Genomic DNA, 68,988 nt, shown 5'->3' with positions numbered 1-68,988 from the left:
TTGTTTAATTAAAACTACAATGTATTGAAAACCCAAGTAATTATGATGATACAGACAATGCTGTGATTGTATGATTAGTAATTCACTACCTACAGAAATGACATTTTCCTGTCTTTAAAGCTATACCTTTTTCTCTTTAAATCTTGCCTGTGACTGTCTTGAGGGCACACAAATCATGGGAGAGAATTGCAGCGTGGTGCATCAGCTGCCAACCTGGCTCTATGTGCAATTCTTTACCTGCAGGCTGAGGTGCTGCGTCCTCACCTTTTGCATCCTGATCCTCACCGAGAAGCAACCACGGACGTCTCTCCTCAGCCTCTCTCTGCCCCAACAGCTGCTCTCTGCACTGAGAGCCGAGCAAAAGCAGCAGCGGTGCAAACTGTGACTCCAGCCACGAAAAGCTGCTGGGACAGAGCTGACAGGCAGAACAGCTACAGCTTCTGTAGAGGGAGTCGCGGAACAGACTGTTAGACCAGTGCTATATATATATTATGCTTATATGTTCTGATGTTAATCAATGTTATATATACATTTTAAGTATTCATGTATTCATAGCTATAAAGGCCTTTTCTCTGCTTGAGCTAAATTGTATAACTGTGACCTATTGTCCCAGAAGGCTTTTTATTCATGTTAAATGAGTGCTGATATTACAGTGCTCCTTGGTAGTAGGTGCAGAAGCATTCTGAAGGAGACGGGAGAAGATGGATAGTCCTATCGAGGCTCAGCAAAGAAACCAAGAACATGAGAACCAAGCAGCTCTGCAGCACTGCTGGTTTCACATCTGAAAAATCAGCTCTGGGGTTGGCTCACTCCCAGGAGAAGGATGGGTGTCACCCCACCTTGTCCCCTCCCCAGCGAGATGCTAACTGTACCCACAGAGCAGGGGCACAAGCACACAACAGCACAGCCCTCTCACACTCGCATGTCCCCAATTCTGGTGGCTCCAGCTTCTCATGGTGGTCACTGACGGCAATGCTTCACAAGTGCTCCATGTCTGATGTCCTCTTCCACCCTGCCCTGCTCCTTGTGGACGTGTGCCTGCTTGTGTTGTCCCCTGCAAACCAAGCAATTTGTCACTGGCTCCCCGGTAACCACAGGAGCCTCCAGCCCTGTCACAGAGCCCAGATGCACCCTGGCAGCTCCCAATTAGTATTCACGGGGAAGTACAACCTCCTTGGAAAAAGCTCTGCATCAGCATCCTGCAAAGAGCTCCTGTGCCCTCGTGCCTCCCTGCCCTGGCAGGAGATCACTGCAAATCACGTTAGTGAGATTGGCAGGTCCCCTGCTCACATCTTCACCTTTATCTGAGGCCTGAGGACCCCTCTGGCTGCTCGATTTGAGTGTCATGGTCATACAGACACAAGCAGGGAGATGCTCCCAGCACATCTGCCTATTCCTAGTGCACACCAAGGACAGTCCCTAGTTCCTCAGAGATGTGTTACCTCCTCACTGTCTTGGGAAAAAGTCAGGAGAAATCTGGCCCGAGTGCTGGTGCCACGACACACGGTGGTGGCCATGGATGCTGGTGTCCCCTTGTCCCCTCAGTGGCTCTGACACTACAGTCATTCCAACACAGTCAGGGTGGAAGCAGCAGTGAGCTGGATGCTGGCTGTTATGCTGGTGCCAGATGGTGGATGAGATTAAAAGAATTTGATTTTCAAATAATCCATAAACCTGGCTGAGCTAATGTCATTTCATATGCATTATCTTGTAATCCCAGGGAAGAGAACGTTTCAGAGCAAAGAGCCTTATTCTCCGTCCCTGCAAAGACTCTAACAAGCTATAGATAATCCCCTTTTTGTTGGAAGGTGCTTACAGGGGACCTACAACACCCAGAGCGTGACATGGGGACTGTGGTTTTGCAACTATGCCTGGAGGACAACCAGGCCCCCAGCACTGCAGGAACTGTCTTGCCCTTAGTTTCATAGCAGGGAACAGCACATAACAGGTCCCACGGACACCTTGAACTCAGACTCCTGGTTGATAAAGGAGGGATTTTGCCACTCCTGCCCTCTAACAGTACATGGGAGCCCATGCTGCATCACTGGGGTAGCAGAGGGAGAGACAGCCCCTCTTCTTGTTAAACCAACTTTTGGGGATAAACCCCCAAAGCCCAACCCAAGTAAATCAAGGGCTGGCTGTGCCACCCCAGGGAGAGGATCAGGCCCTCTCTGGTGACTGAACTTCACAGCTGGGGCCTGGTGACCACACTCCCTCTCACAAGGTGAGGGACAGCACGCAGCCAAAACCTAGACACTGCTGGAAACACCTTCACTGCCCTCTCCCAATGCAACTGCTGCACAGCCAGGCCATAAAAAAGTCATACTCAGGGATTTATCTTCATCCTCATGGACTTCGCATCTTCTCCTTACCTGTGTCAAACACCTCCAACCTCTTTTTTACCTCTACCTCTACCCCGTAGGGATGCACTCCTCCTGCATCTCCATCCTTCCTCACCCCTGCACAGCACCCCAGGCTGCCCTCAGCACCCACCTGCCACCCACCCTCTTTCCCCTGGTGCTGCTTGCCTGCTCTCTGCCTCTTTTCTCTGTCCTGCAGCCTCCTTTGAGGCTTTGGTTACTTGTCAAGCCTCCATGGAGCAAAGACGACCCTGTGCCAGTCGCTGGGACCCTTCCAGGCACCAAGCTGGGGCATAATTTTTAAAAACTGGTGATACTTAGCCCATGCTCCATGTTCCCACGCTGGAGCATGTGAGAGTTGAAGCAGGAGGTGATTTTAAGGGGAAAGGAAAGGAAAGCTCCACGGATAGGATTTCCCGGTCACTGCCTGCCATCTAGTGCCTGGCACTGAGCTGTGTCACAGGCAGCAAGTGACATCTGCCTCCTTCCTTGGGGGAATTCAGCTCTTAAATTAGGGCCAGCAACACTTACTCATCGGGCTCCCAGCACTGGGGTGTTTCCCGTCATCCTCTTCACTCTTGGCCATGGCCAGGGAGAGGGTTTTGGAGTCAAACAGCTGAAATCCAGGTAGGACCTGCCAGGGAAAACAGCCCAGGAGCGAGGGGAGGTGATGTTGTGTGCCCATCTGGGTTGCAAATGTGATGCTCATCTACAACAAGCTGACTAAATCCAACACATCTCGCTTCACCGCATGCTGTTACCTTCAAGGTCGTGTCATCATCGTCAGCGGCTCCGATCAAAGTGGTGCACACAGGCATTGTGTGAAGAATGCCACAGTCAGGCTAAAAATAGGGAGGCAAATGCAAGCGTGAGGGAAAGGGGCAAACTGAGGTTTGTCAACTGTGCAGGAGACTGAAAACCTACAGAAAAACAGGAAACAAAGGAAAACAATCAAGAGACATCGACTTTGTGACTCAGATATTCCAGCACTTGGAGACACTGCTAGAGTTTCCCACCCAGTTCAATCCATGGGCAACCATTTCAGCAGGAACACAATCTCTACAAGCCACTGGAAACCTTCGGGTCAGCACCAACAGCAGGTGATTTGGAAGGTTTTACATGGTGACTGGGGGGGCTGATGCTGTCCCTTCCCTTCAGTAGGGGTATATTTGTGCTTACTTTCGGGCTGATCATCTGGCAGCTTCTTGTCTTTCTGAAATGGCTCTGATACCTACCTACATACAAAGGCATGAGAGGGCACTCAAGAAAGCTCCAGCTCACCACAACTCTCTTTCCAGGCAGAGAAAATTAAGGGATATGAAATCTGGAAGGGTTTGTGATAGGGCAACATCTGACCTGCTCGCTGCCTCCAACCCTGTAGGGGCTGATCATTTGGAAAAGGCGGGCAGGGCAGGGCAGCAGCTCACAAACACGCAGGACCAGATTTACTGATTAGCACAGGGCTCCGATTTCCTCCAGTGCTTCCAGAAAAAGCAATAGGTGATATTAACAAAATGGTTACTCAGAATTCAAAAGTAAATGGGATTTGTGACCCATCATATTAACCAGGGAATGGGGAAAGCTCTACAGAGAGAGAACACTGTCGGCAGGTCACCAAACTAATTATTAAGAGCTCACAGATCACGAAGCTAGATATATACACCCATCAAGATAAATTTCTATTTGCCTGCAGAAGCAGGACACTGGCTGAGCCACTCTCCCAACTCAGTGTACATTTTCTATGTGCCCATTAAACTTGGATTATATCTAGTTACTTTCCCCAATAACTCACTTCCCCCACAGGTTTAATGCCTGTGGAATAACATTTGGGAGGGTAAAGCCTGAAAGAAGAAATGTAATAGGCACAATTACTTTGATAGATGGGAGAGAGCAAAAAGCAGGCAGGCAGCAGGTGGTGGGAGCAGGCCAGCAGCTCACACACTCACCCCTGACACTGCTCAGTGTCCTCCCAGCACCAGCACTGGCCCCTGCCCTGATGTCCCCATGTCCCCAGGTTCCCTCTGCCCAGATGCTTGAGAGGCAGAGCAGCCCTTAGACACAAGATAATCTGCCTCCAACATCAGTTCTCACCTTAATCTCCAGCAGAGATCAGTTTAAGCTGCAAATTGTTAGCTATAAAAATCTTTACCTAAACTTTTTCCTCGGTTAATTGTGAGATGGGATGTTCATGGTAGCACCCTGCCCTGCTTCTGGAGTAAGCGAGTCCTAAAGACTTGTAGACGCTGCATAAAGGCTTTGTTGCATTGCTTGGGTTTCGAAGAAGGTTCAGTTTAACGTTGCTCAATAATCCTTTATATTTCGATTGAGAAATGCCCCTGGGTCTCCGAGCATTGTCTGTGAAGTCCTGCCAAAGAATTTTATACACCCCAAAATCTGTTAGGGAAAAGCAGCCTTGACAGCAAAGCTGCAACTAGAACTACCTGAAGGGGCTTCCTGCTGTCAGCATTTTGTACTTACCTCACAAATTCCTGGCTTTGCTTTTTTGAGGGCTTGATGTTAAGGACAGGGTATTATCAACAAAGCTTCTGGAGCAATTTTACTCTGAGTTCAAGTTTCCCAGTAGCCTCCCCTTCTCTTGTATTTGTTCTTACCTTTGCAGAGATTCACCCAAGTGCTGCCTTCTGCCTGCCCCACTCTGCATCCTTCCAGTGTGCTGGTTGTGCCAAAACACAGGCATGATTTCACAAGAAAAGGGAAAAAATGTGTCCTCAAAGCAGAAGGATGAGACCTAATCTACTCATATCACTGGTGATCTCAAACAGTTTTCCACACCATTTTCTTCTGGGTCTCTGGGCTGCCACAAGCAGATCTTCCCACACTGCTTGTCCCACGGGCTGCTGGGCACAGCAGGAACGGGCAGCACTCACAGACACCCCAGGCACTGCCAGAGAAACTCCCTCCAAAGATACAGATCCCTTCCAACACAAGCATGGGGGCTTGAACAGAACAAAAGCAATGTGACTGATGCTGCTGGAGATGCCTTATCCTCCAGGACAGGGTGTGAGGCCACAAGCTGCCCCAGCTGGGACTAACCAGCTCCCACCCTTCCTGAGCCAGCCCACCCCATGCCTGGGCTGGGAGAGGTGCCACAGGATGCTCCCTCCACCCAAGCAGCTCTCCCTGCTCTAACAAACTCAAATCTGTATTTGGTAGCAACAGCGTTGCTCCTCTACAGGTTCACAGAGAGCAGTGTAGCCCATGGCTTCAAACACCTCTCCTGACTCTGCAGGTATTTACCTTCCAAATGTTGAAGCCTTTGGTTGCTCAGAGCCAGCCAGGAGGAGCAGCAAACAGCAGCTTCCTACTATGTGAAAAAGCGTGCAGTTCTGAACAGTCTGCAGTGTATCACAAAACATATGAGCAGGGCTCTGCTGAGAAAGCACCAATCACCAACACTCCCACAGACAAGGAAGGATATTGGGGAGGAAGGTATTTTGTGGGGGAAGTAGAGGAAAGCTCTATCGGTGAAGGTGAAAAGTGGTTTTATTAGGACTTGTTACCTCTCCTTCACTAGAGGGGAGTGCTAGCATCAATTTGTCACAATGAAAACAATCTCTCTCTTCTAACATGGTGGTTTAAGCAATGGCTTAGATGCTGGTGTTTTAGACTGCAACTGATCCTTCCATTTGTCTTTGCTCCTGGAGGCTTTCATTATAGCAACAGTCGCTGGACTGCATCGTGCCATGAACAGGTCATCCCAATTTGCCTCCTTCCTCCTTGGAGTGGGCGAAGGATCTGGCTTTTGGGTATCACCCTCGTGAATGGAAGCGTCCTGTGCTGAAAACGGCTTTGAGAAGCAGTCTCCGCAGCCTGACTGCTCTCCAGCCCCAAGGTAACACTCAGACGCTGGCCCTGGCAGCCACAGCACTGATCTTGTGTCAGACTTTAGATGAACCCCACATTGCCGCTCTCAAAGCCAGAAGTCATAGGTTCTTTCCAAAACACCCCTCTCCAGTGCATGTTTCCCAGCAGAGCTCTTCGACTGACCTGACCGTGCCTTGCACTGAGGAGCCACAGCAAACTCGGTGCCTTCTCAAGTATTTGCTGCAGCTCCAGGTTCTAGTAGAGAGATCTTGTGTGAGGAAACCTTTGCCAAGGTGAGAAAAACCCTCCAGGGCCTTGGGTGCAAACAACCTCCAGACTCCCTCAACACCCAGGCAAACAATCACGCGGCTCTCCATCACACTTGCAGGGGGAGGTTTTTATTCCATGCTCAACACCAATGAAATGCTCCCCCTGTTTTGTGCTGGACCCCAGGAGGCACAGCACAGCTGCAGCAGCTCTCCCAGCCATGACTCCACAGGTTTCATCTGTTCCAGGAGAAAAGCGCTCCCAGAAAAGGTTTTCAGGCTTTGTGCTATCCTTTCAATAGTTACCAGCCAAATATATCCCACCAACCTGCCTGATCAGACTTACGCAGCTCTGCGAGGAGCACAGGTACAGGTTTGCACTGAATGGAAAGAGCCTGAAGCCACCAAGTTCTCAAAAGGCAATAAAAGCCTTTGTGATCTACCACAGGACCTCTGGGAGCAGAGAGATGAGAAGATACAAACCATCCCCTCTGCTGCACGATATCCTTCTGCCTTCCCTCTCACTGAGGCTGGAGAGGCAGGGAACAGGCCACACAGAAGAACTGAGCAAAAGCTCTCAAGTTGCAGGATCTGGGATTGTTTAAAGCAACTGGTTGAGGGTTTTTAAATGAAATAAACTGCAGAGGAGAAAGGAAAAAAAAAAGATAGCTTTTCCCATGCAGGCTGTGAGCAGGAATTTGCAGTTTAGGTGAAGAGAAAACAACAATTTCAGCTGCTAGAAAAAAAACAAGCTTCTCACATATCTGCTGCTTAATAAGAACAAAGGCCTGAGCCTAAGGAAAATAATTTAAAAAAAATAAAAAGGAGGCTGTTGATTCTGACCTTTCCATCACAGCAGGGAGCTACACCTCTCAGCACAGACAATGCCCAAAGACTCGTACCTTGAACAAGGGAGAATAAGAACTGCCTGGGTTTGAAGATCAGCAAGATTTCAGTACAGCCTTTTTTTCCTCTTTTGTGCTGCTGGTTTTGAGAATAAATAAGCAACAATTAAACAGCATTTTATATGCTTTGGAAATTTTTTTCCAGCAACACACAACATGTCTTCGGTATGGAAAATGCAGCAAAGATCTTGGCACAGGGTATGCCCTAAACCTGTGCTGAGCTGAGCCTAAGCAGTTGGTGGGGCAAAGCCCGAGAGGAAGGAGTCGCCTCTCCCCTCTGAAGGACCTTTGAGTGCTGGAGAAGGCACCAGTCTCCCCTTCAGCAGCGCTGACCTCAGACAGCAGCCAAAAAACATGCATTTTTCAGGCATGTATTCAGTTCCACATTGATTTCCTCTTCGCCAGCACTCTCTGTTGCAGACACAGCCTCCCTAGCAGGCCTGTGAGGGTGCTGCAAGAAACCAAGTTTTGTTTTGTTGGTAATTTATGACAAGCCCACAGCTCCCAAACTGCCCAGTGTTAGAAAATAGAAGGCTGCTGTGCTACCCCTTCACCCCAATGGCTTGTGGAGTGATTAAGGATTGCTTTAATTTGAGGCCTGCAGCTCAACAACTCCCAAAGGATTGATAAAATAGATATAGCAATCTCCAGTTCCACCTCTGGAGGCTGAAATCTCTCTCAATGATTAACGACAGCTATTTCCTCCCTCTCTCCCTGCCACTGAAGAGGGTGATTCTCTGCAAGGTCCAGCCAGCGCTGGCCCTACACTCTGACTATCAAACAGCAACATTTACAACCAGAAAAAAAAACCTCCAAGAAACAGGACTGGTCCCAGAGTGGTGAAAGCAGCCCAGAATAGATCTTCTAATAAAGAAATTCAGGTAATAGGATCAGGCTACCTGCAGCAGAACCAGCTGCACTGGGACCCTAATGCAATGGGAATGGGAGCCCAGGACTCCCCAAAGCCACCTCCAAGGCTGCTCCCAGGAGGCAGCAGCTTCTCTGTCATGAAAAACGAGCCTCGCAGCCCAGAGAGCTGCTGCTCAAGTACTCCCCTCCTTCAGTGGCTGCTGCTATAGCCTGAGGCTCAAGGGGAGGGCAGCGCGGGTGGGAAAGCAGAACTCATAAAAAGAGCGAGCTGCTGCCTGTTCCTCATGCGTCTGTGTCCTACACGTATCACAGACTCTAGGCCAGAGACAGCTCTAATACAGATTAAACGTAAATAAACTGTGAATATCCCAGCTTCCAGCTCCCCAGAAACCCACCTTTCCCAGCCTTGTATCCAGAAGGTTCTGTTCCCACCTACACATACAGACAACCCTCCAGTGCTGCTTTCATCAAAGAGCAGGTGCCAGAGACAAGGATTAGCCATTGCTTAGAAGAAACCAGTTGAGCTCTAGACTATGGCAGGAGTCTGGTGAGGAGAGCAAGGCTCCAAGCGCCCACAGCCCCAGGGAACTGAACACTTGGGAGAGGAAAAGATCACAACATGCATTTCCAGAACAGGTGGAGGAGGATTCAACAAGAGCAAAGAACTCCCTGAGGAGAGCTTCACTTCCTAGTATAAGTTTTAATATTTATTTAGTACAAGCCTGGTGAAGAGAACTGCAAAGGCAAATTACCCTCCAGAGCCCAAGTGAACATCTCATACACACAGACCGCGCGAAGCAGCAGCTCTGCTCCTCCCTGGAGTCACGTCCCACATCTTCCCCAGCTGCTGGAGCACAGCCTATTGTCTATAAGTCCAGAAGGAATCCATTGACTTTTTTCAGGTATTCCGGCTTCAAGTAATCTCCCAGCTCATCCTTTGTGACCCACAGATAGTCTTTTTTCAGCTCTGCCTGGGACAAATCGCTGCTTTGGAGGAAGGCTTTGAAGAAGAATACTTTGGCTCCCAAGTTATCCTCAGTCCTGATGGCCCTGGGGAATTTATACTTGTAAATCCCAGATGGTGCATTCCCCAGGATTTTGGCTTGAACGTGATCTCCTGCAAGACCCCAGCAATGCAAGAGAAAGAAAACAGAAAACAAGATGTAAGAACACAGAGCAACAGCAACCGCTCTCCTGTAGTAACAGAAAGGACAGCATAAGTCACTTCTTCTATCTGGTTCAGACCACCTGTTCCTTCTTAGCAGAAGTAATGCAAATTATAACCATTTTCTCATGACATAAAACCAACTTGTCCTTAAGTCCAGCAAGTGGAGTGAGAGAGTTTTACTAACTCACACAGAAAAGCAACAATGTGTGGGTTTGCCATCAGCCATCTGCCACAAAAGCTGCTGCAGGGTGACAAGCAGGAAGGAGAAGCAGCACACCTGGAGCGAGCTGAGACCATTCAGAGGGGTGTCTGGCGATGCTCCAACATCAGATCCCGAGGGCCAGACCTGGCACCACAGCTGCTGGCAGCCAGAGACCCCAACTCACCCCTTGCCAGCCTAGTTGGCCCCCCAAGTGCTGCAGTTGCTCTGTGAAAGTGCATAGTCACAGAGCCAATTACCCAGTGTCACAGCTCTTGACGGAGAGCCCACATTTCACTTCTGCTCCATTTCTCTTCCATGAAATGCCTTTTCCCAGCAGATGACAAATATGCCTCAGGTAGGGCATGTGAAAAAGACCACTGGGACAAAAAGGAGGGAGGCCCAGGCAAACAGCAAACTACACACCCAAAAACGTAGCCATGGCTCTCTCAGCTGTGCTTCGCAGTGTCTCTCCAGGCTGCCATTCTGCTTGAGGCAGAAGCCACAACTCCTGATTAACAATTTTCTGTTTGACCAGGAGCATCAGGTTACTGTCCAGTCTTCTGTTCAACGATGTTCGATTGTTGTTTTTATCAGCATCTGCCAAAAACCAGCACATGATGGAAACAAAGCCTCCTGGCAGCACTGGTCTGATCCCCATGATTCATCACCCCTCTCCCATCTCACATCCTTCCAGCAGTAACACACAAACATGGATACACAGAACAAAATAAAAATCTAGATGGAAATGCTCTCAGTTGCTCTGGAAGCCAATGCAAGATTCAACTGGAAACCACTGTTTCATTTCCAGGAGGAATTTATAGCAAGCTGCCTGGATCTCCAGCTTGACAAAAATCAACAAGAGCACCAGGTGGAGCTTGGGAACCAAGCAACCAAACATTCCTCTTGTCTGGAAACAACATCTATTTTTCTCATTTTGCTCTGGTAAGGTTGAACATGCACATCATTGCAGCACAGAAACACTCGTTCCCTGGGCAGACAGCTAATTCCTTGTGTGCTAGAAGTGCTGCCACAGAGTAAAGACCCTCTTTAAAATAAACAACAAAAAAAACCACTTAGCAAATGCCTTCACTGAACTGCACTCAGCTGTGTAAAAAAGACTGAGCAAATGCCTCCCCCTACTGAACTGCCTTCAGCTGTGTCTGCAGACAACCGGGGATGTTCCCGCCAACCACAAACTTCACCTCCTACCTGTTATCCGTGGAGCAGCTTTGAATCGCAGTAACTTCTGTTCCCACTTATCCTCCAGGTCCTGAGCCATGATGACTGTTTCGCTAGTTGTTTCATCATCATACAGGCTTTCTTTCCTCTTCCTGAGCTGCTCCTCCTCCTCCAGCTTGCGGATTTCGTGGTCTGAATATTGGCTTTTCTCTAGCTCGATCTAAAAGGGCAACACAGAGAACTGGTCAGGCACCAGCAATACAGGCTGGACTTAGCAAGCAGAATTAAATTATTTCTACCTCAGTGAATGGAAGATGATGAGAATTTACCCCAAACTTGGCAGGGCTTCCCTGCCTGCACCATGAGCCTCTATCAGGGACACCTGCAGTGCTGAGGAAGACTAAGGGAACACTACTAAGACCTTCAGTACCTGGTGCAGGCCAATACCAAAAAGTTGGCAAAAAGACTGCTTAACAGTGCTTTGAAAGTAATAAAAGCCGGCACTTCTATTGCAGCACGCTGGACGCTCCAAGGATTTTTCCTCTAATGGAATATGTGCATGCCTCACACTTCTTAGTATTTATTACACATAACAATTGCATATTCACTTGTTTCTACCGCTTATTTCATGCATTAAATGTAGACAGTTCCCACAATCACACCATTTGTCAGAAAGTCCTTTTTTTGGTATTCAAGGGTCTTCATCTGGGGTGTCTAGTGGACCCCGTTGGTTTTGCAGCCTGGTGCCCCCTTGGATTTCAAGTGTCCTCTCTTTCACCTGATTTCTTGAGCTTGCACGTTGTCATTTTGTGCTACTACATGGCAAATATCACATAGATCTTTCTTCAGCTAGTGGAACATCCTGCTTGCAAACCAAGCTTCGCATCATCTCTGGTGTCTATATAGCTGTTGTTTCTCCATGAGGAGAAGCATTAGGCCTAGTCATGTTTCTAAGACTTCTGCTCCTCTTATCAAGGCAGCAAGCCATCCACACAGCAGCCGGCACTGCTCCATGGCGGGGAGCGACACCACCCCAGGCCACCAGCTCCCCCAGGGCCGCTCTCCCCACAGCCCTGAGGCGGCTGTTTTCCCGCCAGCAACCCCACAGAGCCCCCTTCTACCTGCCCCATGAGGGCCGCCATCTCTTCCTCCTCCTTCTCCAGGGGCTGTGTGATGCGGGGCAGCCGCAACAGGCACATGGCCCCGAACAGCCGCCAGGGCCGAGGCGCAGCAGCCGTACAAACCCACCGGCCCCGTCCCGCCACCCGCTGCACGGCCGCCGCCATGCCGCCCGGCCGCCGCCCACAATGCACCGCGGCGCCGCGAGTCCTCCTCGCTCCCGTCGTGCATTGCGGCGGCCGCAGCGGCAGCCGCCATGAGCGCGGTCGCCTGGCAACGGCTCGGAGCGGCCTGGGGGTGAGCGGCGGGGACGGGCCCCGGCGGGTTGGGGGGGACGGGGGGTTCGGGCCGGACCCCGCTCGCTCGGGCTGACCGCTTCCAGCCCCGCCGTGGCGGCCGGCGCGGGAGCTCCCGCCGGGCCCGATCCGCCCCCCACCCCGGGTAGGCCCCGGTGTCCTGACGCCGTTTCTCCCCCGCAGGGCCCGAATCGCCGGCCTGTGCCGGGGCCTCCGCACCAGCCCCCGGAGCCTGCAGGACGTGGCGGGGGCGGCGAAGGAGGCGGAGAATCGGAGCGCGACCGACCTGAGGTGAGGCGGGCGGGGGGCTCCACCATGTGCCTCTTGCTGGGAGGTTTTATCGCCTTCGGTGGTTTTTCAGCCAAGGGAGCGAAAACAAGTGACTTGACTCAATCACAAACGCAGCTTGTGCCTTTCAGAGGCTCAACCCCTTCTTTCTTTCCCAATATGGAGTAAAACACTGCAAAATTTAAAGAGCAACTGCCTGATCGCTGTTTTTTTGCTCCACAGCCCTTTAATCCTGCAGAGGAACTCCATGAGATGGGATGGAAAGGTCTATGAAGAGATCCCAATAGCTCACATCAAAGCTACGTACAACAAGTAAGCAAATGAGCTGCTCCGTTCCTGCTCTCATGCAAAATGAAAGCTCATACCTGGGCTCTGGCCAGTCTGTGTTTTGATCAAAAGGATCAAAGGAAAAGAGCCAGGGGAGTGGTGTTCATGACTGGGAAGATAATAATACTGAGTTCAAACTTCAGTGCTGTTCAGGAAGCATAACTGTCCTTATAGTGTTGTTAATAGCAATAAGACTGTTATTACACATTTTGACTAGGGTCTGATATTAACAATTAGAGGCTGGAGGCTTTAATGGCAGGTTAACCCAGCTCTAGCACTACTGCTGTACAGCTTTTAAAATAATTATCATATTCTCCATAAGAGAGTGTTGTGTTTCATTAGTGATCCCTAGTGTGATATTTTACTGTTTCTTAAAGGTCTTTCAAGTTCTAGAAGTGTTTTATGCAGGTTTTTTTTTAATAGCTGTAAGAGCTGTTAGGCTCACAGTGAGAGGTGGGTCTGAAAGGGCAGAGGAATACCTGGATAAAGTACACCTTACCCAGAAAGGTTTTGCCACCTCACCCAGATTCTCTAGGGTGACCCAGAGGGTCACTGCTGCAAGGTCTCTGCAGCTGGTTTGTGTAAGGGGGATACCTCAAAAGAGAGTGCAGAGTTAAAGTGTTTTGGAGAAGAAAAATGGGAGTTCCATGGTAAGCCATGCCAGTAAACTGAGCAAAAAGAAACAAGAATAAAGCTCTGTTCTAACTTGCTTCTTTTCTTTTGCCCCTCTCTTTCTGTAGCACCCACATCCAAGTGGTCAGCTTTGACAACCGGCCCTTAGCCCGTACGTCCTGTGGCACAGAAGGCTTCCAGAATGCCAAGAAGGGAACTGCCATTGCAGCACAGACCGCAGCCATGGCGGCAGCAGCGGTGAGCCCACGCTGGTTATTCGCACCTTCCCCCTGCCTGGGTACACAGCTCACAGGCAGCACTGTAGAGCTCTGCACCTCAGCGCTCAAGCAATAATCTGCTGTTTGCTGACAGTTTCCCTACCTTCCTCTGACACAGCACGCATCTTCACACAAGCAAATTGTGTTCCAAACAGCAGGTGGAAATGCCCAGAGGGTGAACTCAGCTGTGCAGGTTGTGACTGGGAAATGTAACTTGTAGCCTGTCTTTTCTAGCTCCAGTTTGCACAGCTTCTTTTTTCTAAGCGAACATCTCTCAGCCACTTTTGGAAATGTAGCCCTTGAATCAGCAGCAGTTCAATTTTTGCACTGTGGGGGACTGAGAAACTGCTGTAATTACTGGCTGAATGTTTTATATTTGCTCTCCTCCATAGGAGAGCTGAGCTGCTGCCAGCAGTTCCAGTCAGAGAAGGTGATGTCCTTGCACTTGTAGTTTCCAGCTGCATACAGTTTACTGTAATTGTTCCTAAAAACCCATGTGGGTGTCCAGGTGGCAGGAGAAGATGAGGCTGGCTGTGTCATGGGCCTCATTACAGCAAAATGAGGCAAAGTTAAAGTGAAAATCCTCATCCTAAATTAGGCAGAACTGTCTCCAGCCTTTCATGTCAGAGGTGTTTTCGGTGCCAATGCTGGCCAACAGCTTATTGTAGTTGACGCAGAGGAATATAAGAATATCTCCACTATTAATCTGTGCTCATTGGAGCCTCACAATAGCTGCATAGCTGTGCTTGGCCGGATTTATTCTATCACTGTTCAAGTTGGTAGATTAATTGCACCAGAACACTGAGAGACCCAGAGGAGCTCCATCCACTTGATGGCAGCACCGCTTTGCTTTACAGCAGGTGGTTTTCATTTTCAGTTTGCAAGCCCCTAGTATTTTTTGCACAGAGGGCCCAGACACCTGCACAGCAAATACAAATCTCACCTGCTTTTCTCATTTACCCTCTAGAAGGAATCCGCTGATCACAGGAGAGAAGTCGCTGCGTTACAGAAGGGAAAACAGCCTTGAGTTAGTCCTTGCCAGTTCAGTCACATATCTGTGGATATGTCATTTGCTCCCATGGCTTTAGGTCACAGATGGTTTGATTGTAAAGCTTCCTCTGTATACAGAGCTGACAGCACAGAAGCTCTCTTGAATCTGCCATGGCTGTATCCAGGCCTCCTCTACTCCTGCAGTCTTTGTGCAATAATACACATATTTGTCTTCTATATCCATTTCTACCTCCCTGTATACTAACCAGTTGTTCTTTTCTCAGAAAGCACGTGGGAAGGGTGTATTACATGTACGAGTCATGGTGAAAGGACTGGGGCCAGGACGCAGGGTAGGTGTCAAAAATTTCTTTCAGTATTTTTCTCTCTCAGGCATCATCCAGGTTTTTTAAATTCAGGTTGGTCTCATGACTGTACCTATTAACTTGTTTTTCCTGAAAGTGATGTAAAGAATTGATCACTCAAGTAGCTAGTAATGAAATTTTAGAATAATTAGAATTTTAGAGTCATTTCATTTTGGAGGCAGAATAAAAGCTGTTTCTCGGACTTCCAACTAAAGTAGGAAAATTAATGAGAACTCTGAAAGGACTGTACCAGACAGGTTTAAACTGAGTTTTCTGATACAAATTACTTATTTTTAAGATAATTACAAAGTAGAACCATTAGAACAAATAGGTGATTAGACGAGGGACCAAACTATTTTCCCCTGAGTTTTTCCCCTTGTCTGCTGTTCAATGTGTTGATAACAGCATGTCATCTGCTGTCGTCTTCTTCCAGGCTGCCATCAAGGGTTTGACTATGGGAGGTCTAGAGGTCATCTCCATCACCGACAACACCCCGGTTCCACACAACGGCTGCCGCCCACGGAAAGCCAGGCGAATGTGAGAGGAGAGTGAAAGACACGCTGCGTTCAACAGCAGTTCATGCAACCAGGACTGGGTTGAATGTTGCTCCTGTGACACATTCTGGAATCCATCTTCCCTGGAAATATTTTCTGAGGGAAGATTGAAGAGGAGACACCATCCTGGGCCTTAAAAGCCTAGGAGGTAGAAGTAGAAATACATGTACTCCCTTAGTGGGATGCCTCTTATGTACAAAATCTCTTGATTAAAATGTTGGTCTTTTGACAGCCATTTCCTGCTGTGTTCCCTGAAGTATTTTGGGTTATTATTGCCTCTCGACTGCTCCCTTCCTTTAACCACTCTATGTGGCCCTTGTCTAGCCCTCAGTGCTATTATTGCCCTTGTTATCTGGAAGGGCAGCCTGAGGTCTGTAGAGAAACAGTAGTAAACAACTACGTAAGGTCACATAATTTTCCTTCCCTCTTTCTCTGCACACATTTGGGAACAAGTTGTGGGGTAACTTCCCCTTCCTCCCAGCTTGCAGAGCTCTGTGTGCCGTGCAAGAGGCAACGCTCCCTCTCCAGCACGGAGCACCACAGCCTGGATTTGTTACTGGCAAAGATGTGTTGCGGTGGTTTGTCTCACCCAAGCTGTAGCCAGCCTGCCAGCGCTCCTAGCAAATAGAAAATGCCAGTCCTGAGGGGCTGGGATCTTGATGGGCTTGATGCTTGTCATCTCTTTAGTCCCACCTTGTGCACCGCAAACCGGATTTTCTGAGGTCCTGGGTAAAACAAGCAGGGGGTTAGTAGGCCTGAGGAACAACGAAATGCTGCCAAGGAGATTTAAAATGCTCAAGTTTTGAACTGTATCTTCTGTACATCCACAGGCAGCATGAGCTTGTCATGGCTCTCTGATACATTATTGCTGTTCTGGCTTCATACAGAGAGAATTTCTGCCAAGCAAATATGTCCGAGGCTCTCTGGAGCATTAACCAGGGAAAACAACAGCAGTAAGTGACCACAGGAGTGATGCCCTAGCTGCCAGAGGCACAGTGCCCAGGAAAGGGCAGCTCCTGGAAATCCACGCTGCCAGAGAAGTGCTGGCCGTATACAGCGTATGCTGGGCAAATATTTCACCAGTAAATAGAATGAATTTTGGTGCAACCAGCAGTTCTATCACACACCCAGAATCTTCCTTTCTATTATTTCTCTTTCTGTCATTCCTCCTTAGTTTCTTAAATTGCATAATTAACTATTCTCTTCCTCTTCAGAGAAAGGGTACCATGGCAACAAGGCAGTGAACCTCCTTCATGGGGCTGAATGGTACACGGCAGGTTTTGAAAGAAATCAGTCTGCTTAGAAGAGCCTGTTGAGTTGCATTTGACAGAAGAGAACAAGATGCAGATGAATCCCCTACCTTACTCCATCTGAATTTGACTAGAGGGTAGGTTATCTTAAAGGGAAGTTCCTTGAGCTGTCACAGATTTGACAGCAAGGAAGAGAGGTTCTTCCATACGTGTTTGACACACTAAAAGAGCTTCCCCCTCACTCCAGAAATAGGGCTGAGCTCCTAGTAACGTCATATTCCTCTTTTTAAGAAGATACCAGGTCAGATATTGACTGCAAAGATTATCTCTCTGAGAATGCAGGCAGATAGTTGTGTGTCAACACCGATGTGCCTCACAGCAAGTCTGGACGGGTTTCTGTGCCGAGCACAGTGACCAGCCCTGAGAGAGGAGGAGCAGCAGTCTGCACTGGCAGGCTTGTCAGCGATGTATTGTCTAACACAGCGAGAAAAACCAAACACTGCCATTCTCTGCCACAAGCTGGTTGTCACATCGATGCAGCAGAAGTGCCCACGTCAGATAAAGATGATAGAACAAACAGAAAAATAAAATTGGGAAGAGATCTGCGGTCCTTCCGAAATTCAGGGAAGAGTAGGTGGATGACTTGGGAGTCAGAGAGCAATGAGAAGTAATCTTTGTCTCATCCAGGCTTAGAATCAAGGCTGTGCCCTTTGTAAAGGCCACTTTTTAGTGCTCTCGGTTGCTGAGCATCTGTGAACGTTTTATGAAGTCTACCAATGCACTGCCACTGCTGACACAGTTGGCAGTTTTATTTCCCTGTCTGCCCTGCCTAGTTCTGGTACCTACCCCTACTTCTTCCTCCAGCTAATGTTTAAACAGCACTTTCTGGCTTGGATAGAAGAGGCTGATGCTATTTTCCATGGTTCAGTGGCTGGTTCTGTACAATAATCTGTCTCCCAAACCCATAGCTCTGCATACCCTCCCTGAGCTTTCCGGCACGGTGCTTCAGTTGTGCAGAAGTCACACTTTCCACCCACCTCCTCCCTGATGGAGCACCCCAAAGCCACATCTTACCTAAATGCTCAGGCTGAGCTGTTTATTCTGCAGCTGATCCCAGGGCTCCGGGGCAGCCGACAGCACAGCAGGAGAGCACAGCTGCACAAACCAAGATCTCCCACCTTGTGCAAGGGTTCGGTCTCTCCTTCCTGCACACGCTGTATGGTAAAAGAAGTCTTAAAACTCTGTTGTTCATTTTGCAGGGAATTAATAGACACCAATAGCACTTAATGATTTCCTTACCCCTCAGATGAAACTATTAATTAAGGGCCTGATTTCTAGTCAGCCACTGGAGTTTACCAGTTCTAATTGCTTTTCTTGGTGCCTGGGTGGAAGGAATACTGTTTTCTGCTGGCTCACATTCCTCCTGAGCAGCAATTACTTCACATTAGCACCCTCATTAGGGTCACATCCACTCCCTCTGGGATTCCCCATTGCTTTGGGACATTTTTCTCTCCACTCTCTCCTAACTTTTGATTCCCTGCTCTCAAAGAAGCCTTTTTCCATGAAACAAGCTCAGAAACTGCTTCTGATCACAGCACTTTATCCTGGTTCAACCCTGGCCTTTCTGGGGCTTTGCCCTCCACTTCAAAATACAACCTGGACCATTTTCCACCATATAGGGGGTGAAACACAAACCAGTGTTCTGACTGACAGATAAAATGCTGCCTGAGGTCTGTTTACCCCTTAATGAGTGCCGTCCCACCTTTGGGAGTTAGTCTAACTCAGTTACCCTTCCCCTGTACAGGGATGGCACCTGGTGGCTTGGAAAAATAGCCCCCAGCCTTCTGCCTAATAGTATATTATTCTGCAAAGAGGAATTATTTCCCTATCCTCAACAACAAGGACTTTCTACCTAGAGCTGCAGCTTTATCTGCTGAATTGCTGATTTACTATGTCTTACGTTAGCATCTCAGTGACAGGAGTCAGGCAGACAATTTTGATCCCTTTGAGAGATTCAATTAAACCATTAATTAAGTGATGTCAGTGTCCTTTAACAGCTGACCGTATACACAAGCAAGGAGAAGGGGACAGACCCTGCAGTGCTAATAAGCTGTAGCAGCAGGGGTGGCTCAGCACAGCCCAGCTGCAGCTGTTGGGGAACATCTGCGCAGCCTTTGCTGGTTTTCCCTCTGCTGCAGGAATACCTGGCTGAGGATGTGCACAAAGTGAGTCGGTGAGTAGGTGTTTATAACCCTAAAGCACCCCTTGGGAGCCTTTCAGAAGTAACAGTTCAAGCCAGGTTATGTTTTTGCTCTCTGACTTTTGGCAGATAATCATGGTGCTGCTTTCGTACCTGGTGTCCCTATCTGGCCCCTCTTTTCCTCCCAGCTGGCCCTCCAACCTCAGCCCATGACCTCTCAAACGAACAAAGGAGAGATCAAGGACCCTCAGATTGTTTTTGTACTTTTCCAATGTTCTCCTCTGCCCTCAAGAGGCATTAATGGGTACTCCAGGGCAGTGGGAACTGCTCAGAGGTTTTGCTAATGAACTGCTTAATAGCATCCAAGCTCCCGTGCTGACGGTGAAGCAGGGCTGCAGAGTCCTCTTGGGGACATGCAGAGGGGAGCCAAGCCTCCATGCTATTCCCTTTTTTTTGGAAACCATTCGCGCTTTCCAAGCTCCCCCTGCTCTCGTGCCACTTAGCAGGGTTCTTTCCTTTCTCTGGGTTCATAATTCTCTTCCTCTGCACACATCTACTGAGAGTTGGAGGCTGCAAACAGATCCAGGACCTGGACCTGAACCTCTCAACAGCTATAGCGCCCCAGCAGCTGCTCCTTGGCGTAGCTGCTCCCAGGAGCAGTGTCACAGCTTGTTTTTCTAGAGGAAGGAGGCGGAGAGGTGGGTGCAAGGGGCTGCATGCTCACTGAGGATGTGTGCAACAAAAAGGTGGGTCAGGAAAGAGAGAACACAGAGGATAAAATGCAGGAAAATACAACATTAAAAAACACCTTTTCTAATGCTAAAATCCATCTGTCCAAGAGCCAGCATAGATTAGAAGGATGCAGGGGAGGGCTCTCCCGCAGCAGCTGTGCTTCAGGACCAGGCTGGATGCACTCCCTTTGCTGTTCTCCCAGTCAGAGCTCCACATCAGCAGCACAGGGTGGTCTTGCTCAGGAGCCCTCCCTGCCAGCACAACCAACCACTCTTTGGGCCTTTCACTTCACCCTTTTGAAGTAGGCACAAAGATCATCCCAAATCTGTATTTAGAAACTGCGTCAAAGCCTCTCCAAGCGGCAACAACGGTCCTCAAAACCTTCCTTCCCCTTCCAAACTCCTCCGAAATCACTCCTCTGTGCTTCACCACTTAACGATTCATTTTGCAAAGCCAAACTCTAAGCTGGAGTGGCTGGTGTTGATGTGCACCGTGCCTCCCAGTCACATTGTTAGACTCTGGCTTTTGGCCCTTCCTCACTCCGCTCGCTCCTTTGTGCAGGAACAGGCAAGGCTTCCTACCACATGAAGGACTCCAGGTAACAAACACAACCTGGGGCCTCAAGCAGGAGAAAGACACATATTTCATCGCCCAGCTACTCATCTCCAGCTCCTTCACCAGGTCCCAAGATGAAGTGGTGAAGTGTGACCCTCATCTCTTCGTACACCAGCCTGCAGGCAAACAACTTGCTCTCCTAATTGCCCACCATGGCTAGATGCTGCCTTTCATTTTGCTCCTGCTGAATCCACAGAAATAAGTCATCATCCATTCCTGAGCTGCCAGGGTGGAACTGAGGAAGGAATGCAAATGACTTTAGACCTGCCAGTCCTCTGGGCTTTTCTGTAATGCCAACAGCCAGGAAGCAGCCTGCTCTAGTGCTGGGAGATGCTCCAAAACAATCTGCCCTTGGACACGGTTGTAAAACCAGTCCTGTTTACCAAAATCTCTGCAGGAGAAGCAGATCAGCTGGCTGGGGAGACCCCCTGATCCTGCAGCCAAGAGCAGTAGCATTGTCACCAAAGGGCCACTGTAAAACTGGGACTAGTCCTGCTGGGTCTCAGCCACATGGCAGAGCTGCTCCCTCCAGCCCTTCTCAGAGCCAGTGGGTCAGCACCAACATCTGCTTCAAATCCAGCCCCTCTCTGGGTAAATGGTGAGGGCAGAGCCATTGTCTGAGGGTACAAGGGGCAGGAGGCAGGATGAGGAGAGATTAACTCCAGACTTTGCTGCCTGAAGCCAGACAGGCTGCACTGCACAATGGCACTGTCAACACGATGTTTGTCTGCCTTGTGTTACAGGAGATCTTGTTTGGCTGCCAGCTGCCCCTTTTCCCTTACAAAGGGGGATTTTACCAGCATTAGAGACTCACCAGTCAGGGTTGAATCAGACGTGGCTACACTGCTGCAGGTATCAGCACAACTAACCAGGACCTTACCCTGACCTCAAGACCAGCCCCAGAAAAATAGGGAAGCAGCAGCAATGAAAACCGTCCTTCACAGCTGGAGATGCGCAAGTGCGCACTGGTTCTGTGATGGGGGCAATGCCAGTGTTTTGGGAGGGGTGTCCCACTGTGGGGACGGTGCCGACACCAGAACATCCCACAGGACGTCGGTTCATCCCAACAGCATGGGCCAGGGCTACCCACTGGCTGCTGCAGGGGTGCCTGTGCCCCTCACCTCTCCAAACTCACCATTTGAACCATTTTCCCCTCAAATTGGTTGCTGGGTCCAGCAAGGCCGTTTCCATGCGGACAGCTGGTTCTCCCTGTTGCCATGGCAACAGCGCTGGGTGCCATCAGGCTGAGGACCGTATCATCTGGTGCTCGCCAAGGGCAGCAGGTACATCTAATCCAGCATCGCTCCATTTTACGCCTTTGTGGAGCACCGAGGAGCTATCAAATGACCAGCTCAGTGGCAGCAAGCAGGTGCTCGGAGGGATGCGGCACTGCCTGCTGCTCTTATTTACACGCTAAAATCACGTCAAACAGTGGCTGGATGGCTCTGGCAGGGCTTCCCTGCCACCTGCCTGCCTGTCACCACTCCCAGGCCCCTCGCACAGCCGGTCCCACACATTCCCTGGCCCCAGCACGCCCAGGGCTGGGCTGTCCCCTCTGGCAGGACTCAGGCCTGGGGCTGGATGCGCCGCCAGTGCATCCTCACCAGCCTCATCCAAGATAACCAGAAGCTGCTGCCCAGTTTATCAGGCACTGAAATGGAGACAGCACACTGGGCCACCCAGCTCTCCCTTGTACTGCTCTGCCTCCCTACCTGGGGCTGTCACAAAGCACCTGGATGGAGGAAGGACACGGGAAGATGAGAACACAAACCTGTTCAAGAGCAGCTTTCAGAGAAGGATGGTGCACTGCCAAGAGCAGGGGCTCAGGGAGTCCTTTGGGCAAAGCCAGGGCTGCTTCGGATCACACCTGGCATGTTGCAAAGCTACTGGGGAGAAAGAAAAAGGAAGACAGCCATGGAGAGTAGAAATAGTGTGTTCCTGGCTTTAAAAAAGCTGAATTCAAACTAGTTCTGTCACCCACAGAAAATAAACTCCTCCGAAGACTCCAGTTCATACCTGGACAAAACAGAATTCAGAAAATGCTGGGGCCTTCGTAGTGTTACCCACAACTTTCCATTGCCTTGTTGCAGTTTCTATAGGATTTTCTCCCACAGAGGCCAAGGGCTGCGCGGTTCTTTCTCAGGGAAAGCTCCCCTGGGAGGCACCTGTGGTTCCTCCTCCCCTGGCCAGCCAAGGGCCCTGTGCACCCACTGAGCACCTCCCTGCCACACTCCTCTAAAACTGCCCTCGAATTTTCAGGTGCCTTTGGTATCCTTGCAAATCCGAGAACAGACAGTAATCACCCCATTAGCAAACTGCAACAGCTAGAAGGTGCCCTAGGAAAGGATTTGACATCTGGGAGGGAAGAAACAAAGAGACATGGTAAAAAAACTACCCCTGCACAAATGCAGCAAAGCCTGTGGGTTCCTCCAGCATCCTCCACCCTTTGTTAACCGAGCAAGATACCCCAATGCTGCAGCAGAGCTCCGAGTGGTTGGGACTAGGGGCACTCTGCCCCTTTTCAGCTCTCCTCGTACATACAACCACAGCAGTCGCCCACAAATTACTGATTTCCAGATTGCTAGTCTAAAACTGGTGCGGTATTTTTATGTCAAAACATCAGAAAAAAGAATGTGCAATCCAGGGTTTTTCCCACACGGGTGTTTTTCTGAGAACTCATTTCCTTACGCAGTAAGTACAGCTCTTCCCCAAGAGAAACAAAGGCAAATCAGACGGCAGGCAAGGGCTCTCGCAGGGGACGCTGCTCCTGACGAGCAGTTAGTCTGGTGGGCAGGTACTGCCAGGCTGTTACTGCTACAATGACAGACTTGGCACAGCTCAGCCCACGTCCCCCGCAGCCCTAGAGCAAGGACAAAAAAACCCCAAAAATAAAAAATAAAATAAAAGTCCTTTCACCATTCCCTCCTCCTGAGGAGTATTTGGCCAGAAAGGGTTTTACAACCCTATAACAAGACAGGGAGGCACAAGGATTCAGGCACATCAACAATCTGGACTCTGAAACTTGGAAAGCGAGACAAAAGCAAACTCACAAAATCCAGTCGCGTTGCTTGCCCCCAGGAACATCTATTTGCTCTGCAGCATGCACCTCTCCGATAAAGGCTCAAAGAAGGACAAAAGCTGTCAGGAGCACGTGTCCCATGCGCCATCCAGCCTCTACCATTTCTCTGCACACAGCCCTGAGAGGTCCTGCAGGAAAAGCTGGCGGAAAAGCGGCACCACAGAGGACACAAATAAGGACAAAGAGCCTTCTTAAAGCATCGGAAATCTGATTCTCCAGCTGGGTCAAAAGGACCAAGGAAAGCATAATAGACATCAGTACCTGAGCGAAAGGGAGGTTCTGTAAATACGGCGAGAACATCAGGGAACTAAATCAGAGCCAGCTGCTCAGAGCTGGAAGGTTAATGGAAAGGAGTCTTTAGCGGGGACATGCCATTAATGGATACATGGGTTTGATTCTAACAAGATTTCTATGGCTCACTGCCTAATGCAGTTTATATAAGAAATACTGCAAGTGTTCTGCTTTTACTGCTCTTTAAATAAAAAAAAGCAAAGGCAGCACAAGAAGTAACAAAAGATGGGATTCTGCTGCCAGTCAACCATGGTTTCCAAGTCAAGCATCTCCTCATCACTTAGTGACTCTGTGAAAAGCCACAGGCTCAAGAGCTCTCTGATACACTCAAGGTCTCCAAAGGAACGTATCAGAGAACTGCACGCATGAAAACAGAGGAAAGGTTCAAAGAAAAGTGGCTTTTCTGGCCAAGATGCAAATACTTGGAGGAACTGACACAAACAGGGGTGCTGCTGCTGGGTTGTTACCAAGCAGCAGTGGATTACGAGATGTCAGACTTTGGGAAGGTCCCATCTGCATGTTCTCAGCCACAATGCTCTGCAAAGCTGCATCGCTGCTGGGAGCAATACTCAGTAGAAAATCCAAGTGCTTTACCCCAACCGAAAAGCAGCAGGCAGGTGATGGCTGTTCTGCCAAGCAAAGTGCCTGTGGCTTTCATCTCTTGATCGTGGACAATCAGCAGAAAATGGCCACATGGCTAGACAAACATTATAAATGGAATAGAGGAACAGCCTCTGAATACAAGTTGGGCTAGTAATAATATATAAAGAGGAAAACGTAACTGAAGGCCAAGAATTCCTCGCCCAGCATTAGTTCATGTAGACAAGAATATGAGAAATTTGCAGTAATTACAGAAATGCCTCGGGCAGGAACATCCAAGAGGACGCTGGTGCTCCAAATGCCAGGAAAAGGCAGCCAGCGCACACATGGTATTTATTGCCTGTGTAGTCCAAGGCACAACCTGCCATCTCTTCTCAGAAAAGGGATTCCCACCCGCACCACTACAGTATTTAGAAGAAAAAAGACAATAAATCAGGCTTTTAAAGCAAATTCCATTTATTCCACTTTTATCTTGTGTTGCTAACAAATCTTCATCCACGCCTAAGAAAAATATCAGGTAGAAAATATCTCCCCTTTGCTCCCACTCTTCCCAGCACACACACACTTTTTGTTTCTTAAATAAAAGAATCAAAATTTCAAGCATGAGAGACTTTTCTTTCAATACATTTCTGTAATAAAACTAATTCTGTTGTAGATATAAAATGCATCAGCCAAGACCGGAGGATCTGCTATGGTACTCCAAGGCAATTAGTACCCAGAATGATCAATCAGTTTGTCTGCAAACATAATAAGAAAATACTTAGCACTTATCCTGCACTTTTTATCCATGAATCTCAAAGTGTTTTACAAAAGCTGAAAATATGTTTTTGGCCTCATTTACAGAGAAGAAAACACCAGCTGGAACAGGAAGAGATTTGCCCCCACTCACAGAACAATTTAATAGCAGAGCTAAGAACAGATCTCTGGTCTCTCAGCCCCAAGCCCAACAATTTGTGCCACACTCTGCTTCACACAGGACTGCAAAAAGCAAAATCTCCGACTGCAGAAATGCTACATGGTTCATATTTTTGTCACCAGAAAAAAATCTAAATAGAGATCTGACAGCTATTTTAGTAAGGACTGACCTCCCAGGCTGTGATGCCAAAGAGTAAACCCAGTCTTGGATGAAGCTGCTGAAAGCTTTGGAAAAGAAAAAACATCTCATACTGGAAGTGTGAACAAATGTGAGAGCAGTGCAGAAGGAGGCAAATCCATGATCTACAATGTGCAAATGATCCTCCACTTGGAGGTTTAACTGAATGTTTGAGGAACGGATCACAGGATAAAAACCTAAAACCTTGACAAATAGTGTTATTAGATGGAGAAGAACCTGGAGCTAAAGCACGCATTGCCTGACACTCCTCTATTAGCAGTCGTCTGACCTGAAGTCACTTCTGACAGAGCTGAGAAACTAACAGTGCAAACACCAGGAAAGGAGCAGTGAAATACACCTTACCCTGTTTAGCAAGGCCAGGAGAGGAGAGATGAGACAGAGAGTAAACGCGGATGCAAGGACCCCAGGGCACCCTCCATTATGCTACAAGCAGGTACCAACAACCCACACAGTTATTTTCCTATGCATTACCATGCAAAATGAACGCATGGCTTCAGTACTGCTCTTCACAGGTGTGTGGCCACAACACATCACCCAGAGCTCATTTTGGTCCAACAAGACACCCACAGGGTCCTATAGAGAGTCTCCCATGTATAAGCACCAATTTTCTAATGCCCCTCTGTACCTCCCATGGGAAAGGGATGACAGCAGGTTCCAATGGAGCAGGCCATGATGCTGGGATGGTCACACCACCTGGCGGCACAGCCCTAAACCAGCCTGCATGCAGAAAAACCCAAAATGTGGCCTACAACCAAAACCTCCATGTTTTAAGAGAGAAGGGCCAGCATCCTCATCAGTCCACAGTGGCACGTAATATCATACTCAATAAAATAATATTGGCAGCACAAACACCGCAGTGGTCCAGGCAGCATTGACACACCAGCCAGCTGTGCCGATGCCCAGAATAGCAAATCTGGTTCTCACAGAGAACAGCACATCAAACAAGCAACCTAAGTCAATAAGCCCACCTCGTAACTGCAAACCTGCAGCAATGCACATTAGTTCAGGTCTCCTCACCCCTTTCCAGGGAAACCCAAATGTTATTAATACTCCAACACACAGGAGGGTGCCAGCAGCTGGGTCTCCCTTCCTCTCAGCAGCAGAACCTGCAGATGGTTGTGAGGATTCACCCCCACGCTGCAGGAAAGTCCTTCTGATGTGAGCAAGGAGCTGCTGTTGCTCCCCTCACCCTTCCCAGCCAGCCATCCTCCTTCTGTACCCACCTCCTTGTGTGCTAGTGACACAGGCAGCTGCCCTGGCTGTCTGGTTTTAACACACCACCTTTCACAGATACTAAGGCACAAAGATTAAGTGACTTGCATATGAGTCAGGAACACACCTCATGTCTCTCAATTGCAGTGATTTCTCAAACCCCCCCCCTTTTTTTTTTCCTGACTTCTTGCATATTAAAATCACACAAGTAGATTGTGTGGATGAGAAAAGGATTTCATTTCCACAGTAATACTCAAGATACAAACAGGTATTTTCAAGCCCTCCCCATGGTTTCCTATCCACTCCCTCTACAATAGGCTGTTTGTCTCAACAAGGTAGAAAAGCACCAGTGCAAAAGGGAGCACTCCACAAATGTGTTGCAAAGCTCCATCTTTGCCATCCTAATCATAGAACAGTTTGGGTTGGAAGGGACCTCCTCATCTAGTCCAACCCCCCTGCAATGAACAGGGACATCTTCACCCAGATCAGGTTGCTCAGAGCTTTGTCCAGCCTGGCCTGGAATGTTTCCAGGGATTGGGCATCCAGCACCTCTCTGAGCAACCTCTACCAGTATTTCACCACCGTCACTGCAAAAATTTCTTCCTCATGTCTAGTCTGAACCTAGCTCTTTAAGTTTAAAACCATCACGCCTTGTCCTATCACAACAGATCCTGCTAAAAAGTCTGTCCCCATCTCTCTTATAGGCCCCTTTTAAGTGCTGAAAGACTGCAATAAGGTCTCCCCAGAGCCTTCTCTCCCCAGGCCTTGCTGAACCTCATGAGGTTCACATGGGCCCACTTCTCAAACTTGTCCAGGATGAGATCGCGTCCCTCAGGCCTGTCAGCTGCACCGCTCAGCTTGGTGTCATCCGCAAACTTGCTGAGAGTGCACTCAATCCCATGGTCTGTATCAGTGCACTAAACAGTGCTGACCCCAATAGGGACCCCCGAGGGACACTGCTTACCACTCACTTCCATCTGGACATGGAGCCATTGACCACTATCCTCTGGATGTGACCATCCAGCCAATTCCTCATCCACCCAACAAATCCATATCTCTCGAATTTAGAGAGAAGGATGTTGTGGGGGACAGTATCTAAGGCTTTACAGAGGTCCAGACAGCTGACATCTGTAGCCCACCCTTTGCCCACTAATGTAGTTACTCTGTTATGGAAGGCCACTAGGTTGGTCAGGCAGGCCTTACCCTTGGTGAAGCCATGCTGGCTGTCCCAAATCACCTCCCTGTCCTACACGTGCCTTAGCATAGCTGGTAGAAGGATCTTCCCAGACAGAGAGGTGAGCCTGACCCACAACAGGAGAGAAAAGAGACACGTCTCTGGGAAACTAGGAAAGGAGTTTCAGTTATACTTTGTTCATCAACAGGAGTAAGGAACGACAGCAGCACTTAATGCAGCAGGACCTCCACAGTACAAACAGGGTCAGAAGAAACATTCACAGTCCTAGCTTGACCAGATCAGCTTTCCACAGCTGAGGGGCCTCTGAGATGCCGGCTGGTAGGAGCTCCCAGGTCAGGTTTCTTGACATGAGTGATGGTTTGGTTTCCTAGAAGGTGCAAGTGTCTGGCTTTGGTGCGTCTGGAGCAGAGGCCCAGACTCAAGGACAGTGGCCGCCCCAGCTACGTGTCACACTACGTGCAGCTGTGCCTCATGTGGAAGTTAACCACGTACTCTGCGTTAGTGCGCTGCACCGAGATGGCAAAGGGCTCGAAGGGGTGGAAGGTGAACGCAACCAGGCGTCGCACTGTGTGATTGATGGGTCGCCCCAGGAGTCCCGCCTGGATCTCAAACTTCAGGAGGCCAGAATCACGAGCGTAAAATCTGAAACGAAAAGAAAGTCAATTATGGCTGTTCCTGACTATTGACTTTGCCATCTGGGCTCTTTACACACGGAGACAAGTGCCTTGCTCAATCTCTGGTACTCTGTCAGGGGCAGGAAGTCCTCAGCTGGGTGTCTGGTTCTTGGCTACGCAGGAAAATCCCTCCCAAGGCAGCTCATTTTCCACTGTCTAGAAAAGATTCACTTCATTTTAGTATCATCAGTGAGAGAACTCTGCCTGTCATTTTGCTGGATGTAGCTGACTTCACAATAAGGATAAAGTTCTGTGCAGACCCCACTTGTGCTGACTCTCCATCCTCTCTTACTGCAAGCTGCTCCCCTTGATCCCTAAGGCAGATGTACCTACAGAACTGAGCTCACTTCCCTTAGCAACAGTCTCACTCTGGGTGCAAGGCCACCCCTGTCCTCTCCTGCCAGGTAGGTTTTATGCTGCTGTGTTTGTGCTTCACTACATCCCTGTTCGGTCAAGGAAGGTGAATAGCTGGATCCAGTTCTGCACAAGGGCATCAAGTTGTACTTCACAGTTCAAGCAAGGCTTTCCGTCAGAAAAAGCATTAACAAGATAGGCTGGGCGGGAAGGACCTGCTGGAAAGCATTCAACAATCACCGCAAGAGCAGAGGTCAAGGAAAGCCTCGAGTCCTGCTGTCACCCACAAGCCTGCCTGTGCGTCAAGCTCATTTGTGTCTCCAAACAGGTGAGCTCTGGAACACACACGGCTTCAGCACAACCCAAACACTGCCGAGGGGATGAGGCAAACTGCTGAAGAGACAGGCGAGTCTAGAAAATTCTTTGCTTCTTTAACCTTCTCTGTGTACTCTGTGTAACCGACACAAGCCCAGGTAATACCACTACCCTGTGCTGCTGCAGGAACAGGGGACTGTGCAATGACACCACGCTTCCCCAAGGCTTCGGTGGAGGTTTTGGGATATGGTACCTTCAGGAAGCAGCTGGCCTCTAACTCAAGTCCTCGCTCTGCAGTTGTCTCAGCTCCTTAGACCATTCTGTCTGTTCTTTCTACTTTTGGGCACAGAATTGCCATTTTGTCTCCCAGTTGTTTCCTTGTACACCATCGTTTAGTACATGTGGGTATTTTGCATTTTCCTCTGGTTTTAACTCAGAGAATGCTTTTAATATCAGAGCCCATTTCCCCCCTGCCAGCAATACGATGCACTCAGCTCTCAGCCTGGAAGAATGGGTGATGACAGATACAGGCAATGCTGTTTCAGGAGCAGACATACTCCACATTTTAACAACACAGCCTATTGAGAATCTCATGTTCTTCCTGGAGGGCCACTCTCCTCTCCCGTTCTCTGAATCAAAGTGCCAGCCAGCCCTGCCTGAAAATTGCACACAAGAATCCAGCAAGAGAGTCACAATCTTGGTATTTGGCTTTTCAAAAAGCCCTTTCCCTCCTACACAAGGCTGGGTATGCAGAGGGTCATTCTTTGAATAAAGCACAGTCCCCCATCTGCTGCTCGCCCTTCCCAATTCACAATAATTTACTACTCCAGATGAAGCTCCCTGTAATCTCAAAGATGTGCTCAGTTTGGTATTTTTAAATCTATTTTTAAAAGTGCTCTGCAATCAGAGGCCATTTCCATGGGCTCTCACTCTGCAGATAAATTAGGCACTGTAATACAAAATTGTATGTCAACAGAAACAGCAAGACCAGTCTTTTCAAACTGTATGAAAATGGAAGATTTATCTGTAGACCCATTTTTTGGTTAAATGGCTCCTTATTAACCATCTAGATGGATTTTAGAGACCCCCTACTATAGGTAAGGCTGTGTTAGCGCCTCTTCCTCAAAAGTGCCATCATTTCACCCAGTGAGTGCCTCTTCAAGCCTCCTGAAAAGATACTGGAAGATAGCAGTGATGAGGAACCTAAAATCCTTCCCTCCTGAGAGCAAACAAGTGCTAGTCTCTCAAGTAGCCAGAGAGTTGAACCCTCTGGGATGCAGAAAGGCACTAAGGGTTAAAAGGACACAGCACACAAAACCACGTTGGACCCATGTGCAGAAGGGGCAGAGTCGGTCCATATCTCATACATGGTGCCATGAAACTGCACAGATTATAACACCTTTTGTTCCTGAGGGGTTTTGCACTCCAGCCAATTATAGGATGTATATTACACATCCTGTGGCCCCTCATTTCCAAGCCCTCTAACCACAACAGGCAGCAGCATTATTTTATTAATCCCTTTGTTTTGCATGTGAGAAAAACAGCAGCACTACTGCAGCCACTGAATGGTTAAGGTTAGTGCCTCATCTTCTGCTTACTCTCCAAAAAAACAGAAGCCCCACTGCTCTGAGACCCTATTCATGTCCTAATTGACTCTACACAGCTTTAAGCTTTAAAAGCTCTGGCTCTGAAATGCTGGTTTGCTCAGGGGAGGGAGGGAAGGTGGCACTTTGCTTTGTTTACTACAAAGAGGTAACTGCAGCAAATGACTGCGGTTTTGCTCCCTTTTGTCTGTGGGAGCCACTGGCAGGTTGGCGCTGGCAGACAACTGCCGCCCTGCAAGTGTTCCCAACGTCAAGCATGACAAGGGGGAAAGGGCAGGCTTTTCTCTGCAGATAACATGGGAGCTGTTATCATACAAATCATACAGGCAGAAAAACCAATTAAATATACGTAATTTGGGAATTGAGAGCAGAGGTTCCCTGACACCTGAGTCAGGGCCAGGGGAGACAGGAAACCATGTTTTGAGAATGCATTGATGAAAATAAAAGTTGGGAAACTGGCCAGAATGGTCTCTCTAGGCTGCCTGAGCCCCCAAGATGTGTGCAATTACTAAACAAAGTACTTAGGCTTGGAAGGATCTCTTTGTTTTCAGAGCACTAGTTTGATTTTGCAGTACTGTAAGTGGAAAGACTATTCTGTCTGGGGATCTCAGCCTCTCTGAGCCTTTCAGGCCAGAGATGTTGGATTTTTAAACACTAGTACTTGCAGCCATGGATGCAGCCAACAAAAAGAAACAACCAGTCCTGGTGTTTCTGCAATAAGTATGGCAAATCTCATTATTCCCAAACTTGGGCTTATTCTTTCTGCCAGCATTGAAGACTCAGGCAGAAGAGGCACAGAACAGCCCTTACACCTGGTTAAAACTCCTACTACAGAAGCAGATTTCCTACAGACCAAAGAAAGAACAGGGGTATGAAGAGTACAGCTCCCAGGGTGAGAACTGTAAACAAGGAGTCTGAAAATAGCAAAATCAATACCAGAATAACACCTAACCCAGCTGCTATTTTATTCACAGGACAAACCAGATCATCCTTGCCAGCTAAGCCCACGTGCTCAGAAGGGATCTTTCCAGCAGAGCAAAACAGGCGTCCAGAACCACATCACTCTGAGGCCAGAACATAAAGGCAAGACTGCAAGAAGAGGAGGAGGAACAAGGGCATTCATACAGAAAAAGCTCTGACTTTCCTCAGGGCAGTTCAGCAAGAAGACCTAAAGAGCTGTGAAGGGCCCTCCCACACACACAAAAGTTATCACAAGGAGAGAGGCCAAGCTTTGTGGGACTGCTGAAATAAACCCACTGGTGAAAGGATGTCATAAGAGAAAGGCCTTAATCTACTCCCTTTTCTGCACATGATGCCACATAGCAGGTTTAGAGTTACTCTCACACTGTTTTCCTCACTACAGCTTCTTGTCCTGTTCCATACCTTATCGGGTGATCGCCGCAGGTCTTGGGCCGCTCCATGACAGACACCCACTTGTCATCATAGCTGAAAAGGGAGAGGTCGAGGTAGGGGCTGCCACTGTACGACTGGGCGCTGATGGGGAGCTGGCCCAGCAGCCTCCGCACGGCCTCCGTATGCCCTCCGTACTTGGCATTCACAATAGTGTCTTTGAACCTGCAGCGAACCAAAACCAGGTTTTACTCACAAAGGCCACAGGTGAATAGCACATCCTAAACAAATTAAGGAGGAGAACTGATAGGGAAAGAAAAGTAGAAGCAGCATAAGAACTAAAACAGCTCATTTCCAAAAATGTATCACAGTGATTCAAGCATCAACCAGTTCTGGTGACCTTTTTATCGTCCCTTATCGTTACTGTTTCTGCTCTGAAAGTGCAAACTGCCAGAAGGACAAGCCTGTGCCTACCCACAAGGTCTGGCCCCAGCTGCTCTGCAGCACAGGAAATGAACAGGATCAGAAACAGGGAGAGACGGATTAGCAGCTTATCAGTCAATCCAAGCTTTACTATGAAGCCTGGAAACAGCATAAGCAAAAGCCAGAGGTTTTCACAGTAACAGTTGAGCCCTTATTGTTGACTTGAGAATCCCCCTCTCTCTAGGCACTATGTTTGAAATGCATAAAGGGAGAAACTTTAGATGAGGAAGAACCTTGATAAGAAGCCTAATGCTCTTCAGAAACTACACTAAGCTAAAAGTTCTTCCTGGTGGAGAGATTAACGCAGGCTGGATTTCTCTTTCCAGGTAAAATTTGAGCTTTCCATGTGCAAGAACACTCAGATCAGCTGCACGGACGTCATACATCAAGGAAGGTAAAACATCTCCATTTGACCTGAAACACTCAGCCAAAAGCAGCTCGCTGTGGATTATGCTCTATTATACTTTGCTATGTAAGTTAAACACTCCTGTTACAGGCCCTTGTAGGCAAGAGAATGAAAAGATTCTCCTCTCTCCTTGAACACAAGGCAGGAGTTGTTCTTTGGGTGTCTGCAGTGAGCTCCCTCAGTCTCTCTCCCACTAAGCATTATGGATTTCCTGACAGGCAGCTCTTTCTAGACACCATCAACTTCCCCTTGCTTATGTGACGTCAACCTAAAAATCAACAGAAGCTTCATGCCCAGAAGTGATTGCCAAGTACTCTGGATGATGTGAAACAAGTCACTGGAAGAACAAAACACCCTGAGTCACATAAAAAGATATTCCAAGAGAAATAACACACTCTGCCTCATTAAAACCGCATTTGACTGTTAAAGCACATTCTAGAAACCCAGGTTATTTTCCTGTTTTGCTCAGCTTTCACAATTGGTCTAGGCAGGTAAGTTTTCTTTCTCCTAGCACAGTCTGACAAGAACCACTGATGTTGGAGAAAAGGCTACAGAACCCAGTTTGATGCACATTAAATTCAGAGAAAGCCACTTAGCAAAGTACATCCAAGTAGATGACACTAGCATCTTGAAAAATCTTATCTTCAGGGGCCTAAGCTACTGGGCAGTAACACATTAATAGCCTCCAGAAGAGTTACTGCTCAAGCAGAGCCCTCAAAATGCCTTTTCCTTCTTCTAAGCACTGGATTGCCACTGCTTTGTTCCTTCCTGTAACAAGACAGATGCTGTAGAATATAAAATCAGATGCGTGAGGCTGCAAGATTAACATGTACAAGCCAGACCCCTGTATCACCCAACAACTAAAAGAACTGGTTTTCTCAGGGTTGCCATCATTACTTGATACTGGCCTTTAGCTGATGGGGGCGAGCGTGTGGGTATACGGTACAAAACATGCTCCCAATGGCTCACCGGCGCTGGATCTGCCTGGCAAAGTTGTTGCTGGAAGCCGAGCAGGGGAACTGGACAGCCTCGCTGTGCAGGGTGGCATTCCTGAAGAGGTCACAGAAGTTCTCAAACAGCTCCAGCAGCTCATCGGACGTATTCTCAAACACAGCGATAACCTCTGTGGTCACCATGTTGTACACGACGAAGAATGAAGGCTGGGGAGAGAGGCAGAGGCATGGGTTACCCAGGAGAGCAGAGGTGGGGAAGCTGCTCCTTCCTTCTCCCCACATAACACCACAGACTCCATCCAAATTTCTCTGCAGCACAGGAGAATCCCACATCCTCACACTAATCCATTCTGCTATTCAAATGCCTCAACAGGTACCCAATTATCCAGCTCTTAACTGTGATTATTTACGAGGAAAACTTAATGGGCTTCCAATTTTTCAACTCAAACTGGGTGTCAACATTTCTGTTTTCTCTTCCTCTCTACACTCCACCAAATCCAAAATGCTTTCTAAAATGCCAAATTTAATTTTCATTCCTGCTGACAAAATTATTTTAAATCCAGTACTAGCTGGCCAAAAGTCATTTTTTCCCTTTGCACAGAGACATTATTTTCTTCCCTTTCTTAATATTTCAGTCACACAGAGATGAGCCTTTTTTGTGTACTCCGTGCTACACCACCGCCCACAAAAAGTTGTGCCCTCCAGGGACCCTGCCAGCAGAGAAACGAGAATCTGAAAGCCATTAATGACTTCTTTTTAAAGCCGACATTCTTGTGCAAGAAGGCCCATGATCCATGCTGTGGATTGGCAATGGCAGCATTTCATGGCATGATCGAGCAAGAAATTGGGGAAAAAGGTGACACTCTGTCAGTGCAGCTACAAAGGCAGACAATGTTCCCACCCCATAGGGAAAAAGTGGATTTCATCCTCAGTCAAAAGCAGTTTTTGTTAGAGATGCGAGCGCTAACACCCCAGCACCCCAAAGTTAGAACCTGCCTCTGCTTCAAAGGCAACTAATTCCCCTGGTATATGCACTTATCTGGTTAAATCTTTTGTCAAAAAAAGGCAATTTCTAAACACTTCACCTCACGCTTCCAAACAATGCTCAGGGATGACGGCAGGCACTCTGCCCATCCCACCCACCTGCAAATATCACAAGGTTTGTTTGTTTTACAGCCCCCAAAATAAATTGTGATAATACAATCCAGCCCACACATGTCAAAACGATGTGTGCTAGATGAGGTTACTCACTAGATTACAGCCTGAGGGAAGGGAAGCCCTTCTGAAAAGCAGGGTTGGAGCAGAGAGAAAATAAAAGGAGACAGCAGAACGAAAAACTATTTACATCATTGGAGATTGCAGGCAGTATCCTCCAACATAAAAAAAGAGTTTCTCTACCAGGTTAACACGCAGACACATCTACAGGATGCCCTTGACCAGAGAAATTGCCCTCACTGCTTTTTAGCAGCACCTGTAACACAGACAAAACACCGTCACCACACAGGTGGCAGAGTCGAGTGTCACAGAAATCATGAAGCAAAGCTGCCAAGTCCGTCAACACAAGCCTAAAACAACAACAAATCCCAAGCTACGTATACACAACACACAATTAAAAACCTTGAAAAATTAAGTGCAGACCCTGACAATCTACAAGCACAAGCATGAACTGTGACTTCCTCAACCTTCTTGGCACAGAATGAAGGAAGAAGAGAGGAGCCTGAAACTGGATGAAAACTCATGTTCCTCCCTGACAGCCAAAAGAAAATATCAGAGCTTTAGGTATTTTGTGAGCCAAGATTTCTTCAGGAAGCCTTAACACAGCGACTGTTCCACATCTGGAATTATCTCCTGAAAAAAAATGAGAAATAAGATGCTTTTCCTCCAGCAGAAAACACACAGCCTGAGGAACACCACAAACAAACCACAACCTGCACCTTAAAGTAACCCTCGGGTGAAGAGAGTCAGGAGGATGCTGCAGCAAACCAGGCACAAAAGCCTTGGTAACCGCAGCAGAGAGTGGAGCCGAGCCTGTCACAAACATTCACATCAGGGTCAGGAGCACCGTTCCAGATACCAGCGAGGAGCAGAACTCATCGTGCAGGTGACCTCCATAAAGCTTTATATATTTGAGACAGCTGCTCAGTTTTACATAAATGGGTAAAATTGATGAGATTAAGCTTCACCTACTCCCTCCAAAAGCAACTCCCTCAGCCACCACATATGAGGAAAATAAAACAAACCAATTATCTTCTATAAGAATTAGACTACGACAACACACAAAGAACTACCACCTGTTTCATCTAGAATTTAAGTCCTGGGTCTGGCAAAGGAAGGGAAGGGAAGGGAAGGGAAGGGAAGGGAAGGGAAGGGAAGGGAAGGGAAGGGAAGGGAAGGGAAGGGAAGGGAAGGGAAGGGAAGGGAAGGGAAGGGAAGGGAAGGGAAGGGAAGGGAAACAAACATCTAGCGAACAATGAGACCTTCAAGCAGCACTGGAGATTTATCACAAAATCTTGATAAATACTTTCAACACAATAAAACCTAAGTGGATTAAAGAAACAGGACAGGTTAAAAAAAGATAGTTCTCAATTTCACAGAGCATAAAACTTGACCACCACTCTGACAGTGGCAAAAAGAGATGATCCACCTGTGGAATGGTGAGCCAGCTGGAGGGACCCAGCACTGACAGAGCTACATTTGCTCTAATTCAGCTTCTTTAGTACTGAACTGAAAGGAGAAGCAACTGGCACATTAGCTAAAACTAAGAGCTGCTACCCCAGTTTGGAGAGATCTTAAATATTATCTTTCACAGAAGCTCAAAAATGTATGTGGGAAGAATGTAAAACATAATTCTACTGGGGAAAAATTAAGACTATTATATTTGAAAAACATGCTCGAAGGCAGATGAGAAAAGGGAGACACTACCTCTGCAATATGTGTACTACATGAAATAGCAGCTAAAAAAGAATTTAAAAATACAAGTGGGTATTTGGGAGGGGGAAAGGGTTGTATAGCACCTAGGAACACAGGGAACAATCTCTGGAGAAAGGGGACTCAGTTACCACACCATCACACCACACTTTTAGTTGACAAGGAAGCAACAAAATTATGAGAGCAAAAGATACATCAGTTTTTCAACACCAATGGTGTCAAATGTTCATACGAGAATGAAGTACCTGAGATCCTAAACAACTTTCACAGGCTCAGCTAAGAAACACAGCTCACAGCATTGTACCTACTCGAGCGCTTCCCCCAAAGCAATGAGCAGCCTGAGGCGGCAGGTAGTACCTGGGAGGGATCTGTCACCCGCAGCGTGACCACGTCTTCACTAGTGTATTTGATAAACAGATGGTTCTCATCCAAAAGCTGCATCTTCCACATGCGGAGCTGCCTCAACTGATCAAAGTACTGGAAGAACCTTCTTTTTGCTATAGCACTCCCATCCTGCTCAGCCCTTCTCCACAAGTACACCAGCAGCCTGTGCTTCAAAGAGTTTATGAAGGGCTCTTTGTAGGGGTTGGCCATCCCCGTCTGAGTGTCCCGTTGCACCTCAGGATACACCGCAGATAGAGTCAGGAGATCATCCTCGTAGCAGAAGCGGCCGATAGTCCGTACATCAATGAACGTACCTTCTGGTGTTACTTGAAAGACATGAATAGTCTGTTGCTGCACAGAGAGAATGGCCAAGATGTTCTTATAGAGGTACAGCCCCTGGTTGTGAGACAGGATGACTTTGTCGCATTTGAAAGTTCGCGTGTCGCACAGCCTGCCCGTGTGGAGGTCTATGATGTGCAAGGAATAATCCTCCAAGGGGGAGCGGGGATTTGGGGTGACCGACTCGCTGTTGCGGTAAACCTCAAAGAAGGGAGGATGAGGCTCCTCGGGCAGGTATGCGGCAGAGCCGACGATCACGTAGCGACAGTCATCGGTGAACAAGCTGCACTCACGGTTCAAGTGCTCCCCATTGGAGGCCACATTGGTGATATGGAGCAGGACAAAGAAGCGCTCAAAGAGCCGTCCCCGGATGTTGACAGATCTTTGGTCATTGCCATTGGCCAGGATCTCTCCCTCGTAGCCTTGCAGGAGATCTTCCGCTGCCTGGCAGCCCTGATACTCATAGATCTCCAGAGAGGTCTGGTCAGAGGAGAAGGCGATGAAGTAGCGGCCATCAGGGGAGAACTTGCGCAAGAAGCAGGGTGGCTTCTCCACGTTGACCACGGTGAAGTTGGGGAAGACGTTCTGGTGGAAGACACGGACTTGGTGCCAATGGGTGCCGGCTTTGCCCGAGCTGATCCGGCGGCGCTCCAGGCGGTGGATGACATTCTGGTTCTGGATGCGGCGGGGCCTGATGGTGGGAGCGTCATGGTCCATGGCCAGAGCTCTACTTCATCTTCACCCTGCCAGGGAGAGAGCATACATGTGCCCTGGGACCACACAGAGATGTGGCAGAATTCAGGGGACCGAGAGACCTGCCTATATGGATTGGGTGGGGGAAAGCCCCACAGCACCCAGAGGGTGTCTGAAAGCTATAGACGCACCTATGGCAGGGAGAAAAGAAGACACAGGAGGAAAAGAAGGGCCTTGGAGAGAGAGCTCAGTGTGAGGTGCCAGGAAAAAGAGGGAAAACCCCAGTGCGCTGAGGGGATCTGCAAGGTGTCTGCTGAAGAGAGCGATGGGGAGCAACTGGAGGGGATGAGGGAGCCAGGGAGGGCGACAAGCACAGGTGCGCATCAAGGGTACCCGAGATCCCGGGGTGGGGTCCGGGAATAACCCGCAGACCCGCTCGCTGACAAACAGGCACATGGGGGCAGTTTGGAAAGAACTGGAGCTGGGAACCGGGGCACTACAAGGGCCACCAGGAGGAAAGGGGCGGCCTACAGGCCTGCCGAGGGGGCCGCAGGGAGCCCCGGGTACCCGAGGGTTGTGGAAGGACTCTGGGCTCCAGGGGAAGCTCCGGGCCCGCCTGCCATGGGCGCGGGGGCCGCAGCTGCTTTCCCGCCCGCCTGGGATGTAGGGGGGACACAGGAACCGGGGGCCACGGCAGCCGAACAAAGGCCCGAGGGAGGCACGCGGCTGGGCCGGGTGCGGGGCGGGACGAGGCCGCGGGCAGGCTCACCGGGCGGGCTCACCGCTCGGTCCCAGCGCCAGGTCCCGCCGCCGCCGCCGCTCACTTTATGGCCGCCGCCATCTTTCCGCCACCGCAGGACGCGCCGCTACGGCGGGAAGGAGTCACCCCCCCCACTTCCGCTTCCGGCCAGAGATGCGGGGCGGGGGGGGAGGAGAGGGGTGGAGCCGGGCTAGACTGTCAACAGACCAGAGGTGCCCGCGCCCCCTAGCGGGTGGAGGGAGCGCTGCGGGGTGTGCCCGGGTACCCCCTGCACCTCCCGAAACCTGCACTTAACCCAGCACCCATGCTGCACCCGCTCTGCACCATCCTGCATCCCCTGAAACCCTGCACCCATCCCGCACCATCCTTCACCCCCTGAAACCCTGCACCCACTCTGCAACCATCCTGCACCCCCAGCACCCATCCTTCACCTTCCTCCCTGAACCCTTGCACCCCCTTCACCACCTCGCAGCCCACCCCAAAAAGCCTGCACCCCCATGCAACCACCCTCAAACTCCTTGCACCATTCTGCACCCCCATCCCTGCACCTCAAGCACCCCCTGAGCATCCTCCATGCCTTCAGCATCCCCGACTCTCCATCCCCAGGCACCCCCTGCACCCCAAGACCCTGCACAGGGACACCCCAGGGGACATCCCACCTGCTGCCAGCCACTGTATTGGGGTGCACCCCAACACCTCAACCCTGGCCCTGGCAGCAGAGATTGGAGTCACCCCCCGGCCACCCCTTTGGGCTTTCCAAGGGGCTTGAAAGCTTTTTGCTCGCCTGGGCTTTTAGGTGCTTCCCTCCTCCCATCCGGTGCATTAGTGGCCGAGGCGGGAGGGCAGCTCCAAGGGGCTCTTGTCGTTCAAAGGGAACAATGAGGAATGTCAGGGGGCCCTTGAGATCCATTTGCCGCCTCTTGCCAAGGCGCTGGCAGCCACTCCACTGGTGGGAGTTGGAGCTGGGAGCAGGGGCCATGGGGCAGGATGCTCAAACCGGGGTGCTGGAGAGCCCACTGGGGCACACCCCCTTCCCATGGAGTGGTGACACCACAGGGATCCTGCAGCGGTACCCAAGACAGAGGGGGGATGCTCCCGCTGCACCAAAGCTCTTGCCATTGAATTTCCCGTGGACCTTCCATCTCTTTTGGGGGATACTTTGGGCTCCCAGCAGCAGGGGGTCCCCACTGTCCCAGTGATGGGACCTAGGTGGCTCCAGCTGCCTTCCCACAGGGATATGGGCAGGCATCCTCCCTGGCACTCTTGTGCACTGGGCAGGGGACGCTGGGGGACCAGGGGACCCTCGGGGGGACTCTGCTGCACCCCACATGCCCACCCTGTTCCCATCTCCCAGCAGTTTCATGCCCAGTGGCCACATCCCTTGTTCTTTCCCACTTTCCCCATTTGAAGAAAGCGTGATGACAAGACTAAAATAAATGGCCCCGGTGTCTCTCTTTGTCTCCCTGCCTCCCGCTAATTAATTGAGATCCACCTTAATAGGATCAAACTAAATACCGAAGAGCATCCAACCACACGGCAGCTGGCAGAAAAACAACCGCCCAGCACACACACACCGAAAGACGGCTCGCTGGACAAAAGAGCCATTAATATGGTAGCAATTAGTGCTTCCGGAGCTAATAACTTCATCACCACAATCTTCCCACGGCTGCAGCCCCCCCACTGCTGAGGAGGGGGTTGAGGCACCCTCACTGGAGCAGTTTCATCCATCGGCAGGATCTGCATCACATGCAATAAATCTTATTGCAGGCATAAGGCTGGGGGCAAAGTTACTTCCAGCTTAATTTGGCGGGACATGGAGGGATTCTGGGGCTGGAACCTGCCCTGGCAAAGGGATGCTGGAGGCTCAGAGCTCCTGAGATGTTTCATCTGCTGTAATTTCCCTCCTCCTGCAGCATTTCACGCTGCCTCTCAGGGGTCCAGCACTCATGGGGATGGAGGACATGTGGCTATCACCATCCTCATCTGCTGTGGGGCAGTGGGGATGGGGGGTGTCCATCTGCATCTCCCCAGGACAGGATGAGACGCTAAACCCCAGCTCAGATCCCAGAGCTCTGGAACGGAGCTTACTGGAGGCTGACATGGGGGTTCCTGGTACATGGGTTACTGGAGGCTGGTATGGATGTTACTGGGATGGGTATGGATGTTACTGGGGTCTGGTTCAGAGGGTTGCTGGGCTCCAGCCTTGCAGAGCAGCTGCAGGTCCAAGGTTTTGCATCTCGTTGGGCTGGTTTTGTTGGCAGAAGTGGTATATACTGAGGAGCCTTGCTGCCCCGAGGTCAGAGCTGGGCAGCTGGGGAGGTCAGACATGTCTCTTGCCCAATTCATCCCTTGTCCAGCCCTCAGCTCCCTGCTCCAGCTGCTCCCCTCCGTAAATCCCCCTGTCCCACCCCAAACGGCCTCTAGCATGTCCTTTCCTACAGGAATGAATGATTCCTCCTGCCAGGGGAACGGTCCCTTTTCCAGGCTTTAGCAGTGAGCAGAGGAGCGGGATGGTCTGTTCCTCAGCACCGGAGCAGCATCACCAGCCCCACCACTGCCCTGCCAGCACCACATCCATCTCCAGATTTTTCCTCCAGAGCTAGCAGGTGGGGTCAAAAAACAAAAATTAAAAAAAAAAAAAAAATAATAATAAAAAAAAAATGTAGCCCATTTAGGCTGGTTTGGATGATTTCTCCCATTCCTGAAGCAAAGACCCTTCTGCTGTTCTTGCTTTGGCTGTTTACTAATAGCCTCCCAGCTCTGGATGCTGCAGCTTCTTTCCCAGGATTAGAGGTGATGTGTAGGGAGAACAGGGCTGGGGAGATCACAGGGGGGGCTGCTCCACATCCTGCCTCCCCACCAACCAGATACAACCCCCAGCATGAAATCGCTGCAGAGAGAAGCTGGACCATCTCTTTGCAGGGATGCTCACAGAGGAAGAAACCCCTCCAGGTTCTGAGCACGGCCAGCCACCTTTCACAGCCACCAAGCCTGGTCACTGTCGACATCCCCATTGTGCCAAGAACAGGAAAAATATATGGCAATTATTTTTTTCCTTTTTTAAGTACAAAAAGGGGAGGGTGGAGTCTGCACAGGAGCCCAGCGTGGGGAAGAATGTTTCAGCCCTGAGCAGTGCCTCATCCTCCCCAAGCCCTGACATATGTGGCAATGAATCCAGCCTCTGTACAGGAACCAGCTGCCTCTGTGGGGTTTTTACTAGGGTGAAGCATCCTCGCAATGGTAGTGACAAAATTCAGCTGGGAAAACTCTTGTAGGTGTGTGAAAAGAGCAGAGGGAGCAGAGGGAGACCTTGGATGTCTCTCATTTTTCCAAGAAAACAAGGATGTAATTCAATATTTAGTTCTTCCCCAGGCCTGGGGAGTGACTTCATTTGTGTTTGTAGAGTTTTGGGCTCCCCTTGCCTGGGGATCCATCTACACGTTTGCACATGGTTTAATAAATGGGATGAAAAGGTCCTGTTCACCATCGTCAGGACTCACAGCTCTCCAGCCCCACCAAATCCCCATGGAGCTGTGGCCCCTGTCCCCACACTGGGCAGGTCTCAGCAGGATTCGAGTCCATCAAAGCCAAATTTGCAGGTTGCAACACCCATGGACCTTCACAGCACTAAGGAAGTCTTTCTTTGCCATCAAAGTGTCCGTTGCTTTGGTTTTAACCGGTGCCAGAATCTCTTTTTGAAGTGGAACTGAGTGAGTTTTGGAGGCTGTTAATGGGATGTGGTCTGTGGGTCTAGGGTCTGTGAGTATGGGACTGGAACCACCTTTTCTTGCTCCCAGGGTTGTTTTGTCTCTCCTTGAAGGCAAGATCTGCTTTAAACACCTTCTGCAACTCTGCTGGTCTTTGCCAAAAGCCCCGTTGCAAGGGCAGAGCCCAGGCTGGACCCCAGGGGCAGGAACTGGGGGCTCACTGGGGTGTCTGGTCCTCTTGAGGTGCCCATGGTGACAGCTGGGTGCCACCACTGGGTAATGGGAATCCCTTAAGTGCAAGGGACAGGCAGGGACCAGCACCCTCCTGAGCAAGGGGACAGTGGCACCCACCCCTGCAGGGAGGTGTCCAGGCGGGGGGAGGCACTTGGCTGTGCCACATCCCCTGGTGACAGCTGGACCTGCAGCCTCGCTTAGACCACAGCCTGCCCACAGTGACAGCCCTGTCCCCTCCATGCCATCCATGGGGTGACAGCCCTGCTACCGTACACCCACCACAGGGTGACAGCCCTGTCCCCTCCATGCCATCCATGAGGGTGACAGCACCGTGTCCCCCCCCCATGCTTCCCGTGGCGTCACAGACCTGTCCCCTCACCCCGTGTCATCCATGGGGGTGACAGCTCTGTGTCTCCCCCATGCCACCCGTGGCGTGACAGTCCTGGTCCCCCCCGTGTCACCCAGGGGGGTGCCAGCCCGGCAGCCTCCTCCCGGCTGATGCGCAGTGACATTTGCAATCTGTTGCCATGGGCGCTCGGGGACTTTTGCTGTGGAGGGGAATCGCGTTTCTCCCCCCTCTTCTCCTCCTCCTCCTCCCTTTCCCTCCCTCCCGATGACGTCATGGATGACCACGGTGGTGACAGGGCCACCTGTGGGCTGGTGAGGGGTTTAAAGAGACAGTCTGTAGCTGCAACAGGAGCCCTGGCTATTGTCTCCCGCACCTGACAACAGGGGGGACCTGCAGCCTCCCAGACCACCCACCAACCCATCCATCCATCCCATCCACCCTCCCATCCATCCCGTCCCACCCACCTCACCCGTTCCATCCATCCCATTCTATCCCACCCCATCCCATCCATCCCACCCAATCCCATCCCATCCCATCCATCCTGTCTCTGCATCCTCTGTCTCTGTCGCTGCAGCTCTCTCGCGACTGGTCCAGCATCTGTTCCCCGTAGAAGCTCCTCTGAGGTAAGGCTGCGCTTCGTGACCCCTGTCCCACCAGGGACCATGGTGGGCGGCAGCTCTGAACGCTACCGGCAGCATTTGGGGCTGCAGCCTGCCAGGGTCCCCCAGGAATCCAAACCTCAGACAGGGCACCCCCAGATGGGACTGGCCACTTCTGTCCTTCACTGGGATCCTGGCACCTTCCCCACACCTCCAGACAGGACACAGGAATTATTCCAGAAGAGAGGACAATCCCTGGAATAACAGAACCCCCGGGCTGGCAGGTCTCTGACAGCTTAAAGGGGCTGGGATGCTCCCACCTGGGCTAGCACTGGGGTGTAGGGGTCTACAGGCTCTTCATCCCTTGCCAGCTGGCTTTTCCAGACCACCTTGGAAGATGCCCACCCCTTCTAACCCCTTGGCTGGACATCTGCCTTGCTTTGGGGAGATGTCTTGGGCATCTCCTTGTCCCTGCTGTGGTCCTCATCTAGGGGACCCTCAGAGCTGGTACCACGCCAAGCACCTGAAGCCCACCATGGCCAAGCCCTGAGGGGCTTTGGGTGATGCCAGGAGCTGTGGGTGATGCCAGGAACCACGGTGCATGCTATAGGAGCAGGCAGGGGCAAGGGAAGAGGAGCTGCACTCCTCATCTTGGGTTGGAGGTGTGAAGGACCATCTCTGCCCAGTCCCCAGGGCTTTGTCCCAACTCCAATGGGGCGAGCGGCCGGCAAATGTCTCTGTTAAGTGTCACTCAGATGTGCAGACAGGGAGTAGGGTAGAAAAAAGGTTTGGGACCTGAGAGAGGCTTGGAGAAGAGCAGGGTAGAGATGTGTATGTAGGAACTGGCATGTGCCTTCCTGAAGAGAGGAAGGCTATGATGTTCCTTCCTGCTGGACATACCCCAGCAGTGACCATGCAAGTCACCGAACTCCTCATCAGCTCCCACCAGGCAGCCCTTGTGGGTCTTCTGCAGCTGCCTGCAGATCCAGTTCCACCAAAGCCCATGTGCACTCCAAGCTCCAGAGCTGCTGATCCTGCAGGGGTGGCTGTGATGGGAGCAAGGCAACTGGGGCAAACCTTATGGCTGGTAGCCTGGGCTGGCTCCACATCCTTCCCAGGGGCAGATGACATGGGGACATGAGGCAGGTGGGGACAGGGACCATGCTCCAGTGACTCTGTGGTCCATCGTTGGGCAAACCCAAGGACACAGGTGCCCCTGGCACCCTGGGAGAGAGGAGCTTGCCGGAGCTAGGCTCTCCACATCCCTCTCCAGCAGTGCTGGGAGCTGAAGGAATAAGCAGTGGCATGGTTCTGCCACCCATCTCTCAAAAGACGGAGAGGACTTGGGCTGGGCCTGTTTTTTGGGTGGAAGAGGGAAAATGCAAATTGTCTGATGGGTGGAAATTTCTGTCTAGGTGTCCTTGGCATTTACCCATCTGGCAGCAGCCACAGCACAGGGGCACAGCCTGTGCCTTCCAGCTCATGGCCTGTGAGATTTGAGAGGAACGCCCATGGTTCACCATGGTGCTTTGCCACCTTTGGTCCCCTCGCTGCTGCAAATGCACCTCGTGAGCACTGCCTGTCAGCTGGAGAGCTCCAGCTGTACCCCAGAACAGCACGGGCAGCCCTGCCTGTACCCACACCTTGCTTTGGGGGGCTGTGGGGAGGCTGAGGCTGCTTCTTTGTGGACAACTCATGTGGGGATGCTCAGAGAGGGGTGCAGGGTCTATGGCAGTGAGCTGTTGGGGAGGGGGGTCATCCCCTCCCTGCACTGTGCGTGGGGCAGGGGCTGATTGAGCGGCAGCTACGGAAAGCAGGAGTTAATTTAATTGTGGATGGGCATGAGCAAGGACTGTCTGTTGTTCCAGTGGTGCTAAAAGGTGCGAGTCCAGCTGAATAGACCTGGGGCATGGGGGCTGGCTCTGGTCCGTGCAGACGGACACATGGAGCAGACAGGGGATGTACAACACGTGGGAGGAGTTGTGGAGTTGTGGCTGGCTGTGCCCAGTGGTCCAGGGATGTACTGTCTAGCTGATCATCTTTTACTGCCAGAGAATCCATGCCTGTGTGTGAGGGCACCCATATAAACATATATACACACGTGTCATACCCAAATACGTCGCGGCGCTGGGGAACGCCAGCACACGAGCTGGTTACACTTCCACCTTCCCCCATTCCCAAGGGGGAAACACTTGCAATGCTGGGGATGGATAATTCTGCCAGAGCGTGGGCTTCTCTCTTGACCTTCCTTCTGGCAGCATCTGAATTCCCTTTGCTGGCTTTTTAAGCTTCATTTTGAGACGACGCCTGAGCTCCAGGCTAAACGCCTCCTTGCTGCTGTCTTAAGCAGGGATGGGGTCTCCAAGAGGGATTTCTCTGGGTGGTGAACAAGGTCAGGACCTTCCTCTGGTGGTGAGGAGCCCAATCCTTTGCCCATGAGAGGCAGTTAAGGTGAAGTGACCAATTCCATCTTCAAAGCTTCTCCCTGGTCTGTATTTTCTTGTCGGGGTCTGAGACCACTCAAGGCTCAGGCTGTTACCGTGTGCTAGACTGATGGCTCCCTCTGCTTGAACATTGAGCGGGGATGAAGACCCCGGCTTTCACATCACCCTCAGCACACTTTAGGCTGGATTGTGCTCAAGCCACACTGGGGACAGCAAGGAACCAATGCCACTGGGCAACAGCCAGCATCCCTCGCCTCCCAGCTTGGGTTGCTGTGTGCTCGCAGCAGGCGCCGGCTCCTCAGCAGCAACACACAAGCTTCCAAGCACCGCCTCTTAACCCTGCTAATTCCCTTGTTTTCTCTTGCAAGGCTCCCTGCGCCTCTGCCAGGGGGTGGCCCGGAGCCTGCTAATTACACTAGTGATTTGCAATGTGGCTCTCCATCACCAGGAGTGTCACTCTCTGGGGTTATTTTGGGGGCTGCTGGCCCTTGACCAGCAGTGCAGGACAGGGTGGTATGCTGCAGCACACCTTGCCCCTTCCCCTTCACCATCTCCGGACAAATTATCTTGATTCTGGATGGACTTCCCTGCTCCCAGATCACACTGATATGGGGTCTCACCAGGGATTAGTGCAGCACTTCTCCCACCCCTTGTTCCCTGCTGGGAGGACTCCAAAAGCATGATGCGAGGAAGAGCTGCCTGAGCTCACCTAAACTGCTCCCAGCCCAAAAGTCCATATCTTCAAGGCTGACTTGGAGGTGTCAGAGCTCATCCCTGTGCCTGTCCCCTGCTCTCCTCCCCGACTCATCCAGGGGAGGCTCAGGGTGCCAGGAGCACCCCAGAGTACCCCTCACCTCTCACCTCCCACCTCCCCATCCTCACCTCCCATCCCCAGGCCATCTGGCTATGCTCATCCATGTTAAACAAACGCTAGAGTCTATTATCAGGTCATGCCTCCCCCTTCCCCCCTGGACAGCTGGAGGCTGAGCGCACCCATAGCCCTGGCCCGCAGCATTCATGTGTGTGAATGAGAAAATTGAATTATTTATGGCCATGCGAATAAGGCTGGCGGCTGCGGAGGCTGAGCGGAAAGGACTCCATTACGTGGCAAGTACCTGTTGCTATGGAGCCGGGGCTTCTTCTCCACAGCCCCTCAGTCCCCCATGCATGGCTGCATCCCTGCCTGTCCCCCATCCTGCCTTTATCCTCATGGGGCCAGGACGGAGAGCAGAGCCGAGCACTGAGCTGGCCATGGTGTGCCAAATCATGGGTGTTTTGCTCCCTGCACTGTGTCTGCCGCTCCCCTGAACTGGTTTGGAGGTTGCCCTGAATCTTCCTGCATTTTGGAGCAGGATCCCCAGTGCAATTTGGGAATGATGGGATGCTGGTGGCTGGTGGGAAGGGTTGGGGTGGGCAGCAACAGCATCTCATGGATGGGGCTGGGCAAAGCAGGTCTGATCCCAGCACAGCACAGTGCGAAGGGTGACACTCAGCTCAGACTCCTGAAATCCCCTTAAACCTCCCATCCTTGAAGGCAGCAGGAGCTGTGACTCAAGGTCCCCAACTCCACCCCATGCCTGGGCAGAAAAGTAGCTTTGCAAGAGCAAGGAGCCCTTCCAAAGCTACCTGCATTACAACCGCTCCTGGGGATGCCAAATCCTGTAGCAGTGCTGAGAGAGGTGATGGGGCATCACTTCCTCCTGCCGCCTCCCTAACCATTCCTTGGCCAAAAAGTAGGACTTTGTTCCTGTCGGGGTGCAGTCCCTCCTGTCTCAGTGCCCCCTGGGGTCAGGCCAGGCTCCTGGGGACAGGGAGGGGATGGGATCCGGCAGCCCCCAGCCCTGCGTGGCAGCATTGCAGGGACTCCCGCTCCCTTCCCTGCAGGGCTAAGAATAGACTCCAACTCCGCTGCTGGTGCTGAGTGGGCTCTGCTGGGCTCGGAGGAATAAAAAGCAGGCAAACGCTTATTTTAGTCGCTGCAGTCGGCAGCTGTGACTCCGATGTACCCAAGGAGTGGCTTCACACTGCGTTTACCTGCCTGCTGCTGGGAGCCGAGGCGTCGTTGCAGACCATTCATTCAGGCTATGGCTGCCCCCGCAGTGTTTCCAGCCCCCAAATCCCAGCTGGGTCCCAACCCTTCTCCAGCACACCCGGCTGCTTGCCACCCTTCTTCTTCCATGTTTCTGGGGTGAGCCTGGGCAATGCAGATGCTCCCACCCTTCCCTATGCCTTGGGGGATGCTCCACCCCAGCTCCTTTCTGAGGTGTTTAAGGCTTGTGTAGGGTCCTGGGGCACACCCTGCTATATAGGACATGGAGGGCTTGTCCTCACTGCCTGAGATAAATGGGAATTGCAGACATCCCTATGTCCAAGTGAAGCATCTGCCCAGGATGCTGCAGCAGCAGCTGGTGTGTGCCAGCCACAGCTCCAGGCACGAGGCTGGAGGAAGCACCCGTTCCAGGAGAGCAGCTCTGGGTCCCTCTCCCTAGCATCACCCCCGAGGTAAAATTAAGAGAAAGCTAATTGTTACCATAGTTACGTGAAGTGGCCTTTCTCAGGGAGCCACGTCATCACTGCTGTCATAAGGTAAAGGCGATGGGGAGTGGTGGTGGTGGGGAAGGGGGGTGGGGGAGAGATGTGTTTTCTTTGGCAAAACCATGGCAACAGCTATTTCTAAGGGAACAGCTGTGCACAGCGAGGCCGTGGGGAAGGGGAAGGAAAAGGGGCTGGGGTATCTCAATGCCAGCCATGCTCTGGAAGCAGCAGCACCAGGTCTGGCAGCTCTCCATGGCAGGCTGTGCCCCCAGAGCCTCCTTCCCACCAGTGCCAGGGCTCGCTGGGCATCTCTCACAGTGCTGGCATGGTGCCGTGGGATCCAGCACACCCAGTAGAGCAACAGAAGGCCAATCCAGTTTGCTTGCCATGTTGCAACCCCTCCTAGTATGCATCCATTGACCAGAGTAGGAAGGGGTGCCAGATGTGAGGGATGGCCAGGACCACCTGCCATGGAGAGCTGGGATGTACCTGCTTGTCCAGGGCAAATACACCAGGGAAACCCCCAGTGAAGAGCCCAAGGGCAGTCAGTGAGTGACTTGAAGTTTGAACAATTGTAATGCAAATACTGGTGGAGATCATAGGCTGGAATCAACACCACTGGAGCCAGTACTGCCCAGGTTGGTAAAATGGCCTCCCACAACTCATGCAACTACTTTCTCATGGAAGCTGCTGCTGATAGGCCCAGTGTGTGGAAGAAGAGAGGAAGGTGTTTTTGGGGCTGAGGAGCACTAACAGAGGTGCAAGGGACATGGGGGATGTTCTACAGGTCAGGGCAGGGCTGGCCAAGCCTCAGAGATGCGGAGGTCTGAGGAACCTCCACACAGATCTGCCCTCACTTTGCAACAGCCAAATGGACCAGCAAGGAGAAAATGCTGGTCTCAGCTGCAACCTCCACCCTGTCTCCTGTTTCAACACATAGCTAGAAATTATCTCTCTTTGCAAGACAGACTCTTAATTAAGCCCATTTCCCTGAAGGAAGCCAAGATGGAGAGCTTCACTTCTCAGTATTCCAGCGCTTTCTGGCATTTGTTTCCACACCAATTAGGGCACAAATTAGTCATCCGGAGTGCAATTCAGTGGCTGTGCTCAAGGGAGGCTCTTCAGCACGCGTGCCATCCTCTTCCAAGAAGGCAGGTGGCAGACACAGTCTGGGTGGCCATGACAGGGACAGGGAAGGGACAAACACGGCCACTGGGGTCCTGAGGTCTGTGGCTGGTGGTAACAGCCCAGGGCTGGGCTGCGGCTCCAGCACCAGGCATGGAGCAGAGTCAGCAAAAGGAATTATGGTGTCTCCATGAGCTGTGAGTGGATGGATCGCTGGACTCTGAGACTAAGCATTGGGACTAAATGCTGGAGAATCTGCAAATGGCAGCTAAATGGCAACAGAAAGGGTGGGAGGAAGAGCCGGGAGCTGGCTGCTCCCCAAGCCTTTCTGCAGGGTCCTCACCACCCACCTTTGCTCTCCAGCAGGAAGGCTGGGAGAGGACAGGGGTTTCTCCTGCCACAGAGGGTGGCTGTGCCAGGCTGTTCCAAGCCCACAAGCCAAGGAGGGAAGACAGGAGCTCCCTGATGGCACTGGCAGGGAAGGAAGAAGGATCTGAGGATGAAATGCTCGGCTCTGTGCCTTGCTGTGACAGCATCCAACCCAAGGGTTCATTGGAGGGCTGGCGCAGAAATGTAGTTTAAGGGGGGCTGACAGCTCAATCTTGAGGTTGTTTGGTCTGGACACTCTTCTGCTCAGCTCTTAAGATGGACATGTGGCAGCACCTCTGTCATGGTCATGTCATCTGTGAGTGAACATGTCCTCTTTGCTTCAGCCAAGAGGTTTTTGTAGAACATGCAGCTGAAATGTGGGATAGGAGTTCAGGAGGATGGGGGTCAAAAGGCAAAAAAGAAAAACCCCTCTGGGCAGCATCACAGCCACACTGGCTGCTCTCCCAAGGGGCGCTGTGGTTGTAGAAATTAATTGAGCACATCTTTTGGTGCCTGCGGGGAGCACCGACACAGCGTCCATCCTGCGATAGAGAGCCTGGGGGCTGATCAATGGCAGAGCCAGCGTATGGTGGAGTTGGTGGCCAGAGAGCTAGCAAAGCAGCTGGGAGGAGGCATCCGAAAGCCATACTGGCTGCTTGTGTCTCCCCAGGGGGGCCTGGGGAGCGGGGTCTCACTGCAGCACCAGGCATCCTCCCTGCTGTCCTTCCTCACCCTCTTCGAAGGGCTGGGAGACAGCTGTAGCCCTGTAGAAACGCCACATAAAGCTCCATGCTGACCGTAAGAGAGCTGGGGTGGGAGGGCTTCAGCTAAAATAGCAGTTTATTGGTGTTGTCAATTGTAAGGCTCAGTTCCCCTGTTGCTTCTGAACACATTTTACTGAGCCCTGCAGGGCTGTTTGGGCTGATGCCTCCTGCTCCATCAGAGGGACCGTGTCTCTGCCTCCATGGGACAAACTAAATATTCCTAATTACCTGCAAATTTTCTCATTTCCCATGGGCATAGCCACCATGCAACAACCAGAAGTCTCCATCACCTTCTGGCCAGCCTGCCTGCCGCCCACTCTGTCTCCTTCAAAATAGCACCAGGAGCTCTGCAAGGAGCCGCTCACCCCCAGACCGTGCCCTCTGAGCCCCCATTAGTTAGCAGTTGTCTTAAGCAACAGCAACATTTGTAGCCTTCTTCTTCCTAATCCCGCCTGATGTAACCGTGGCTGTCCTCATTAGCCACATAATTGTCGAGCAAACACAAAACAGGCCCTGACACGGTCGAAGGAAATTGGTTTAAAAATGTGAAGCCGCATTCTCAGATGTTGTTGGAGGGGGGTCTTTTGTTTATTTATATTCACAAATCCCCTGTGCAAAAATGAGAGAGCCACTTTGCCATGAAAATACCTATTTTTCTTAAAGATCAGCTTAGAAGAAGGTGGATTTGAAATGCCAGCTGGGAAATCCAGCCTGGCCTCTGTGCTGGTGGAAGACAAATGCATCTCCAGTTGGTCTCATCTGCTTCACCAAGGGGTTTCCAAGCAGAGAAGGTGGCATCTCCTGCCCATGCCCACATAGACAAGGACGTGTTGGTATGCTTGCCCAGGGAGAAGTTTAATTGTCCACACCTCCGAGTGGATTTCAAAGGGGCTCCATCCACTTCTGGACAACAGATGACAGGGCTAAGTTAATGGACGCAGTGGTAAGAAATCTAATTAACCTGCAGCATGTTGTTTAATTTGTGCAAAGTTGTTGTGGTTACTCAGCTATAAACTCCGTCCTCAGCTCTAATGACAGTGACTTGCACAGCAGTAGCAGAGAGCATCCTGGAGGTGGGCAGCCACCTCGTGCTCACCCTTGAAGGTGCCCTCAATTATGTGCGGAGCGTTCCAGTGGTTGCCTCCATCTGGCTCTTCCATGGCTTTTGAGACACTTTTCTGTCTCCAACCTTTGGAACAGACACCTGTGCTGCTTCTCTGCCTGCTCTGGCATTCAAACCTGGCGTACAGCTTCCAAAAAACAGCCTTCAGGACCCAGCAGTGTCAATCTGTTGATTGCACTAAAGTCCAGGAGATGGCTTCAGGTCGCTGAGTTCCTACCGCAGCTCTTAGGCTGTAATTATGTTCAAGGCTCTTTGCTTTGGTTATTTCTTTTTGCTGATGCTTAGAGCCACTGCACTGATCTTTTCTTCAAGGCTGACCTCCATGTAGCTTCCCCGGAAAGAGCCAGGCCTGTTATTTAAACCAATTCACAAACCAGCTCCCAAAGGCCAGTTGCCCATTATACAATTTTTGAACAGCAGGAATCAGCAGGGCTGATGGCAACCGAGCTCTTTGTGTCGGTTCAGGGAGAAGCATAGGAGAAGGGACAGATGTTGTGCGTTAGCAGCATCTCTTCCCAGCTTAACCTTCCCCTAAAGTCCTGGACCACCCAATATCACCAGTTTGAAGGACAGACCAAGAGCCTGTCCCCATGCAAAGCTCTCAGCATCTCATCCCCAAGCTGCTGAGATCCACATCCCTTCCCTGTCAACCCAGGGACAAAACCAGGTCCCTGAGCAGCCGATGGGAAAGGCAGCAGCCACTGAGAGGAAGAGGAGCTCAGTTTGGGTTTTTCCCTTTTTTTTAAGAAAAAAGAATTAAAAAGTGGCAGCACTAGTGAAGGGTAATTATTCCTCTGTTCCAGCTGAAATACAATTAAGGCAGCTCTCAACGAGCCCCCGGGATATTGTGGTTTACTAATTAACAAGCGGATATGCTGTGGCCCCTGTCATGGCAATTACAGCATGAGACAGGCTTCAGGAGCTCTAATTACACGTCAGCTCACGACACACGCTGCAATACAAATTAACGAGGGCCGAGGCTACTGATGGAGGGAGTTTACCCAGCGAGAGACTGAGCTGGGCAGCAGGGATGGGGGTAAGAGCGATGTTGTGGGGTCAGGAGGATGCAGGGAGCAAATTGGAGTACAATACCCCAGGGTTGCCAAAAAAGGTGCATTGGAGGAAGGAAAGGGGCTTTTGCTTTGCGGAGCTGTGGACTGATGAGATGAGTGGCATTTGGGATGACTTCAATGAATAGCAAGTATCACATCTTCCACCATTAATTCCCAGACCAATAAAGCTGCTGTTAAGAAAAGAAGTCAGATGGGAAATACTCTGCAGGGTTTTGACTGCTGACAAATAACTAACAGGGCTCCCAAAGCCAAGAGGAATTTTTTTTGATGTGGTTTCAGGTTGAGTTCAACTGATAGCTTTAGCCAGGTATGGAGAAAAACAAAAAGGCAGCAATCAGGATTTTTGTAAATGCAGTTTTTATGTGTTGCATTTTAAAAAGCTGTTTCCTTTCAAAACAGATTCAAAAGACATAATTAAACCAAAATACAGACCACACACCTAATGAGGACATTTTGTTTCTGACAAAAATGAAACCATATTTATCAGCTTTGCTGATATTTATCAGATCTTTGCTGGTCCCAGCCCAGCAGCAACACAGGTTTTCTGTGATATCAGTGAGCCTTTTGAATTTATTGCTCCTATCGTCACTGCTCCAGCATCCACCTGCTGCAGGCACCTGGGGAGGGACAGTGGGGGGTGACCTGGTGGATGCCCCAGGCTTTGGTCACTGTTGTCACCTGCAAATGTTGATGCAGACAGGGTAGTTCTTGGGTAGATGGGAGGATTTGGGGAGGATGAAGCAAAGCCCCTGGGTTTTGGGGCTCCCTCCAGCACCATGCAGGGGTGGGTTCAGCAAAGCCTGGAGACAGCCATTGCAAGGGAAGGGGTGTCACACCATGGGGGTACACAGCAGGTCCCTCATTTGCTCCTAGCTGTGATGAAGAGGTGAGACCAAGCAGGTGAAGGGGTTTCAGATTAATCCTCTCCAGGTGTGCTGTCCCATGTGCTACGGGAAGGAAACCCTGCCCAATCCCCACTGCCAGCACCCAGAGCATGAAGACACCAGAGGCCACCTCCACCGAGTGGAAGGGTACACACCTCCTCACACATCAATCCCAAAATAGATCTCATTAACCATCTCAATTAACACAAGCCGGCCCCTCTCTCCTCCTTGCTGCCCCAGCCTGAGCTGTACATAAAAATAACGGTTTATTACACAGCAGGCAAACCCAGCTTATCGCTGCAGACAGGAAATTGCTGTGCAGAAACTGCACGTTTCATTTTTAATAAGTTTGGCAATAAAATGTCTCGTCAAATGAGGCCACGACAGGGCGATAATGAAGCTTCCGTGTGGTCCATAATTGCTTACTGCTCTCCTGGGGGTGAGCCTGGAAACGGGGAGTGAGGTGGAGCTGTACAGCAGCATCACCTGCCCTCACCTCCTGCTTTGACAGCATCCCCACCATACCAGCACCTGCCCGGGACATGGTTATGGAGAATCTCTGTCCATGCTGGAGGGATACAGGAGACTCACATGGAGCAGCAGAGGAGGTGTCAGAGGAAAAGGGAGGTTGATGGTGCTCCAAGGGAAAGAAAAATGTTTTCTGCCTTCCAAGCAGGACTTTTCAGCACTTTCAGGCTGGGTGGGTGCTGTAACTGCCAGTCCTTAGCTGGGAGGAGAACGGTCTCCTGGAGGTTTTGCACAAGTGGGCTCAGGATGAGGAACTCAAAGACCAGCTGAAGAATTGAGAGCATAACGCAGGAATGAGGAAAACACATTGAGGAAAGCTCATTGACTGATACCCTACAGACACTCCTCACTTCTTCACAAAGGTCCTCTCTGATGGGAGCTGCAGAAACCCTTGGTTCTGCAGCTGATGTTAACATCCGCACACTTCTTGCCTTCCTGCCTTTCAGGTTTAAGGTGGCTGAGCAGAAGTCTGAAACACATGCTCAGTCCCAGCCCAGCTCCTCTGAGCAGAGAAGCCAAGGACTGGCCAAGTATTGAAGTATGAACCACTTTGTCCCTTTCGGAAGGGATTGAGGCATGGCAAAAGAGGGGTCCCAGGGGGATCCCTGTGCTCAACCTCTGCTATGGAGCAAGAGGGCTGCAGCTCCCCAAATCCCATCGTGGCAAAGGCCAGGGAGTGACATGGTGCCTGTCCATTCTGTTGTCCTCATACTGGTGACATCTGCAGCCAGGTGACAGCAGCTGCCTGAGCCAGTCCCTTGCACCAATGAATGGTGGTGGTGTTTCCAGGTGCTCCATCCATGATAAGACTTCCTTTCTCTAAAGAAAATCAGTTCCAGCAAGGGACTGGTCACTGTCCTGATCTATTTCCATAGCTTCCCAGCTTCTCTTTGATCTTCTAGATGCTGGTGGACACACCAGCCCTGCCTATTTGGAGTGATGGGAGCAGCTTGAAGAAGCCCTTGTGGGATCTCCCAACCCATGGGTGGGTGATGGGGAGTCACTATACTGCCAGCAAAGCCCAGAATGGTGAAGCTGTCCTCCATCACCAATGGAGGCAAAGCTGAGTCCTCGCTGCCTTCTCCAAGACAACTTATTCCCGAGATCCTCACTCCTGCCAGCCATCCCCCATGGTGGGGAGGGGACAGAGAAGTCCAGGGGGACACAGGTACAACCAGCTCTGCAAAGACACGTGCAAGCTCTGACGCTGTGCTAATAGGAGACACAATGAGCTGTGTCCAGGCTGGAAATGAGGTGGTTTAGAGTCACAGCAGGAACATGCTGGTGCTGTCAGGGACTGCTGGCCGCCAGTTGGCTCCCAGGCGAGCGGGAGGCTTGGTTTGCCCATGGCACTGAGTTTACCTGGAATTACTGATCCACATTCATAAACATGATCACATTAATCGGCTGCCGCAGCTGCAGGCACTGTCTCCTCCCAGCACTGGGACTTCATCTCCCTTCCCATTCCAAATGTCAGGATGTCTCTGTTCCTCCATCCACTCAGCACCATGGCTGAGGATGGGAAAGTGGTTGGAGAAAGGAAAGAGGCAGAGGATGGGTGAGGCCATGAGCCTGGAGACAGGGACAGACATCCACTGCCACCACCTTTGCTTGCAAAGCCATGTGTTGAAAATGAACCGCAGGCACCTCCTCAACAGGTCTATGAGCTCTGCAGGAAAGCCCTGGAACCCCAGGCACCGATGATCGATGACCTGGGGACAACACCTCAGCTGGAGACTGGCTTTTGTTGCAGGAATATTGCAGGACCAGGTGACAGGAGAGGGACCAGCTCCCCACTGAGGACAGAGCCACCCAGGCTGCTCAGTCTGAGATGAGGCTGGTGCTCATTTTGCTTGGAGCAGGGCCAATCACTTCTAGTAAATTATTCATCCAACAAATTTAGCCTGTTATTCTAGTCATGCTCTACCCAGTGTTTTACAGATTTCCTTATTATTTCAAATTGTGCAAACATTGCAGAAGCCTCTCCCGGGCTCTGGCGCACTCTGCCTTCATCTCAGCTCTTGGCTCATCTACCACATCCAAAGCACGGTTTCTACCACCTGGTGCCAAAACTCCCATCCCTGCCAGGCCACAGGACCTCGTGGAGATAAGCAGCATGTCTGTTGGGCACAAAGCTTCTACCAAAGCGAGAACCACCTACCATGGGAGAATCATCTACTGAACATCCAGAGGGCAGTGGGATGAGAGGAGGCCATGGTACATCAATGAACTATTTAAAAATATTCTGACATTTTGCCACCTCCACCCTTGTACCTGGGATAGGAAAGAAAAATGACACAATTCCTTCGCAGCCTGGGCTTTTGTGACCTTGGGAAACCAGTGAAAGCTTTTCCCTTCCTCCCCACATGTCCACAATTTTGGTTGTTGAAGCTTTTTCATAGCCATGAGGATACAGCTAAAATTTCACACTGCCAAGAGGAATTGCATGCCACTTGCAAAACATACAGCTTGGGAAAGAATGTGGGATCAAACCAAGATGCAGGGAGATGGATGGGTTTGTTGTGAATGAGCCATGACTTGATCAGACCCACGAATGCAACAGCAACGTGTATAAACCAAGAAGCACAGAACAGTTGAGGCACTTGAATCCCTCATCCCACTGCAGGGTGTGAGAGAGAAGAGGAGCCAGAGATGCCACCTCCTTGCCCACCCAGATCTAGTGGAGAAATGCCATGGGCAATGCAAGTCCATTTCCCTCACACCAGGGCTCATGTCCGCTCCCACTTGTGCAGTCACAGTCAGCTCTCACCTCACTTAAGGTGAGAAAAATGGGGCAGAGTCCCAGGAACCACAAATCAATCAATCCCCAAGAGTGTAACACAGTTTTACCAAAAACACCAGAAAATAGTATAAATTTCTACATAAAGGCCTGACAGGGCTCCTTAGCAAGTTGTTGTGGGACAATTGAACTACTCTCATTAGGTGGAATTAATTAGCTGAACAGCAGGGATGGAAGGAATGAATGTAAAACAGAGTAACAGATTTAAGGAAGAGGTTTACTAGGCAGAAGAAAAACATAAAGGAAATAGGAAAAAAATATATTGCAGGGTGATCTAAATCTTTTCTTTCTGACCCAACAGAAGAAGCTCATAGGTGGCAAAAACGAGAATGACGAAGCGTGAAAGCGCTCGTCCTGCATCTCCGCAAGCCCCTTCGGCAGTGGGGAGAGAGGATGCTCAGTGTGGGGCCCCACAGGACGAGGACAGACGTGGTGCCCGGCTCCCTCTGGAAGACTAGTGATTTTGTTGTTGTATGGCTCATCCCACCACAACAAGTCACAGTCTGCCCTAGGGTGCGTGGCCACTCCGACGATGCTGAAGGTGCAGGATCGAGCCAGCAGCCACAGCTGTTCTGCACTTCTGACCACCTCAGCCGTTGCTTTTGTGAGCCTCGAGAGCGAAGCAATGACAGGCTGGTCTGAAACCCCCTCTTGCACCTGAGCCCCAGCCAGAGCTGCCCCCCACGACCCTGGAGGATGCAAACACCACACTGCAGTGCCTCAGACCACCCTGCAGAAGCGGTGCTGCCCAGCCTGAGGGTGCCCAGCAGGAGAAGGGTTGACCACAGGGCTTGCTCCAGCAAACACACAGTAAAACTGCAGCATGTTGGTACTGAGCTCCAAGCTGCAGGGCTAGGTACCCCAGCATGCATCTCCACCTCAAACCCATCACCCAGAAAGGTTCTATCCCATCACAGGTGGGACTGGCTGAGCAGCAGGCTGATCTGGGATGCAAGCATCAGATCACAGAATATCAGGGATTGGAAAGGACCTCAAAAGCTCATCCAGCCCAATCCCCCCATGGAGCAGGAACACCCAGATGAGGTTACACAGGAATGTGTCCAGGTGGGTTTTGAATGTCTGCAGAGAAGGAGACTCCACAACCTCCCTGGACAGCCTGGTCCAGTGTTCTGTTACCCTCACTAGGAAGAAGTTTCTTCTCAAATTTAAGTGCAACCTCTTGTGTTACCCCTTGTTTTTACCATTACCCCTTGTCTTACCACTGGTTGTCACCGAGAAGAGCCTGGCTCCATCCTTATGACACTCACCCTTTATATATTTATAAACATAAATGAGGTCACTCCTCAGTCTCCTCCAAACTAAACAGACCCAGCTCCCTCAGCCTTTCCTCATACAGGAGATGCTCCACTCCATCATCTTTATGGCTCTGCGCTGGACTTTCCAGCAGTTTCTTGTCCTTCTGGAACTGAGGGGCCAGAACCAGACACAACACTCCAGGTGTGGTTTCACCAGGGCAGAGTAGAAGGGATGGAGAACTTCTCTCGACCTACTAACCATCCCCCTTCTAATCCACCCCAGGATGCGTTGCTCTAGCGGTCCTATAACAGCCCCAACCCCAAACACACCCCTGCGTTACAACCGAGGCGCTTTATAGCCCGGCGATGACATCCTCACCCCGCCCCGGGCACCGCCCCCGTATGCAAATCACCCCTCCCGCGCAGCCAATGGGAAAAGAGAGGGGCGTGGCCACGGCTGGACTTGCCCGGGCATGTGAGCGCGGCGGCTTCCGGGCGAGACACGTGGGAGCCGCGCCGGGTGCGGGCAGGCAGCGGTGGGTCCCGGGTAGCGATGGGTCCGGGGCGGCCGGGCCGGAGGGGTCCGGGGCGGGCAGAGGCCTGAGGGTGTGTAATGGGGCGAGCAGGGGCGTGAGGGCGAGTAATGGAGCGGGTAGGGCACTGGGGCTGGGAGTGTGGCAGAGAAGGCCTGGCTAAGTGACAGATTGGGCCCTAAGGGATGTGTAATCGGGCGGGCGGGGGGGTGGCAATGGGGTGGGCAGGGGACTGAGGGTCGGTGAGGTTGTGGCCAAGGCGTTGGGACCGGGAGTGGGGCAGGCAGTGACCCAGTGACCAGGTAATGAGAGCACAAGGGCCTGGGGACAGGATGTGACAATGTGTCTGTGTCCTCCCCATCCCCTGCCCCATAGCTCTGTCTTGAACTACGTCTGCCTGCCCACACCGCGGGAGGGGGGAATATGTCACGGGGCGGGGGGGAGGTGTCGTGGAGTACACGGATCCCTTTGGATGGGGGGGCATGGGGACTGCATGACACTCATGCCCCATTGTGCCCGTTCCAGTAGGGATGCCTCCTGGCAAAGGGCAGATGACCCCACTGCTGTCCACTCCAAAAGACTCCGTACCTACCCTGCAGAGCACCCATGGCCCCACTGCGGGTGGCTGCGCTCAGGCCCTGGAGGGTCCCGCCATGCTGCAGGGTCGCAACAAGAAGAAGAGTCGCAAGCACCAGCGGTTCCTGGAGCGCCGGGCGCTGCTGGAGCAGAAGGGGTTGCTGAGCCCCCACCGATGCTTGGGCAACCAGACCCCCATGGCAGGCCTGGACACAAGCAGCACAGTCACCAATTCCGGTGGCACCATGGCACTGAATCTTGGGAAAGGCCCCAAGTCCAAACAGGTCCTCTCCCCATCTGCCTCTCCAGACAGCATAGCCAGGCATCACTCCGTGCTGCTGTCCCAGGGGATTGGCAGCTCCAAGGGGGTGCAGATGTCCTCCCCGCTCCTGCGCCCTGGCAAGTATGTGGCCATTGACTGCGAAATGGTGGGCACAGGTCCTCAGGGCAGGCTGAGCGAGCTGGCGCGGTGCTCCGTGGTGAACTATGAGGGGGATGTCGTCTATGACAAGTACGTCCAGCCTGAGCTCCCCATCGTGGACTACCGGACACGCTGGAGTGGCATCACCAAGCAGCACATGAAAAATGCAATTCCCTTCAAGACTGCCCAGGCAGAGGTGAGAAAAAGAGAATTTTTTATTAAAAAAGGCTGTGTGTTATCTGTTGGCCACAAACTGGGAGCCTCCAAAACCATTCAGTGGATTGGTTTGCTTCTTACTGCTCTGTTCTGGGAACCTAAAAAACTAGAACTGAAGAAACTGAATTTAACACAAAATTATTTTGTGCTTAATTAGTGTTTTCTTTTGGTGCACTGCCTGTCTAACCTTTTCTGACGCTTCCAGATCCTGAAGATCTTGAAAGACAAGATTGTGGTAGGACACGCCATCCACAACGACTTCCAAGCCTTGAAGTACTTCCACCCCAAAGACAGGACCCGAGACACCAGCCAGATCCCCATGCTGAAGCAGAGGGCAGGGCTGCCCGTCAGGGCCAGTGTCTCCCTAAAGAGCTTGGCCAGGCACCTGCTCCGCAAAAAGATCCAGGTGAGCACTAGGAACCTGTGGGGACCAGGTCCTGGGTTTGTGGTTGAGCCTGTGTGGTCAGCCTGGTCCCCCCATGTCCATCGGTGGTCTCTGTGAGATGGAGGTGAACCTTTTTCATCTCATACTCCTGGTTATGATCAAGCTGGGGGATCCCAGGACTTCCCAAGCTGACCATTAAGCATCTCAGTAAAGCAGGAACAAGACCTCTGCCCTTCAGAGGGTGCTTGTATGGGAATGTAGCGCAAGATCGACCAGGAGGCTGGTTAAATGTAAATACGCTCAAGTGACTTGCACCTGTCTGTAGAAAAAGCACATACATCACACTAATTGTTCTACTGACCTTGTGTGCTGAATGAGTAGAACCTCTGAGTCTAAAACAGGCCTGTGAGAAACTATAGAAACCTTATCACTGTGTGAGATTCATGCTTTGTTGTGAGAAAGAGCGGGAGGCTGTGCCTGACTGAAGCCTTGAAATACAGGCGAGCTCAGCAGGCCCGGTGATCTTCCAGCAGGGCTGAACTTACCAGCCTGGGAGCTCAGGTGTGACTTTAGAGATCCCCCAGTAGAGAGGTAACTAGGATAAAACTTGCCCTTTGCAATGCATTTGTGGCCTCTGCCTCTTCTTGCAATGTGCCTGTGTATGTGTACACAGTGCTTGAGATGCATGTATCTCCTGGGCTGCATCAAACCTTTGCCATCTCCAAAACTCCCAGCGCTTGTGTCCTTCCGAGGAGCAGACAAAGTAACCTGTTGGATTTTTACCAAACCCTGTTTCTAACCAGGCTTTTGCCTCTTTGCTCAGGTTGGCTGCAAAGGGCACTCGTCGGTGGAGGATGCTCAGACGGCCATGGAGCTGTACAGACTGGTGGAGGTGCAGTGGGAGACGGAGCTGGCCCGGAGCCTGCCCACCCGGCCCCCGAGCCCCGTCACAGACCCCACCACAGACAGCAACCAGTACCTGGATGACCGGTACTGGCCCACAGACCTGGTGACAAGCAGCCTGTGATGGGGGACAGTGTCTCCTCCACGTGTTTAAGGCCATCCTGATGCCTTCAGCTATGGCAGGTGGAGGTGGCTGCTGACCTCCTTCACTGGGGCTTGTGCCCCATGTGCTCTGCCCAGCACCTGGGTCCACTGCGGACAGCAGCGCAGAGGAGTCAGATGCCCCCAGCCCTGCTTGGGGACGGAGGAATGGTGGCACTTGGACACTGGTGATCTCCTCTAAACGGTCTGCAGCCTCTTCCTGTTGCACAGCAATAAGTGCTGTGGCTGCACCGTGTTCATCTGTCGGTGCCTGGGGATGAGAGGGGTTCCTGGAGGAGCCCCAGTGGGTGTGTGAGTAGGCTGGGGCTGCCAGGGCACCTCTCATGTCTTCTGGGAAGGGGATACCCCCATGGTGGGCAAGTGGCAAGTCTTCCCATGGGAGGACTGAGGTGTTTTGCTGATGCCTAAAGGCCGCAAAACATCTGGGCCAGTTGAACAACCAGTTTCCTCCTTGCTTTCATTGCACAATGAAGCCTGGAAAGAAAGTCTGGATCTAATCAATGTCCAGCCTGGACAAGAGCACAGGATGCACTTCATTTAAAGTAGACTACTTACATATTTATCCAGTTGTGAATTAAAAGCTGTTCTTGCAAAACCCTTGTGTGTGTGGTGCATGATCTGATCTAGCAGCTCTCCAGGAGGGAGGGGGCAGAGATGGGGTCAGCGTTAGTGACTGTGTCCTGTGCTTAAAACCCACCTGCAACCAGAAAAGTTGCATTGAGTGGCCTCCTGATGGCTTGAGTGAGCAGTTCTTGGGGGGTGGGCTGGCAGCAGGAGCAGGGGATGGGCTCGGCAAGAACCCTGTGGTCCAGTACTGCTGGCTGCTTGAAAAAAAGCCCATTGCAAGAGAAAGTGTCCCACTGTGTCATGCTTCAGCAGTGGGGTTGTCACAGCTCAGAGAGCTCCCTGGGATTTGCCCACCCTGTGAGACAGCATCCCTGTGCGCAGGGTCTGGGAGGGGTGGGAATGATGCTGAGCTGTGGCATGGGCTGCTGTGATGGTGTGGGGACCGGGGTGATGCTTACCTGCAGTGGCTGCTGCTTCGTGGGTGACATCTGTAGGTATCTGTGGCTGTACAGGCGTACACGGCTGGGCACGTGAGCATCAGTGTGAGGTTTGGGGCCGGACATGAAGAGTCGCACATATCCACAGGTTGGTGAACAGCCATGGTTAAAGAAAACCAGTACTTTTTTGCCAGATGCCTCAAGGCCACCCCTTTAGCACATGGGTCCCCCAGTCACTGCCCAGGCTCTGAGACAGGAGGGGTTGGAGGGCTGCTAGCACCTCAGGGGCTTTGGGAGTCTGGCCACAGCACTGAAATGGAGTTCATGTCCCTCCAGCCAGCCTAGACAGGTCCTGGTCTTTTCCTGAGGGAAGGAGAGCTCAGCCCCAGCCTTGGGAAGCAGCCAAGGAGCCGGGTGACGCAGGCACACCTGACGCACACATCAGTGCCATTACAAGACGCATCTTGCACTTCCCATCTTAACTCCTCCCTGCCCGGCAGAGCAAGCTGGGGACAGCTCAGAGACACTTCAGAACGTGTCAGACATGTCTAAAAACCTCTGCCCTCCAAGTGGCCAAAGCACAACCCTCCTTCAACAGTTGCACTTAAGAAATAATAGTAACTTGGGCTGTGCCCTGACCTGGTGGTCTGGGCACTCCCCACCAGTCCTGGTAGGAAACGTGATCCCATATATGCCTTTAAGTCCTGCTCATGGTAGTTTGTCCCAGGCATGTTCCAGGTGCAGCAAGCTGTAAAACCCAGCTGGCACCACCTCGATAAGAGCCTTGGGGTGCAGCTCAGCTGAGCCCCAGCATGACACCGTGCCACGCCAGCAGGACCCGGTGGGGTACACGAGGGACCTGCACCCATGGGTGCAGGAGCACAGCTGGCACAGGATTTTTTATCCATTTCCTCCTCTTTGCCATTTCCACCTCTTCCCGGAGTGGCAAGAGGGAAGCACAGCTGTGGGAAAGGTGACAGGAGCACAGTGGGTCAGCACAGCCACCATCAAAAGATGGTGGCATCCCAAAGCTGACACAGCAGCGCTGTCTTCTGCCCCCAGGAAAGCAGACCCAGAGGAAGGACACAGCGGGGGGATGCTTTGCTCAAGGCCTAATAACCTAGCCTATATAACTGCATCTTCTCAGGGAGGATATGTATTTGTGGGGAGCTTGCATGGGGCACCCAGTCCAGTTCTGGGCCCCTCAGTTCAAGAAGGACAAGGAACTGCTGGAGAGGGTCCAGCGTAGGGCAACCAAGATGATTAAGGGAGTGGAGCATCTCCCTTATGAGGAAAGGCTGAGGGAGCTGGGTCTCTTTAGTTTGGAGAAGAGGAGACTGAGGGGTGACCTTATTAATGTTTATAAATATATAAAAGGTGAGTGCCATGAGGATGGAGCTAGGCTCTTCTCGTTGGCAAACAATGATAGGACAAGGGGCAATGGGATCAAGCTGGAACACAAGAGGTTCCACTTAAATTTGAGAAAAAACTTCTTCTCAGTAAGGGTGACAGAACACTGGAACAGGCTGCCCAGGGGGGTTGTGGAGTCTCCTTCTCTGGAGACATTCAAGACCCACCTGGACATGTTCCTGTGCAACCTCACTTAGACGTTCCTGCTCCAGCAGGGGGATTGGACTAGATGATCTTTTGAGGTCGCTTCCAATCCAGAACATACTGTGATACTGTGATACCCCACAGCTCCCAGCTCATTTGTCCACCTGAGCCCCCCCAGCCTGCACTGTCCCACCATCCACAGCATCGACTTGCCCGAGGCCAACTGATGGCTTGATGCAAGACACGGGTGCACTGGGGTGGGGCTGGAGAAAGCCGCCGAAGGAGGTGGAAAGCCACGAGGCTTTATCAGCCTGTGACTCAGCCTGCCTTGCCGTCAGCCAGCAGCGAGGGGAAGGCGTAATTAAGGAAAGAAAACACATTTCTGAAGTCTTGATCATCCAAACACTGTAGTGAAACCCACTTCCAATAGTAAGCCCAGGCTGAGCTGCAGGCAAGGAACAATTTTCTCTAAACACTCATCCCCTGTGACCCAGTGCAGCTTTGTCCCTGCCTGCCCACGCTGAAGCTCCCCAGCCTGCCTGCATAGCCGCCCACGTCCCCTCCTGGCAGCACAGCCCTGGGCTTGCACGGTGGCACAAGGCATGGAGAAAGTCCCCAGCTGCCTCTGCGAGCTTGTCCTCATCACCCCATCACTGATTTAATCCCCTGCTGGAACAACCTCTCCCTTTAGGGGCAAATTTGAAGGCAGCAACACAGTCAAAGGCTGGCTGCCCTTCGGTACTCACATGTCCTGCAAGTTTTGCTTGTATGCAGCGATCTCCAGCTTTTGGGGAAGCTGAGAAACAAATTTTTGGGGTCAATCCCCTTCCACATCAGCTTTGAAGGGCTGGGAAAAAACCCACATTGTGCTCTGTAGCCCTCAACCCCCCCCCGGCAGAGTTGCTGAGGAGCAAACCCCATTAGGGATGTTAAGGGGTGGTGGCAACCCCCTCCCTGACAATGAAATTATGTTTGCTCTTAGAAATCTGCATGGCAACTTTCATCCCGTTTGCACCTAGTGAACCCTTCAAGAGCTAATCAGGATTTTCACAGGTGTTTGTGAATATTCACCTACATGCCAGGGAGTTGCTATGACTGAGAGCAGCCAACCTTCTCTCTGGCTCAGCACCTAAGCAGCCTGCTGAGCATCTTCAGGCAGGTGGAGGAGAGCTGGGCTGGCTCACCATTTGCACTAAATTTCATGGTAATTGAAGAATCTGCAGAAAGCTCAGCCATTGTCTCAATGACCCTGAATAATGATTAACTGAAACGCACAAATCCAGCAATGGGCTTTTTTATCAGGAGAAAACATTGTCAAATGAGTTTTTCCCAGCCAGCTGCGAAAGCAGGTAACTGATAAGCCCATCATTGGAGTGGGTCTGAGCCAATGGGAGTCGATGGCGATGGCTTTTACTTCTGTCTAGCAACAGCTTCTCCTTGAGCAGCAGACGGCAATTTGATGCTTTCCCTTGCTCTTGTTGAGCTCCCCCCTTCCTGCCCTCCTGCTACACAAAGCTTTTCATGGACGACAGTCGGAAACTGGGCTTTGTGTGGATTGTCCATGTTTTTCTGCATGTTTTCAACGTCTATTCCTCTCCTGCATGGTGAGAGCTTTGCGGCTGTAAAAGAGGATGCTTGCCCCCTGTCCTGCTCACACCTCAGGCTCTGCTCACACCCTGCCCTGCCCATGCACCTGGGGCTCTGCTTCTGCTGGGTGTTTTTTGGACACCCATAGGGTGCTCGAAATAGCTCTGTGGAAGAATAGCAGCTGTACTGGGAGACACTGGGCCAGGGATGTGTCTGACACTCCCACCCTGCATCACCAGTGCCTGGCTGTGGTCCCGCTCCTCTCCCGGCTGGGGGGGGGCTGTTTGCATGAGCACCACGGCTGGGAGCAACATCCCCTCATCAAACACCTGGTTTGTTTCGATGCTGGCTCTGGTTATCACAGTAAATGTGTTTGAAATGCCATGTAAGCCCCAAATGTCTCAGGGTGGAGTAATGCTGGTACCTAATAACAGCCCAGAACAAGCTCCTAACCTGGAACAATCTGTCCCCTCACCGTGGTGACACAGAGGGACGATATGCCCTGTTTGCAGGCAGAGAGAAGAGTCTTTGCTCAGGTGACTTGCCAGACACCAAGCTGGTCGCAGTGGAGGGAGGAATGGACCTCTCTGTGCCACCACCCCATCGGTACCCCCACCCACCATCACCCCTCCCCTCTATGTCCTGAGTGTAAATTAGAAGGCAGAAAACTCACAGCCAGCTATAAATTAAAAACTCAGGAGCTTTAATAACCTGCTTGGCCGGAAGGAGTGAATAGGTGTGATGTGGAAATGAATAGGTACATCTGGCAGCCACTTAGCACTGAGGCTGCAGGAGGGGTGTGTGCATGTGTGCGCGTGTGCATGTGTGTGCGTGTGCATGTGTGTGTGTGTGTGAACCGCCAGCACAGCCTCTTGGATTGGCTGCAAAACCCCTTCCCGACCAATGCTGAGGACCAGGGTGGCCTAGCAACAGCCTTTCCCTAATGAAAAACAAGCCACTTAAGCATCGTGATTGTCTGCGGATGAGAGGAAAAGGCACAATTCCCAGCACACCCAAACCTCCCTGGGGAGCTGGACCTAAATAGGGGCTGCAAAAGCTGTGCTGGAGGGGCTCGGGTGGCATGACCCGAGTACCCATGTACCTCTCAGTCCCCATGCATGGGAAGGGTTTGCTGTAGACACAACATGAAGAAGATCCAGGGAGAGAAACCCTCAGCTGTGGGCCCATCCCCCTGTGCAGGCAGCCAGGGTGCCAGGCTCACCTCCAGCATGGCAAGGGGACCCCCGCCACAGGGACCCCACAGGCACATGTTGCAGGAGTCAGGCTGGGAGCTGGGGCCAATGGCAGAGGATAGCGAGGCACAGCATTGCTTTTGGGCTGCAGAAACACCGCTTCCTTGGGGAACAGTGAGATGCAGGTGAGCTCTCTCCCAGCAATGTGTGCAATTCCCAGCAAGGCAATGGGGGCAGAGGACCCACCTCAGCCCACCCAGCACTGCAGCAGCAACACCGTGGTGTGGCATTTTCTCCATCCCTAATTGTTGCATCATCCTTGGGGTCTTTCCTGCTTTTCCCCTACCAGCTGACCCTTGAGGTGATGGGGAGATGTTAGAGCACCTGTGGTGTTTTTTTGAATTTTCTAATTCAAAAGGGAGATTTTTGCTCAGCTGAAAGCACAGCCCCTGCCTCCAGCTCAGAGCTGCTTGCACCACTCTGCTCCCGCACACCTGAGGACCCTTGAAAAACATTAGAAATAACTTTTTTTCTACCCCCCTCAGACAAGAAAACTAAATACAATAATTTTACCAATGCCACCTGAGCAGAGCAGCAAGTGTGGTCTGTCCCAAGCCAGCATCTCTGCCACAATGGATGCAGCATGGCGAAGGCTCTTCTCTGGGGAATCCTGATGGAGAAAAATGTTAAAATAACTGGAGTAGGAGGAAAACACAAACGTGACTCTCCACACTTCGGTACTGACGCCCTGGGGAGACCCCCCCCGCGGTTTTCGTTCCGTTTCTGCCCATTCCAGGTCCGTGCCATCCCGGGTGTTCACTAGATGGTGCCCTCGGGCTGCTGGTTCCTGCGCTGTCCCCTCGCAGGCTGGGGACGGGACGGGCCCGGCTCTGCCCCGGGCTCCCAGGGTGGATTTCAGGCAAGTCACAAGCATAAGGGGAGTGTGAAAGCCACTTGCGTTGCACGGTTACAACCCAGAGCGTTTAGGGGCTTTAGGATTTGGGTCCAGTTATGAGCTGCAAGCACTGGCCTCTCACCCATGTCCTGGCTCTATTTGAATCCCTCGGTATTTTATATTTCTGACACTGTGAAGGTGGTTTACAACCCCAAAACTGACAGAGGAGGCGGGATGGTGAAAGAGGCGATTCCATGGCAAATGCATTTTTGTAAAATAACAACTAACAATCCACAGCTGTCACTCAAAACCCATGTACAGCCATAGTTCTGCAGCTCTAGTGCAGGAGGGAAAAAGGAAGAAGACGAACTAAAACACGTTAGTGTTACTAGGAGGATATTTTAAAATGTAAATCAATGAGCACAAAGCAGCATTACCTGCCTCTGTTGGGAAGGGCAGGAGGGATGTGCTAAGACAGGTATACAGGGCACCCATGGGATCACCCATGGATCCAGGGCAGGAATAGCTGGGGCTGCTGCAGGTCAGCGCCGGGAACTGTTTGCTCTCCTGGGAGGTCACTGTTTGCATTTGGCCTTCACCTGGTCAGGATGGAGACTCTCACCCTTTTATTAGAAAC

General features: G+C 51.2%; 4 protein-coding genes across 7 annotated transcripts; 2 read left to right on the top strand and 2 right to left on the bottom strand.

Moving 5' to 3' along the window:
* Positions 1-8,917: 8,917 nt before the first annotated feature.
* Positions 8,918-12,072, bottom strand: MRPL46 (mitochondrial ribosomal protein L46). The gene is made up of 4 exons (XM_080351412.1): positions 11,897-12,072; positions 10,806-10,995; positions 10,020-10,193; positions 8,918-9,343 (listed from the first exon to the last, which is right to left on the bottom strand). The coding sequence occupies exons 1-4, from the start codon at positions 12,059-12,061 to the stop codon at positions 9,093-9,095; spliced, it is 780 nt and encodes a 259-aa protein (XP_080207538.1). The 5' UTR covers positions 12,062-12,072; the 3' UTR covers positions 8,918-9,092.
* A 47-nt stretch (positions 12,073-12,119) lies between these two features.
* On the top strand, positions 12,120-15,838 carry MRPS11 (mitochondrial ribosomal protein S11). The gene is made up of 6 exons (XM_080351381.1): positions 12,120-12,191; positions 12,374-12,481; positions 12,701-12,790; positions 13,546-13,675; positions 14,970-15,035; positions 15,481-15,838. Exons 1-6 carry the CDS (start codon positions 12,151-12,153, stop codon positions 15,586-15,588), a joined length of 543 nt encoding a protein of 180 aa, XP_080207507.1. The 5' UTR covers positions 12,120-12,150; the 3' UTR covers positions 15,589-15,838.
* Positions 15,839-25,018: 9,180 nt separating this feature from the next.
* On the bottom strand, positions 25,019-39,220 carry DET1 (DET1 partner of COP1 E3 ubiquitin ligase). Of its 2 annotated transcripts, XR_013922623.1 has the most exons (6): positions 39,142-39,220; positions 37,314-38,422; positions 34,045-34,235; positions 32,220-32,411; positions 27,898-28,531; positions 25,019-25,105 (listed from the first exon to the last, which is right to left on the bottom strand). XR_013922623.1 is itself a non-coding variant. In XM_080351318.1 (5 exons), the coding sequence occupies exons 2-5, from the start codon at positions 38,394-38,396 to the stop codon at positions 28,342-28,344; spliced, it is 1,656 nt and encodes a 551-aa protein (XP_080207444.1). In that variant the 5' UTR covers positions 38,397-38,422; positions 39,142-39,220; the 3' UTR covers positions 25,592-28,341. The 2 variants fall into 2 exon arrangements, 1 of the variants encoding a protein (XP_080207444.1); XM_080351318.1 differs by lacking the exon at positions 25,019-25,105 and having other exon boundaries at positions 25,592-28,531.
* Positions 39,221-59,392: 20,172 nt separating this feature from the next.
* Positions 59,393-62,680, top strand: AEN (apoptosis enhancing nuclease). Of its 3 annotated transcripts, none has more exons than XM_080351137.1 (4): positions 59,393-59,458; positions 59,981-60,648; positions 60,874-61,074; positions 61,877-62,680. In XM_080351137.1, exons 2-4 carry the CDS (start codon positions 59,986-59,988, stop codon positions 62,078-62,080), a joined length of 1,068 nt encoding a protein of 355 aa, XP_080207263.1. In that variant the 5' UTR covers positions 59,393-59,458; positions 59,981-59,985; the 3' UTR covers positions 62,081-62,680. The 3 variants fall into 3 exon arrangements, with proteins under 3 accessions (XP_080207263.1, XP_080207262.1, XP_080207261.1); XM_080351136.1 differs by having other exon boundaries at positions 59,420-59,458; positions 59,984-60,648; XM_080351135.1 differs by having other exon boundaries at positions 59,447-59,528; positions 59,984-60,648.
* The last annotated feature ends 6,308 nt before the right edge of the window (positions 62,681-68,988 follow it).

The sequence above is a fragment of the Nesoenas mayeri genome, assembly GCF_963082525.1.
Source record: "Nesoenas mayeri genome assembly, chromosome: 11".
NCBI classification, from domain to species: domain Eukaryota; kingdom Metazoa; phylum Chordata; class Aves; order Columbiformes; family Columbidae; genus Nesoenas; species Nesoenas mayeri.
Note: the sequence above shows the minus strand (reverse complement) of the source record. Positions and strands in the feature narration are given on the sequence as shown.

Coding starts and splice junctions, on each gene's coding strand:
- MRPL46 (XM_080351412.1), bottom strand. CDS start 12,061: ATGGCGGCGGCCGTGCAGCGGGTGGCGGGACGGGGCCGGTGGGTTTGT. Junction 10,996..11,896: donor TGGCGGCCCTCATGGGGCAG/GTAGAAGGGGGC, acceptor TTGCCCTTTTAG/ATCGAGCTAGAGAAAAGCCA. Junction 9,344..10,019: donor AGCCATGGCTACGTTTTTGG/GTGTGTAGTTTG, acceptor GGGGTCTTGCAG/GAGATCACGTTCAAGCCAAA.
- MRPS11 (XM_080351381.1), top strand. CDS start 12,151: ATGAGCGCGGTCGCCTGGCAACGGCTCGGAGCGGCCTGGGG. Junction 12,791..13,545: donor ATCAAAGCTACGTACAACAA/GTAAGCAAATGA, acceptor CTCTTTCTGTAG/CACCCACATCCAAGTGGTCA. Junction 13,676..14,969: donor CAGCCATGGCGGCAGCAGCG/GTGAGCCCACGC, acceptor TTCTTTTCTCAG/AAAGCACGTGGGAAGGGTGT.
- DET1 (XM_080351318.1), bottom strand. CDS start 38,396: ATGGACCATGACGCTCCCACCATCAGGCCCCGCCGCATCCAGAACCAG. Junction 34,236..37,313: donor GGGTGACAGATCCCTCCCAG/GTACTACCTGCC, acceptor CTCTCTCCCCAG/CCTTCATTCTTCGTCGTGTA. Junction 28,532..32,219: donor TGCGGCGATCACCCGATAAG/GTATGGAACAGG, acceptor TTTTCGTTTCAG/ATTTTACGCTCGTGATTCTG.
- AEN (XM_080351137.1), top strand. CDS start 59,986: ATGCCTCCTGGCAAAGGGCAGATGACCCCACTGCTGTCCACTCCAAAA. Junction 60,649..60,873: donor TCAAGACTGCCCAGGCAGAG/GTGAGAAAAAGA, acceptor TGACGCTTCCAG/ATCCTGAAGATCTTGAAAGA. Junction 61,075..61,876: donor TGCTCCGCAAAAAGATCCAG/GTGAGCACTAGG, acceptor CTCTTTGCTCAG/GTTGGCTGCAAAGGGCACTC.